The sequence below is a fragment of the Eulemur rufifrons genome, chromosome 1 (assembly GCF_041146395.1).
Source record: "Eulemur rufifrons isolate Redbay chromosome 1, OSU_ERuf_1, whole genome shotgun sequence".
NCBI lineage: Eukaryota > Metazoa > Chordata > Mammalia > Primates > Lemuridae > Eulemur > Eulemur rufifrons.
This window is the reverse complement of record NC_090983.1, coordinates 10,257,087-10,329,175: the sequence shown is the minus strand read 5'-3', so window position 1 is coordinate 10,329,175 and position 72,089 is coordinate 10,257,087. Positions and strand designations below refer to the sequence as shown.

At 39.6% G+C, this 72,089-nt stretch overlaps 1 protein-coding gene across 1 annotated transcript; it reads left to right on the top strand.

The window, feature by feature from the left end:
• Window positions 1-16,151: 16,151 nt before the first annotated feature.
• On the top strand, window positions 16,152-55,798 carry DAW1 (dynein assembly factor with WD repeats 1). Its single transcript, XM_069466406.1, has 13 exons — window positions 16,152-16,249; window positions 26,534-26,606; window positions 28,831-28,975; window positions 30,417-30,475; window positions 32,664-32,786; window positions 36,314-36,413; window positions 40,901-41,008; window positions 42,452-42,558; window positions 43,441-43,543; window positions 44,341-44,455; window positions 51,245-51,321; window positions 53,172-53,334; window positions 55,389-55,798. Exons 1-13 carry the CDS (start codon window positions 16,168-16,170, stop codon window positions 55,421-55,423), a joined length of 1,290 nt encoding a protein of 429 aa, XP_069322507.1. The 5' UTR covers window positions 16,152-16,167; the 3' UTR covers window positions 55,424-55,798.
• The last annotated feature ends 16,291 nt before the right edge of the window (window positions 55,799-72,089 follow it).

Here is a 72,089-nt window from a genome sequence, read left to right as displayed (position 1 = left end):
TGCTCAACTGGAAAGGCAAGTTTCACTCCAGCTAAAGGAGCAGCAAGGAAGTGACTTCACAGAAGTCTCCCTTTGCTCTAGGGTAATTTGTGCCTTTCCTGATTTCACTCAGTCTACCACATCTTGACCTAGTTGAAAATTAGGTCAGATCATTTTTCTTAAACGGATTGGAAAAACCACCCTCCCTTAAGCAAATTCATATTTTGCACTATTTTCTATTTTCAGTTTCTCTTCTACCTTTTTGGAGATGGTAACCCAAAATGCTCAAGCCATTTAAGGACCCTGGACTCTGAATCCATAGAGAAAGAGAAAGGAATCTGGGATTTCACAGGGAAGCAGTGGCTTGCTTTGACTCCCTCCTTGCATAGCCCCGGGTGTTAATTTAAATGACATTCAGCTCACTTCAGTGGAAATATTTCTGCCTCTCTGAGCAATTTCTGAGGGGTAGATGAATTCCATTTTAGCTCAAAGATTCCTATAAGGGACAGAAGGAAGAGAAGGTGGCAGACTTGGGGACATGAGGAAGAAGGAGGAAGGAATGAGGCTGCAGAGTTAGGTTAGGGGTAAAGACACCCCCTGCTCACCACATTAAGGAGTTTGGGAGAATGACAAAAACAAAGAGTGGTAATATGATCAGATTCTCATTTCGAAGCAGATTAGAAGAGACTAGAATGGCTGGTGGAGTTTGGTGGCAGAAACTAGAATGGGATCAAATTGGTCCTTGGTGAGCAAACACATCCTGGCCTGGACCATAAATACTCCTTACAGTATGATTAATCCTGCTCTTTCCCCTATCTGGTTGGGGAATGAGCATGATCCCCAAGGAAAGTTGCTAGATAAAATAAAATGGAAGATGCCTCATTAACTCTGAATTTCAGATAAACATAATTATGTCTCATGCAGTATTCAGAACCCACTTATACTAAAAAAAAAAGAAAAGAAAAGAAAAAAAAAGTGCTGTTTATCTGAAATTCAAAGCTAACAGGGCATCCTGTATTTTATTTGCTAATTCTGTCAATCTTATCCTCAAGACACTCTTGGAAGCCCTGAGTAGAAGAAGGTAGAGTCAAAAGATGCAAGGAGACTGGGTCTCTGAATCAGAGCTACATGGGGACTACACAGGAAGGCTGCCTAGGTTTTAGGATTTCTGACTTCCAGAACTATAAGAGAATAAAACCACTAAGGTTGTAATTTGTTACAGTGACAATAGGAAATGAATATATAACCCAACACTTCTTTTTCTTTCTTTTCCTTTTTCTTTGTCTACCTCATAGACATGCAGAGTGCTACAGCTGGAAAGGACATGGCGATAAGCAGAGGCAGTTTATTCATTTTCAGAGTGGGAAACAGAGGACATGATCACTATTTCCACATGTAGAGTAACTCAGCATTTTTTTCTTGATGCTACCTACACACCATGTTATAGTTCTCTCTCTTCCTCCACCTCATCTAATTCTCTCCCTCTTCCCAATTCTTTCTAGTCTTCCTTTTTCTATCCCCCATCCTTTTCTCCATCAATTACCCAACCATCATCATCCATCCATCCATCTATCCATCCATTCACCCATCCATCCATCCTCCCATCCATCTATCCATTCACTCATCTATCTGTCCAACATTCTCTTCTAGACTTTGTTTTTATTATTTAAAAAGAATATTTTTCAAATTCACTAGTCTACACTTCCCCAAAATACTTGATGCATTTTGTCCTTCCTTTCATTATGGTGTGCCACTAGTTATAGATACATTTGAGTAAAGAAACTTTCCTTTTAAAAATATAATACCTTCAGTTTGATTGTCAAATTTCTGTATGCATCTGGGGTACTTGTTAAGTGCCAATATTTTGGAGATATTCATTCTTTAGGTGTAGGTCCAGGTATTTGTACATTGGTTAAGCACTTTGAAAAGTGGTTTGCAGAGACAACCTGTTTCCAAGACTCTGAGATTTCACAGATCAGTTTAATAAAAGTTGTGGGAGATGCACAGCCGAAGAGATTTGACTAACATAGAGTTGCCAGTTCTTTATTTTTCAAAGTCATTAAAAACAAATGAACAAGCAAATATAACACCATCTCTTTTTTATAAAAGGGTATTTTAACACAGTAAATACAACAGGAACAATTTCAAAATAATGGAAAACTCATCTCAACAAAGCACAGGAGATATACTTATGTTGATATACAAATATGTTTTTTTTAAAGAAAATATATTAAAGCACTTAGAAATTTTACTTGAGTTTATTTTTTTCTTTATACAAGCTTGTCAATTTGCACGTCTATATTTGGTGAGTGTGAAATGAAGTGACAATATCCTACTTCTTCTTGGATTTCATTTTTATCAGTTATTGTTGCAAATCTGTTCTCCCATGCATATGCTGACAGAAATAGAAACAACTTTCTTAAAGCTATTTTACTAAGTCTAGAATATTATGGATAAAGACAAAGAAGGCATCTCATGGCTTCAGCCATTTCTCCTGCTTTTTCTCACTCTGAGTGAAGAAGAAAGCTGTTCTGGTTGGTGATTTGCCTGATTGAGAAGGAAAAAATCCAGGGTTCCTGTCCTCGCTCCCTTCCTGGGAGCTGCTCTCAGCCAGGGCTGGCCCTGGGGGCTTAGGACTGAACATCTGGGCCCAGATGAGAGAAGTCTGGCTTGGGGGAACCTCATCCCAGACACATATCACATCACTGACTTCTGTTTGGGAGCCAACCTTTTTTCATTATGTTTGAACGTGTGATGAAAATGTGTCAACCAGTGGTTCTCCAGAGCTCGACAGAATCACCTCTATAGATTTAGAAACAGTTACTCCATCCTACTTCAGACCTATAGGATCAGAGTTTCTGGGAGGGATGCCTTGACCATTTTTTTCCCCTACACCACACAAGTGACCTGATGCCCACCTTCGTTAAGAACCTTGCTAAGCATCCGTGGTTCTCATCCCTGTCTGCCTGTTTTAGTTATCTGGGGAACAGCGCCTTACTCAGGACTGCATGCATCAGAATATCTGGGGGAGGAGGTGGGAGACCTGGACATCAGTAGTTTTTAAAAGTTCCCTAGATGATGTATTTGCATAATTTAGCATATCACTTCAGGAGCTCAGTATTAAGAAATCCTACCCATGACACTTTGGAGCCAATAGTCTCCCACTCTTTTGTGTGACTGTGTAAATCATGAGGGTGTCCTTAGGAGGTAGACCCAGGGTACGCTCTGTGATACTAATACTTCCTGGGGACTTACTGAGTCCCCAGCCCTGTTGTAGAGGTTGTTACCTACTGCTGTATCTCCTAGGGACTCAAGGAGGTCAGCATCATTATTATTCTCCCTTTACAGGAGATGGAGTGGAGGTTGAATCAATTGGCTGAATTCATGCAGCCAGTTCATTATGTAATCTGGCTCAGCTTGCACCTTCTTAACCAGAATGCTGGCCAGGGAAGGCTTTGGAGGGGGGGGTTAATCCAGCAGTTAACCTAGAGGCTCACAGCATGTTGGCAAATAAAGGTAAGTCGAGGGAGAGCCTTACTAAATGCAGAAGTTGAAGGGAAAGAGCACTTGGGAATGTCCCTATTGGGAAGAAGACTTGGTGCATGAAGTTTGTTGGAGCAAAGACACACTTCCTTGTCCTATTTCAACAATTTCCCAGAGCTTTGTACCCAGAGGAGGGTATGGAAACTGTTTTACAGTGTGAAGCATGTAAACTGTAAAGTGCTCTTCAGTGATGAGCTCTTCTTTTTTTTCTTTTTTTTTTTTGAGACAGAGTCTCACTTTGTTGCCCGGGCTAGAGTGCCGTGGCGTCAGCCTAGCTCACAGCAACCTCAAATTCCTGGGCTTAAGCAATCCTTCTGCCTCAGCCTCCCGAGTAGCTGGGACTACAGGCATGCGCCACCATGCCCAGCTAATTTTTTTTTATATATATTTTTAGTTGGCCAGATAACATCTTTCTATTTTTAGTAGAGACGGGGTCTCGCTCAGGCTGGTCTCGAACTCCTGACCTCGAGAGATCCATCTGCCTCGGCCACCCAGAGGTGGCAAGCTCTTCTTAATACCCTGTGGCTGCCCAGAGAAAAGTCATTTTAGTTGAAAGTACAATATTACACTTGCAATTTCTAGAACGAGGCCCCTTTCCTTTGTGTTGTTCAGACCACACCAAGATAATGAGCCAAGCTTTGAAAAGAAGAAGAGGAAGGAAAAGCTTTCAGAGGATGAAGTCACGATGATGAGGGCACCGGAAACTGGTTTAAGGAACCAGAGGGGTTTTAAGGTGACCTTGAGGGGGTGTACAGCTGCCTTATGCTGGGCTGTCCTGGAGAAGAGGGACAAGACCTGCTGGGTACAGTCCTGAGGGTTAAACTGGTTGTAGAGCTAGGCTGGAGGATGTATCCTATTAGAAGAAAGTTATCTCCAACTGCCTTAAGAACTGTATTCTTTATTACTGGAAGGAACCAAGATAAGCCAAACAATGGCTCTGGGGAGGGTGTACCTTTCAAGATCTTTGTAACTGACATTTAATGGTTCTGTGATGAGTCCTCAACTTCACTCAATTATTGAACAAGAGTCTATTGGTCTTGTGCTAAGCACTAGCGATACAGTGGTGAATTACACAGACTTGGCAAGCAGAAAAGACAGAGAAATAAACAGTTTCCCTCCCACACTCACCCGAGACCTAGCCTCTGAGTTCAGATTATTTAGCACTGTGTTTTCTATTTATATTTTAAAGTTAATATCTTTTTCTCTCTCATTTTCTCTCTCTTTTTCTCTATTTATAATGTCTCATTTTCCTCCTCTTTAACCATCTGTCTGTTAGTTATTTTTTTCTCTTTTATCTCCTATTCTTCCACTTACCCCCTTCCTCTTACCCACTAATATATGAGTGGAACTAATACATTTATTAAATAATATCTAAGTACTATGCTTAGGTAGGTATATTCCTAAACATCTGCTCATTGTTTCTATATTCCTTGGTATGATAGAAAAGTCAAATTAATACAGTCTGAAACTATTTATGTATCACATGTACCTTTCATAAAGCCCATGACATATTTTAATAAAAGAGAAACTAGATCTGTTCTCTCCTCCAAACCAATTCTCCGAAAGGGGAATTTTCTCTCTCCACCTTAGACATGGGAAGTACTGAGTAGTTTATACGAGAAAATATATCCCACGTTGTATATTTTGTTACTGGCTAATGAATGACTCTCTTGTTCTGCTCAGGGTTATCGGGTGCCAAACATTTCAAGAGAACAATAGCCTCAGTAGAATGACCAACCCTGACAGCTAACTTTGCTTTATTGTTTAAAAAGTGGTGGTTTCCACTGTGAAGAAATGGTTTGAATTTTTATTTTTTTCACGTCTGGAGGTTAGAATCATGGGCGAATTTTGAGAGCAAACATTTCAAATAGTTCTGCTGTAACATGAAAGTGGAGAGCATGTAACAACATATTTTAGAAACTTTAACTTGGAGAGTACTAAAAAAATATCCCTGTAGGCAATTCCTGTGTATTAACAGTACTTCCTGCTCCTAGAGAGAAGTAAATCAAGACAGTAGAGTAAGCAGGGGCTGCATAGGAACACAGTTCTCTCACTTGCAAACTGTGGGCAGATATGTTTAAACATATTTGCTGAAACAGTGATATCATCTCGAAGTTTTAATAGGATATTGGTCCTGCAGTCTAAAGGGGGCTTTTGCCCAGATAACTTTCTACCTCCAAAAAGAAATCAGACCTCAGTTAGGCTAAAATTTCCCCTGGCTTCATGCCTTGTTAGATAATGTCATAAAATCTTTTCTTATCTTTCCTGTAATGTTGCACATTTTTTTTTTTTTTTTTTTTTTACTTATCATGGCCCTGGGAAAGATAGGACCAGTTGTCTGACAGCCAGAGAGGCCTGTCAATTGTTATATGACATTTCGTGACTTGTGCCAGGCACTGTACTAGGTGGTTTACACTTATTTTTTGTGATAATTCTTCCAGGTATAGATTAATATTTTACCCATGGGATACTGAGGCTTGGCTCTGGGAAGATCAATAAATTGCCCTCATCCTCATAGGATGTAGCAGCAGAGTACGGGTTCAACCCCCCATCTTTCTGACCTGAACACCCTTGAGAACATAGCCCAAAGCTGGATTTAAACACCTTTCTCCTGCTCTTGCTAGTAGCTCAGGGAGGGCTTGGGTGGCAAGGTCACATGGGAAGCCTGAGCTGGAGGGACACCTGGGAAATGCAATCTTTGGTTTCGCAGCCTCCAGCTTGCAGCAAGGCCAGGGTCAAGGGCTTGGGCGGAGGGGGGACCTCATATACAGTTCTCACCACAGACCACAACTTTGGCTACTGGACACCCAAGCTTTCCCACCTTGCTATTTATACTTTCAAACTATATAACAGCAACAGAAATTCTCTCATAATTGTAATAAAACCATCCCTCATGCAAATGAGAGTATTTTTAACTTTTCTCCAAAAGCAGAGACTCCAAATATTGTCAGCTGCAGCATTCATCTCTGGCTGTGGGTCCTTCTTCCTTTAGTTTAATCATAGTCCTCTACTGTTATATTTTGTGAATAAGATTATGACGTTAACACCCACCAACAAGCCGTGTGTAAAATAGTAGGGCAAAGGGAGAGAGAAAGCAATATGACACAGCATGGAGACAAGAAATACGTTAGCTATAATGACCACCAGTATTCATTTCTGCAACTGATCGTGAGGTTTCCTTGGTATTTATTATTGATATCTTCCTTCTCCAGTGCCAATTCTACCTTGCTTTTGCCCTCAACCAGCCCCTAAGCAGGTTAGGGCCCTTATTCAGAGGGCAACCCAAACCTTCCTTCATGAGCAGTGTGAACCTTAGGGAGGTCCTTGTTGAGCTGGTTCCCATGGTCTTCCCTTGACTTTTACTGCTTGAGATGACACAGTAACCAGCCACTCCACAGGAAGTCTGGGTTTGAGAAATACTCTCCCATCAACTGCGTAATTTAACAGGAACTGCAGTTCCCCTTGATAATCCATCTAATATTTCCAGTCAACATGGTAACCCCCCTGTTTTGCCTGTTTATTCAGGGACACAAGGAACCTGAAATGGCCAAAGGCCAGTTAGCTATGGGAAAGTGGTTGTGTCTAATGGTAGAATAACTTTGTCCTTAGACTCTCAGACTTCTAAACCAGCACAACCATAGTTGAAAGGATGATTAGATGTTTGTAAGTGAATTTTTAGGTGAAATGGTAAGAGATGCCACCCCAATTTCCATCTTTTGGATTCCAGAACATCGTGTTCTGACCATGGGAGAATCAGCACCCAATATGATTGCTGGTTCAGAGCAGATAACCACATCAAGAACAACACACCTTGACCTAACAAAGTGTTGCTTTTCACTGGCCCTGGAATTGAGTGCCCTGTGGGCCAGTTGCAGATGGTGAAGTATGTGGCAAGAGCAGGGAACTCTGACTGCCTTAATTCTTGTGCCTAGACATGAGTTCCTTGTTGAGAAGCGATATTGTTTGGATACCGTGATGATGGATAAGGCAGATTTTGTTGCAGGAAGGAGCATGGTAAGGCAGAGGCGGAAACTTCTTATCCAGCAAAAGTCCTTTCCACTGAGGGCAATTTTCTATCCCCTCAAAGATGGAGCAGTTCCAACATCATCAACCTTCTGATGGGCAGTGGCCCGGTCCTCCAGGTTGTGGTACAAGAACGGGATTCCAGGCTGGTTGCTGCTGCAGGCAACGTGAAAGCTCAGCAGTGCAGTCCACGAGCCAGCCCGGTGATGATAGAAGGGTCAGCCTTGGTGAGAGGAAGTCCTCTCTGGGCCGTGCCACTGCTTTTTCCCTTCTGCTGAAGCCACTTTATTCGTCAGCCCACTGAGCATCAAGCGGGGATGGTGGGAGGAGGCTGACTAACAGCTCCAGTGTGGGGGTCTTTTTCTCTTGACCGCAGCTAACCTCCACTCCAGAGGCCTTTGGGGAGCCCCCCTCAGGCCCCACTTTGAGATACCCCTCTGCCTTCCTCTTCTCCAGACTTCCTTGTCATCAAATTCCAATCTTTTTCCTCCCAAGTCCCTGAACACTTGTCCAAACTATAGCAATTTATCACCCACCAGGTGAGCTCTCCCACTACAAGCAAAATGGACTTGGAGATGGGCTGTTTCAAGTTCAGCCGCAAGCATGATTTCCCATTCTACATTGTCCTTCAGGGCCACCCCTGACTCCGGCCATGACTTTGCACCAGTCCACTTCCAACTTGTGAAGCCATGTTTGATTTTTTTCTGCTTTAATCAACTGATGGGTGCTCTCCACGTGGCCACAGGTGTGTCAGAGTAGGCGCATAAGGGTGCAGGCTTTGCTCCAACAGCTGACTTGCTCCTTCAGGATATGCTCTGGCTGGATTCCCTAAATGTCGTTCCCACTCCGCACGCTGCTGATTAGGCCTGACCTGGCAGCTTGAGGAGCCAGACCACACCCAGTTCAGATGGGCACTTCTCTTTACAAGGACAACAGTTGTCCTTTATCTGGGTGTTTAGTCTCTAGAAGGGCCCTAGAGCAAGCCAAGGAGAGTTATTAAGAGAAGAAGGCATGGTTTGCTTCAAAACCCAGGGGCCTGAGCTGTGATTCTTCCATCCAGGCTTGCCATAGGCTCTACGCAGCAGTCTGAGCTGCCAGAGGCCCTTGGACTCATGAGCCCAAGCGGCAGAGCTGCCTGTATGGTGTCTGGACCAGTTGAAAAGCCTCCTTATGCTCAGCCCCGCTCAATGTTACCTCAGAGGTTACTCAGTAAATGAGTAGGAACTGCCAACTCAGAGTCCTAACACTCTCATCAGGTCTCTTGCCTCTCCCTGGAACGGGGTGCAGAGTGCAGCATCTTATTTTTCTCTTTGTAGGGTATATCTCAACAAGCTTGCGATCAGAACACTAATCCTGGAAACATCTGTAGGGTGGCGGGTCATTGCATTAAATGGAATTTTTTGTTTGAATCACGGACATCCATGGGTCATTCTAGAGTATCCTGCGGCTTCTTGTTCACACCATCTCATCAGCATAGTGTCATCGTCTAGCGAGGCAGCATGATCTCTTGTGGGCTGGTGAGATGACCCAGGTCCCTGCGTGCTATGGACTCTCAGGATCTCATCCTGTAATGGTCACTGACCTAAACCTGTCAGACTCCCGTATTTGAGAGTGTGTTGCCTCTACTCACTCCTTTTACTAAGCAATGACGGGGTAGGGTTCAGTGGTAACTTGAACTAAAGTGATTAAATCAGAGAATAAGCAGTTTCTCAAATGATTGGAGGGCTAGAAGAGCAGATTCTGAGCAGAGCTTTCAGGTGGGTCTACTAGAGACAACACTGCAGAACTCGTCAACCAGGTTTGTGGCCAGCTCTGCCGTGGTCAGGGTGCAGGGAACCAGGACGCCAGCACACAGCTGATGGCTATGGGCCCCCAGACTTGCTGGCATTCTCAGTGGTCCGCACTCTGCTTCTCCATAGCCATGAAGCCACAGACCACACGTGGAGAACCCTGCTAAAGCTGCTGCAGAGAAAAGAGCCTGCTCCGTGACCGAGTGCCAGGACTGAGCTTGCCAGCCGTAACACAGCCTTTGCCTTCAGGCATTCCTTCTGCTTCCAGGTGGCACGGACACCACCCCGGTGTCACCTTTTTGATGGGAGTCAGGCCACACGTGGAACCTGGGCTCTGAGGATGTGTGCAGTCTCCAGCAGGCACTAGGCCACCTGCCAGGGGCAGGGAACAGAACTGAGCGAGCCCACCTGCCAGATCTGCCAAAGTGGCCATGCAAGAGTTTTGGAAATAAAAGGACTTATCAGCTGGTTAACTATGAGGAAAAGGGAAAGGGAGTCACTAAAGAGGAGCTGGTTTGGGAAAAGGAGATGCTGCAAAGGTAGAGTTGGAGAAAGAAATGTGGGACTAAAACACAAGATAGAGATGAGAGACAGACAAAGAGAGGAAAAAATAGACCAGAAAGGCATAAAAAAGCCAAAGAAGCTTCAGGAAGGAAGGGAGTGCCAACAGAAAGAAGAAGAGAGGAGGGAGAAAGGGTTTGGAACTCCACCATGGGAAAGTAGCCAAGATACACTCAGCCGCATCTTCCCATAATTACCCACAAACATTGCTCTTTGGAGAGGTGGGCAGTCTGTGGGATTTCAGTCCTGGGGAAAAAGATAACGGCAGCAGTAACAACAATAACAATAAAAGCACAGGTCCTCAAAGTTTTTATTGTTTAAAATATCTTTGTATATAATCAAGAAAACAAGGACAAGCTGATTTTTCCCTTTCTGTTTTAAAATATCACCTTTTAACAACCACACATTCAGTTCAATTGATACACACAAACTCCTGGCTGCGAGATATGCAAACTGTTATCACCCTGGAATTTGTTAGGCGTTACAGTGAATCCTGCAGGGACTGCGTGGTGTTGAGTTGGGATAGACACACTTCAGAGAAGTGGTATTATAAGCAGTTCTTCACTCATGGGTAAAGGGCTATGTTCTTAAAAAAAAGAAGAAAATAAAAATTTGGTTTCTTTTAAATAAAAAATTTAGACTAAAAGGCAAGCAAAAAGGTTGGCTAGATAAAAGAACTATGAAAAATAGGCCATAAACAGAGGGAGGCTATCACGCTATCTTATCTTCTCAGAGTCCCAGTTTCTCATCTGTAAAATGGGGACAATTGTCCTTACTTCATAGTGTTTTTGTGAAGATTGAATCAGGTAATAATTTGTGTAATACACTTAACCCAGGGTCTGGCACAAAGTAAGCACTCAAAAAATGTTAATTTGTTATTATTGTTAAAAATGCTAGCACATTTGTATCTTTAGGAGGGCTACTCAAACTGTAAGCTTAGATTTTTCAAATAGCTATGTCAACCACAATCCTCACAGTTTAATTATACATCCAAAATCTGGATTTTTTTCTCTCTCAAATATATTAAATTATGGCTAAGAATACATTAGTAACACATAAGGAAAGTTAAATGCAATAGAAAGCAACAAATAAATCTAGTTCACCAATGTTGAATATTCTTTCAAAGCAAAGAGAAGGACACCTTCAAATGATAAAAACTTCAAAAGTAAAAACAAAATTATAAAATCAAAAAACAAGCAAGAGCCTGTCTTATATTAATATACCATTTTAGTATATCCAGGGAGTTCCTTTCAAAGATAAAATTTAGGAAGCTAAAAGGAAGGTGTTTGCTCAATACTTACACTTTTTTTTTTTTTCAGAATATTACACGGTACAAACGTTTTGGTTATATGAATTACTATTGTAGCGTTCAAGTTATAAGTGTGCCCATCACTTAGATAGTATGCATTGTACCTGTTATGTGACTTTATCTTTTTTTCTGACCCAGGTTCTGGTGTTCAAAGGAAAGAAGTGTTATTTCTCATATACAACATGTGTACACTGCTGCCCCCTGCTGCCAAAGAACTGTTCAGCAGATAAATAACCTTGACTGGATTGCAAAAATCCCTGTGATGTTTTATTTTGCATAGAGAGTTAAATATATTATGTATATCAATATGTATTCCAGAGTTAAATGATTCAGTTATAGAGGTGGATAATTTCAGTAAGATAATGTCTATAGAAAAACCATTTTACGTGCCTAGAAATTGGGTACACAGCGCATTATACAAATTTATATCATTTTATTTATACAGTAGCCCCATGAGGTAGATGGTAGTATTATGTCCATTTTAGGTTGAGAAAACTGAGACTCTAAAAGTGGCTCTGCTAGTAAGTGGCAGAACTGGCATGCAAACTTCAAACTACTTCGACCCAAGCATCAGAAATTTGATTCTCGGCAAGTCTGAAGCAATGAGGTATTGCACCATCTTTCCTCCACTTCTTTTTCATTGAGGAGCAATTTGCAAGCAAATACACTATAGTAAAGCATGAGCCAAGAAGGAGGTGTGTAGGGGTAAAGGCTTTCGGGTGGGCAGGGTTAGTCTAGGGAAGGCTTCTGCAGATCAGCAGCCTCCTGGGCACTTGCAGAGGGCTGCTACGGCCCACTGGGAGGTCTGGGCAGCTCCCAAACCCCTACCAGGAAGGATGTGGTGGGCAAAGTCTGGCCCTTGCTCAGCTTGGCTCTCCCAGCTGGGGAAACGCTCCCATTAGGCCTGGCCCTGGAGGCTCTGGAGGAGTGAAGGCACACCCTCCAACCCAAAGGTGACACCTTTTCATAATTTGCCAGGAGACATGGCTTGCACTGGTCTTGGCACTGTAGGAAGCATTGCTGAAGGGGTTTACCTGCCTGAACGAAATTCGCAAGCCTAGCAAGGGCCCTTTTCTCAGGCAAAGCGGGGTGCACCAGGAAATCCCCCACCACCAGCGCCACTGCCACCAGCATATTTAGAGAATGCCTCATTTAGCTGGGTAGAAGGAAGAAGGGAGATGATGAGTCACAGTTGGATGTAGGAGGGCAGGAGACAGCTTCTTTGGAATTTTGGGATCCAAGCAGAAAGAAGAATGATGTCAAGCTTCCCTGAGGTGATACCAGAATCCAACAAACCCTAAAAGGAGCTTTCATGCATTGTAGAAATGAATGGAAATTGAGTAGAAATGGCAGTCCAATGTGGGCAGGAGAGGGTCCCCTAATTTATCTGGTCAAACTGGCAAGTTTAGGTATTTGAAAGTTCACTGGACCCTGGAGGAGGGCATGGAAGTTACCAAGAGCTGGAGGTCCCTGACAGGTTCCATGGCCAAGAGAAGAGGCCCTGTGCCAGTCCAGCTGGGGACTGAAGCAGGGTGAAGTGACTTAGCAAATGGGTGCATCCAGGTGGTAGGACGCACCCTGACAAGCCGAGAGTGGAGCTACAACTGCAGGTAGCAGCACAGGACCAAGGATAACCTAAACCGCGACTGAAGACTTTTTTCATCAATTACACTAAGTGGCTATCGTATATGATCCCTCAGGAGTTTAGAACAAACTCTGTTGGAGAAAGAAAAAAACAAATTAATAAGCAATAATGAATGTAGTGGAATTTTCCATGTGAAATGACTGAGGCATCACTAGGGTCATAGTAGTTTACATGAAAGTGGCCCGATGTGGTTGTCTGCAGGGGAGCTGGGGCCACATTGCCTGGTAGGGACATTCCTGGGTCTGTGATGTCAAATTCACACCTACCACATGCTGCCGTAGGAAACTGAATTGAGTGTGTGGACAAGGTGATCTTTCACTGGTAAGGCCCTAGAACGGCTGAAGTGGGAGGCTTATCAGGTGGCGGGAATGACAGCTTTAACCTCAATTCAAGCCAAGGCTGAAAGAGAAATTTGCTTTCCCTCATGAGCTTTACTTGTTCTGCTTTGTATTATCCCTTCATTTGCATGCAACTTTGTTGTCTCCCTAGAAATGGGGCTGGGAGAGCTCAAATGCAGAACCTAACAAGGATTCTGGAATAGCAAGTGAGGACGCCAGAGCCCTGTTTCCATGCGAGGTTCCAGGTCCTGGGAGGAAACTGTCAGGGCTTTGGAAACTGTGCATGGAGGTCAGAGTGCTCACACACCCCAGGTAAACGGCTAGAAAGCAAAGACAGAAGTTAAGGCTGCTTGCCCCTGGTGGACATGGGCCCTGGGAAGAGTGGACCTCACCGTCCTGTGTTCCAGGGTTGGCAAAGACGGCTCTGGATATGATGGGAAGGCAGCCACCCCCCAGGACGCTCTCTAATTACTTATGTGGGAGAACTTGGCACAAACTCCTGGAGCCAAGGGAGGAGCTGTCAAAAGCAGAGCTGGGATTCTTTCTCAAGCAGCAGCAGAACAACCTCTCTTAAGTTTCGTTCAAGGAACTAGGGAAAATCCTCCACTTGAAATAGGAAGAGCCAATAAGGTAGGACAGGAACCCCTGGATACAGAGGGGGTAGAGGGTAGGCAACAACGGGGACTCTTCATCTCATATGGAGAGGAAGATGGAGATGAGCCCAGGGGTGATGAAGGGAGAGTGAAATTGAGGCTCTCTTAACAAAACTTGAGCCAAATACTTCTGCAATAGTCATCTGTGTCCTGGAACATTCTAAAGCTTAGCAGGCCTGCAGGAAACAAAGAACACTTTTTATTTTGTAATAATTTCAAATTTAATGGAGAAGTTGCAAGAATCATACAAGAAATTCCTCAAAAGGAGGCCTTTACCTAGATCCAACATTTTGCTCATTGGCTTTATCATTCTTTGTTGATCTATCTATCCAAATATATACCATGTCTATACTTATATATAATTTGTTTCCAAAACCATTTGAGAGTTAGTTACAGATATCATGCCCCTTTATCCCAAAATAAATCAGTGTGCTTTTCCCAAGAATAAGGACATTCTCTTACATAACCACAGTACAGTGATCAAAGTCAAGAAACTTAACAGTGATACAATACTATGATCTAAACCATAATCTCTATTCAAATGTCATCTATTGTCCCAGTGATGTCCTTTGTAACTAGCTATTTTCCTGGTCCAGGATTCAAGATCACTCAGCGCATTTAGTTGTTCTATCTCTTTAATCTCCTTTAAACTGGAGTGGTTCTTCAGTCTTTTTGTTTCTTAACCTTGACAGTTATTTTGTACAATTTCCTCAATTTGGTTTGCTATAATGTTTCCTCAGGATTAGAGTCAACTAATGCATTTTGGGCAGGAATTCCTGAAAATTGCTGTGTCCCCTCTCAGTACATTGTAATAGCAGGTACTGGATTTCAGTTTGTCCCAATATTGGTGATGCTGTTAACTTTGATCATGTAGTTAAGATGGTGTCCAACAGATTTCTCCACTGTAAAGTTACTATTTTTCCAAAGACCACGCTTTAAATCTCACGAATGTAAGCAGTAGCATGGGTGAGCAAAATCTACCAAGGGCTCCTCCATTTCTATAAAATGAACTTTGTCCCTCCCTACTTAAACCCTTTCCAGAGTATCTTAATGACTAGAAAAAAGTTTGAGCTGGAAGGGATCTTAGGTTTCATGTGGTTCCCTCTTTCCCAAGTGGGGGGTGCTTATTGCTCGTGGGATAAGATGATTTTTATGTGTTGCACATTTGTATTAGATTTAATTGTATCACTTAGTAGCAATTATCTTTCCAATCTTCTGAGTACATCTGATAGAAAGGCTCATTTGGGTGCTAGTTGCTAATATTTTCCTTTTCTTTTACAAAAGAGACAAGAAAGGGAAGGAAGGGGTCTTTGGCAGGCAATAGTATACAGTACTTCAATACCTTTTAAAAAAATTACATATATTTTTATAGTTACTGGCTCTTTATTGAACGTTATGTAAAATTTTCATTAATGGTAGTAACAAAATTTTTCTTTTAAATTACATTTTAAAAAGTGAAGTAAAATAAATGAGTCCATTTAGAGAAATTTTAAGAACTTAAAGAAAACTCTTAGGTAGGGAGCTATGGAAGTGGTAAGAAGATATGGCCCATAGTTGTGAAGATAGCAGGGGAATCATTAAGTTTGGGAAATTTACGTTTAGGCCAAAGTCCTTAAAGGAAATTGACAGGCTGGCTAGCTGACTCTTCCTCTCTGCAGGTCTCCTGATGGAAATTTGGCAGGAGAAGCACAGATGCTGGCAAAAAACAGAACAGGCCACATGAAGGCCTCCAAAGCCTCAAATTCAGGTTGAGAGGACAGGTGTAGGCTTTTTGCTGTAGGCTTCTGACACACCTGCCTTCCCATCCTGCCCCCATCACTCATTGGGTAGCCCTTCACTTTCTCTAATTCTCATTTATCTCATCCTTTAGATGGGGATAGTAATAAGTGGTGCATAACTCATACCTTGTTAGGATTATATGAGTTTAGGTATATAAACCGTCCAGTGCAATGTATGTCGGTCAGGAAATGTAGGATAATACGTTGAGGTCATTTTTCTTTTGCGGGGACAGGGATAGGGCAGGAGTTGGGGCCCTGAAATAGTAACCAGGAGCGAGATTTTTCTCCCACCCCTCTTTATTGGAAATCCAGCGTGCTCAAGCCCGGGCTGTTTCCTAGGCCTACGGTCCCCTGCCATGCCTAGTTCCTCTGAAGTCGCCCTTAGTCAGGACGCTAGGTGCCCTAGCCCAGGCCACTCCAGGAGCCGTGACAACACTCGCCCGGCTCAGCGCCAGGCAGCCCTTGGCTGTCCCGGCTCCCAGCTCCCGGCTCCGCACTGAGGCTTCTGCGCATGCGCGCCCGCGTCCCGCGCCTGTTTGGCTGTTTCCATGGCTACGAAGCCCATCGGCCGCGGATCCGAGAGCGACAAAATGAAGCTCAAAAGCCTCTTGCTCCGGTATTACCCTCCGGGTAAGTGACGGGCCCTCTTTGCACCGACGCGGAGCCCCGGACCCCAGACTGGGAGGGTCTGGGCGGGGAAGGGTGCCGGGAACCCGGGGGGTCGGCAGGATCCCGGAGTGGGTGACCCGGGTGGGACGCGAGGTCGCGCACTTCCCAACTTGGGCCCCTCACTCCTTCTGATGCTGGACTCTATTCCTCAAAACTTTAAATAACTCTTTTAGGACATCATTAAACTAGTCTGTGCATGTCAATCAATCGTCATTTGATTGCCTACTGCGCACACGCTTGTGCTCCGTGCTGTGGGACTCTAGGTTCTTAGTCCTTGATTCCATTGAGTTAAGTAATTACGAAATAAACCCACAAAATGCTACAGTTTTAGAGTAGGATATCCTTGCCTAGTTTTCTAGTTTTATAGGTGAGGTTGTGATCACCTTTAGAGAATAGGTGAATTTCACTGATCACCCGTCTTGGTAGGACCAGAAAGGGGAGTAGAACTAGGCTTCTAATTCAGAACTCATATTAAAAATAAAAAACAAAAAGCCTGCAAAATTTACCACAAAGCAGCATATGACTAAATACATGTGCCCAAAGAAAACTGCGGTTAAGACGTGTCATAAAGATTTCAAAGGAGGGTAAGAAATTTTGGGCCAGTTTGGTTTAGGATAGGTTTATGAAGGGTGGGACTTAGAGAATTTAGGGTCCACTGTCTCATCCAGGCAACACATCCAACTGCTTAGTCAACGCCTCCACCGAGGTGTCCAACAGAGTCCTCACGATTCCTTTTCTCCAGTCCCATCCTAATCCTGCTGCTTCCTCCCGCTGGGCCCTGTCGGTAGATGGCATCACACGTCCAGGTTTTTGGCAGAAACCTTGGCGGTCATCTTTGGTTCTCTCTTGTCATCACTCACGGCCCCTCTCTGTACTCCCTCACCCATCCCATTGACGAATTGTCAGCTCTTCTTCCAGAATATTCTGTGAATCCATCAGATTATCCTTCATTCCATAGCACAGGTTTCTTGGTCTAACATCCCTGCCAGCTACCAACCTAGTCCAACCCACTCTGGCATCCGTGTCCTCTTGCTGGGCTACTTAAGTGAGTTGCCAACTGGATTCCTGGTTTTCGCCCCTCATCTCCTACAATCCGTCTGCCACCAGCAGGCAGTGGGATCTGCATTTAAGCTCTCAGTCAGTTTCCCATCACTCTTAGAATAAAATTCCCATTCTGCAGAATCTGACTCAGCCTGCACTGATGACTTCTAGAACCTTACTCTTCTACCCTCGCTGTACTTCAGACTTCTTTAGCTGATTTCCAAGACTGAAGAGAGGTGCTTTCACTCAGTGTTCCATTCTGGACACAGCTTTCCCTAGACCTAGGAATAGCTGAATCCTTTTCTTCATTCATTTTCAGTCAGTGTCAACCACCCAGGGAGACCTTCCTTTCCCACCCACTCAAAGTAGCCCACACTGATTTCACTCTATGCCATTTAGTTTTTTATGTTTTTCAGTTGTCATCTGAAACTCTATTTATTATGTTTCAAATGTCTGCCTCTTTCTCATAGAATATAAACTAATACCTTGTCTCTTTTGTTCACTGCAGTATCCTCAGCTTCTGTAGGAGATCCTGGGACACAGGAGGAATGTGTGTTGAGTGAGTGTGTGAATAAATGGATGCGTATGATGAAAGAGGTCAGTCCAGGCATGGAAATTGTTGTGAATACGTATTTAAAATCTCAAGGGGTGCTGCTTCTGCCTCCCTGCAAGAGTGGGCCTGGGCAGCAACTTTCTCCAGTGTGAAGTTAACATTTGTCAAAAAGGCATTTGTTGTCTCCTTTGTAGAATTCCAGTTAAAATAACATGAAAAGGCCATAGATATGAAAGTATCTATGAAATTTAAATTATATATAGTTATCTATTATATGGAACATTTTAAATTGAGACTAATAGCCTATCCCCTTCCAGCATTCCACAGTTTTCTTTTGGCTATACTTGCCCATAGGCCAGGGCTGGGTCCCATAAATAGACAGATAAAATGAAGGTTTTGTCCTCATCTCTTTGCTGTGGAGCGTAGGTTCAGAATGTGGGCTCGAGGATCGTAAGATCCTGCTGCTATCTCATTTGATTCCTTGACTTCAGAGTAAATAAACCTCCTTGAAAGAATGTTTTCTTCAATTTCTCTCCTTCCTTCTGCCTTGAACTCGTTTCTATCTTGTTCTTATCCTCACTGCTCATGGAAACTGCCCTCTTCAAGATCCCCAATGACCTCCGTGTTGCTAAATCAACAGGCCAAGCCACAGTCCTTGCCTTGTGTGCATCTCATATGGGGGTCTCCAGTGGTCTTCCCCATCTCAGTAGATTGCAGTTCTGTTTCTCTAGTTGCTCACGCCAAAATTTTGGACTCATCCTTGTCTCTTCTCTTTCACGCATCATATCTGGTACAATAACAAACCTTGTCATCCCTACCTTCAGAATATATGCTGAATTCAACAACTTCTCCCCAGTTGAACACTACTGTTCTCTTCAGGGCTAAAGCTTCCTTCCATCCGTTTCCTACTTCAGTCTGTACAGCAGTGGGTTGACTCTGCTAGAACGTAAACCTGACCATGTCACTCTCTGCTCGAGCAATGGCTTTTCATCTCACTTAAAGTAAAGGGGCCGTGATCCCCAAGGCCCTGCAGGATCTGCCCCTTGCTTTGCTTCTCTGATCTCACCACTTTGCAATTCCCCTGCCAGCGACATTACTCTTCCTGGTGTTCCTTGGACCTGGCAGTGTGTGTGCCCACTCAGGGTCTCTGTGGTTGCTGTTTTTTCTGTCTGGAATAATCCCCTGGACATTTGCAGAGCTCGTGCCTCTACATTTTAAAAAACTCTTTCCTCAAAAGTGTGTAAAGTGAAACCGTAGGTGACCTTCTTTTCTAGAACTTCCATCTTCTTCCCACGGTATTTCACAGTCCCCTTCCCTGATCTGTCATTTCTCCTCAGCCCTATCTCAATCCAACAGAGTATAATTTTACTCATTTATCTTGCTTAGTCTTCCCCACTGGAAAGAAAAAACTCTGTGAGGGTAGGGACTTTGTCAGTTTTGTTTACTACTGTATCTCTAGCATCTAGACAGAGTCTGGTGTATAAAATAGGTACTCATACATTTGTTTATATGTTTATTGAATAAATGAGCTTAATGACATGGCATGTGCTGAGAAGAATATCTTGAACTCTTCCTGAAATGTGAAAGGGTCAGATAAGGGACCTTTGATGTTCACTCCAGCTTTAAAAGTCTAGGGTTCTAATAACACTCTTGATTCAAGTAAGGTATTAGACTCTAATGAGGTTACATTACTTAGCATGCTTAGACATTTAATTTCTGAATTCCAATCTTTGGTGGACCATATTATATGCAAGCTTCCAAAATACTATGAATAGTTGGTGGGTGTTTCAATAACATTATCAAATAGGAAAAAATTGCTCACCACTGAATCATTGCCATGCTACCTTTATCCCTTCTGCATGTAGAGCAGTTTTGTTTTGCTTCCTAATCCTCCAGTTTCAGCCCTCCTGTTTTCTTTGGAACAATGTATAGGTCAGGAGCATTATCTTGTTGGCACCCACTGAATTATCCCTCTCCCTACCTAAATTCCTGAGGTCTAAATGTACATAGCAGTAACATGGCTAACTAAACATGGGACATTCTCTCTTTATCTTGGTCACGTTCACTAATTCAGAAGCTCTATGCTTTGTGAAGAGTAAATGTTGACTATGTGCTTTTCAGCTGACTCAGGGCAACCTTTGTCTTTTATTTATTGTCTGCTGCCCCTAGTTCTTTGACCAGAAGAAACTAAATAAACATCAATCAAACTGGTTAATATTCTGAGCAATTTAAAGATTTCTATTGATTATGACCTAAGAAAGAACACTAATATCATTTGAAGCATACCCTTCTTATATATTGAAGAATTTTGGGAGTCAGGCTTCTTATGTAAGAATTATAGTTTTTGTGTAATAGAAGATCAAGACTGTTAAGATACTACGGGAGGCTGGACATGGTGGCTCAGCCTGTAATCCCACTGCTTTGGGAGACTGAGGTGCAGGATTGCTTGAGGTCAGGAATTAGAGACCAGCCTGGGCAACATAGCCAGACTTTGTCTCTACAAAAAATAATAAAAAATTATTTGGGTGTGTTGGCACACGCCTGTAGCCCCAGCTGTTTGGGAGGCTGAGGCAGGAGGATCCCTTGAGCCCAAGAGTTCGAGGCTGCCCTAATGTACTCCAGCCTGGATAACAGTGAGACCTTGTCTCTAAGAAAAAGAATACTATGGGAAACAATCACTGAAGAAAAACATATATTTCTGGCAGCATCTTTATCTATTTTCTGTTTTTATTCTTCACAGCTTTGTCACAGCCTTTTGCTCTTATTGGAGCTCAGTAATCATTTTGCCTTGATGTTTGGTCATAGTAAAGCAGTCAAATGTGCATATTTCAGATTGTGCACTTTATTTTCTAGATCCATTTGTACAGCGTCCCAACTAGTTTTTAGTAGTTGGCTCAAAAACTGTGAATATTTTAAAGATTTTATTAGAAATAAGATAGTAGTGAATAGAGAAAGCAGACTTTTGTTAATTTGTTTGCTAAAATTTAAAACATGCATTTTCTTAGGATATTAGATTATGCTGTGTAGGCTGTCAAGTGCTAATTCTTTTCAACCTTTCTCTAAGTTATAGATTACTATTATATTGCTTATTAATTGTTTCCATAATTTATTTACTCAAATATTTATTTCCTCAATAATAAATAGTGCATATCGAGTACTCCTATATATAATGCAAAAAAACTAAAATTACAGATCAGGAAAGAAACAATTCTTGATGATAATGATGATAACGATAGTTCACATTGATATAAACTTTGTGTATTTTAAAGTAGGCATCTCATTTGAGTTTTCAAATAACCTCATAAGGAATTTTCATCTTCAAGTGTTTATATTCTAATAATGTTGATCGTTATCATTCTTCTCCATTTTCTTATTTTTCTCTTACATTTTTGGCTATAAAATATTTACCCAGAGCCAAATCATGAAAAATACAAGAATATCTAAGATCATCCTTATTCCCCTGAAGATGTGATGGCCCCTTGAAAGGGGGGTGGCCCATATTAAAAGGGTTTACGTCAAATGATGTTAGTATTCTTTACTTAGATCATAATCAATCAGTAGAAACCTTTACAGTGGCCAGAATATTAGCCAGTTTAATTGATGTTTATTTAGTTCCTTCTCTCAGTCAAAGAACTAGACTGCACACAATAAAAGACAAAGGTTGTCGTAACTGAGACAATCTCTTGAACAGAACCAAGTAGCATGAAAATGCCTGATTCTTCAAGGTTGCTAATGTTGAGTATTACCAGTCTTTGTAATCTTTGCTAATCTGATGGATAAAAAATTATGTCTATTTTAATTTGTATTTTTTATTATTAATAAAGTTGGGAACCTTTTGTTTTGATGTGTTTATTGATTCTCAATCAGTGGTTTTCAATCAATGGTTCTCAAAGTGTAGGGGATCCCTGGGAACCCTCAAACACTTTCAGCAGGGTCTCAAGGTCAAACCTAGTTTCATAATAATATGATGTTATTCGCTTTTTTCACTGTATTGACATTGTCACTAATGGTGCAAAAGCAATGGAAGGTGAAACTGCGGGTGCCTTACTACAGATCAAGGCAGTGATACAAACTCTAATAGTGGTCATTATATTCTTCACTAATACACACTCATAGTAGGAAAAAAAACCCCAATAACCCAGTTTCACTGAAGAATGTCCTTGATGAAGCAGTAAAAATTATTAATGTAGTGAAATATTGACATATGAGTACATATATTTTAAATATTCTGGATGATGAAGTAGGAAGTACTAATAAAGCATTTTTGTTGCCTAATTAAGTCTGGTAGCTATCTTAGGACAGTGGTCCCCAACCTTTTTGGCACTAGGGACTGGTTTCATGGAAGACAATAATTCCATGGACTGGGGGTGGGGTGGGGGAATGCAGTGTTGTGGGGGGCGAGGTGGCAGTGGGCGGTGGTCATGGTGTGGAGCTCAGGTGGTGATGAGTGTCCCGTTTCCTAACAGGCTATGGACTGGTACTGGGCCACAGAACCAGGCCCCTGGGGTTGGGGACCGCAATCTTAGGGAAAGCACATATGTTTGCTTGAGTTGTGAAATGATCTAACCTTTTTTTTTTTTTTTTTATGGAAGAACATTTTTACTTGAAAGACTGAGAAACAAACATGGTTTTCAAACTTGTACATTTGGCAGACACTTTCTTGAAAATGAACAAAGTGGGTCTGAAACTTTCATTCAGAACTGTCAGCATTTCTTGGCAGTGACAAATTTGAGCTTTTAAGCAAAAATTATAATTTCAGAAAACTTTTATCTACCACTGTGACTTGACAGCTTATCAACAGTAAGAGTTTTCTTATGACAGATATTGGTAGTGATAGTAACAAATGTGATTTTTGATATTGCATGATGAAATATGTCAACATTTAGAAGATATGCGTAACTCAATAAACCTACATTTTTCAAATGTCTAGTGCATGATCACGTATGGATCATGCATGGATAAAAGATTCATTGAAAGTGCAAGATAGAGCAATGGATTTTAATGTATCAGTGTTTGGAGAAGTTCACTGATATGGTTTCAGATTCTACATTGCAAGAAATTATCATTTGTTGAGTTTTAATATAATATAAAAAATATTTGTAATAATCTAAATAGGCTATTAAAGTGCTCCTTTGTTTTCCAGCTATGTATCAGTGTATCAACATATTTTTTCTTTTACTTTATCCAAAACAATATACAAGAACAGCTTGAATGCAGAAACAGAGATGAGAATCCAGCTGTCTTTAATTAAAGCCAGATATTAAAGAGTCTTGCAAAAGTGCAAAACAGTGCTATTCTTACTTTTGTGAAGGGGTAAATATAGTTATTAAAAAAAAACATGCTATTTATGTTAACATGTATGAATTATTTTTAAACAACTTAATATTTTAAAAATTTCCCAATTTTAGTTTTAATATGGAAAATATTATAAAAATGAAAACTTTTCATTGTCCTCAGTAATTTTTAAGAGTGTAAGTTGGTCCTGCGTCCAAAATTTTTGAGATTTACTGTCTTATATCCATAGAGTTAGTACAATAAAATGACTAAGAGGCTCTGCTCGGGTTTTTGTTTTTCAGTGTATTATCTCTGTGTTGTTCAGATAGAGTATATTCTATTGATCTGTCAATTCTGTCTTCTGTCATCTTTACTATTGAACCCGTTTAGCAAATTTTTTAATTTTGATTATTATATTTTTCAGTTCTATCGTTTCCATTGGTTAATTTTAATGACTTTATTTTCCATTTTTTTATTTGTTTCAAGTAAATTTGTAAACAATTATCGAAACATTCTAATGACATCTCTTTTAAAATCCTTGTCAGATGATTCCAACCTCTGATTCATCTTGGTATTGGTGTTTGTTGATTATCCTTGGCATGATGGTTTTTTTTTTTTTTTTAATTATATCCTGGACATTTTGGTTATTATTAGGATTCGATTGGATCTAAAGCTTCTAATTTGGCTAAATCTGTTTAGATTTAGCATATAGGCTCTGGTCTACTTTTGTGGGCTTTAGTTCTTATGGCAGTTTAGTGTTCTAAGCCCTTGCAAGATTATTTTGGTTGACTTTGCTTTTCTGGTGCTGTTAAGGCTCTTGCTCATTCCCTGCTGGTGCAGGGGCAGAAGGAACTTCCCTGGTGTGCCTGCTGTCACTGGGTGTCCTTCTGGGTCACTCTTGGGCCTGGTTAGGAGGCAGGGAGACACAGCCTTTTTGATGCTGCTTTGGTGCCTGTTTGTGGGGTGGTGTTTGAGACATCACAGGACTTCACTGCTGCTCCTTGTGGGTAGATGAACCGTTCACCAATGGCCTGCTTGTGGAGTGGGGTCTGAGAGGTCCTAGGAAAGGGTTGGGGAACCTGTGGCCTTCTAGGTCCTTAAGTGTGGCCTTTTGACTGAATCCAAATTTTACAAAACAAATACTTTTATTTTTATTAATACCTTTTTGTTCATCTTTTATAATTTTATTTTTAAAATGAACATATTTAAAATACAAAAGAATAGAATAAGTTTTAATGAAATAATCCTCCCAGATTGACCAGCACAATTAGAACATTAGTAAGTCATCAGGACTAGATTGACGGCTGCTATGCTCATGATTTAGTTCTAACTTCCCCTGTCTGACTAGCGCCACTACTCCACGGCTGGTTGGCAAGAGTTTATGAGGGTTAAGCACGCCAGTCTATTATCAGCTTTTGACAACAGTGAACTGTGTTTCTGTTTGAAGTGGACTTTGTGAATAGTTGCACAGCTCCAGTGGAATTTTTACATTCTGTCTGCTTAACAGCCCATCATATCAAAGACCACCAAGAGAACGCTGAAGGAAGAAAACAGATTTTTTTAGTGAGGATTAGAAATTACAATATTTTCTTGTTCCTGCTAAAGATAAACTGATTTGCTTCCTTTTTGATACTGCAATATCAATACTAAAGAAATTCAATGCTCATCAGTGTTATAACACTCATAAGGAGCACAAATATTTTAAATTAGAGGGAGAGGCATGAAAGGTTGTATTGCAGAAATTGAAAGGTGAAAAGCAAAAGCAAAGACAATTCTTTCAAGCAGCAATAAGACTTGGAAATAATGCCACTTAAGTAACTCATAAAGTAGCTATGTACTCGGAAAAAAAGGAAAGCCATTCAGTGATATGGAAAATCTGAAAAAATGCATTGTTGAAGTTGTAGGATGCTTACTTAGACCCCAATGACATTTCAAAGTACAAACAACTGCCTCTTTCGAGGAGAACCATAACTGATTGGCTGCATGAATTAGCCTTAAACTTAACAGAACAATTTCATGCAATACTTCAAAAGGAAAATATATATTAAATATTATTCAATCGCTTTGGCTGAATCAACTGATACTACTGACTTGGTGCAGGTTTTATACTTCATTTAGGTTGGAACAGAAGATTTTATTTGCTATGAAAAGTCATTCACTTTGGGCACTCTTGGGAACAGAACACAGGGAATAGATATCTTCAACAACTTTCAAGATAAATGTGGTGAAGTTGGACTGAATTTGGTAAATTTAGTGAGTGTATATACAGATGGTGCACCTTCTGTGACAGGAAGCCGTGAAGGGTTTATTGCACAGGTAAAAAAAGTATTAACAGATCCAGATGCTCTCATTTCTTTTCATTGTATCTTGTGTCAGCAAAATCTCTGTTCTAAACCTACTATTTTAAGTAGCACTTTGCAACAAGTTATAAGTATTGTTAACTATATTTGTGCAAATGCAACAGGGCATTGTCAGTTTGATAACATGCTAAAGTTGAATGATGAGGTATTCAACATATATTTGCCATATCATTCTAAAGTACATTGGCTATTGAAGGGACAGGTGTTAGCCAAAATTTTATCTCTGTGAGAACAGATAGTTAAATTTATGAAGAACAGAATCAGCAATGTGAATTATTGAAAGAAGACTTCTGTAAGAATGTAGCATTTCTGTGTGATATCATGTCAAATCAAAACAACTTGAATATTTCTTTGCAATGTAAAACTAAATTTATATATGATATGTGGCAAAAAATCCAGCAAGTGCAGTGGGGACTGGGGCAGCCCAGGGTGTCCACAGGGGGATTGGACAACCTGCAGGGGCCCCAGTTGTGGGGCAGAGTTTAGGGCTCCCTAGTAGTCCTTTGTTGGGCTTTTCTTTTACTGATCTTTTGGTCACAGGGAGCAAGCTTTTTTTGTTTCTTGTATTTTGTTTTTTTGTCTATACCCTTTGTGCTTCTAGGCTGCAGGTCCCCTTGGTTCCAGTTTGGGGGTATGTGGGGGATGAAAAGAAAGTCCAGGGATCTCACCATTTGTCATTCCTCAAGCCCTAGGCCTCCAGCTGGTTCACCTTCTTCTATCAAATCTCCATTATCATTGTCTGTTGAATAATTTCAAGGGTATTTAGTTATCTTTAGAGGAAAGGACCAGAGAAAAGTGATTCTACACAACCTTGTTGTGGAAGCAGACATCACTGCGTGTTTTTTTGTTAAAAGTTTAAAAATTTTTAAAATCAAAATTAAAAAAAATTAAAATAAAAATTTATCTTAAACAAATAAAAATAAAAATCTTAAAAATAAAAATGATGGGAAAGCAGATTAACTTTTGGCACAGGTGGTCATAATAAGTGTTTTATAACATTGTCATTCATTTTTATAGGAATTATGTTGGAATATGAAAAAAGAGGAGAATTAAAGACCAAATCCATAGATTTGCTTGATCTCGAGCCCAGGTAAGTAGCTATATCATACAAGTATTAAATATCCAAAATTTTTATTGGAAAACCTTAACATAGAGTGATGGTGGATGAACTGCATAGACTCCAGACAATACATTATTTTTGAAAAATTGTTCTTCTGTGGTGTGTTACCTCCTGTTTGTTTCAGTGAGTTGTACTGGAGGGTTTTGCTGCAGGAGGAGGAGGTGGGAAAAGGGCCATCACTCTGCTGTTTAATTTCTTTCAAAACAGGTCTTTTTTTGTTTTTGAAAAAAAAAAGAAAATAAACCTTTTAGTTTAGAATAATTTTAGAAAAGTTTTGAAACTGCCCCACACCCAGTTTCCCCTGTTATTAACATCTCAGATTAGTATGGTACGTTTGTCATGATTGATGAGCGAGTATTGATACATAGTTATTAGCTAAAGTTCACACTTTAGTCCGTTTTCCTTAGTTTTTCTGTAATTCCCTTTGAGTCCAGAATCCCACATGACATTTACTTGTCATACTTCTTTAGGCTCCTCTTGGCTGTCCCCATTTCTCAGACTTTCCTTATTTTTGGACCTTAACATTTTTGAGAAACACTTGTTATTGAGTTTTAAGAATATTTACTAAGCCTGTTATTTTCTAAGTAAATACATATTTTATAGGGCTGACTGCCTATGTTCCTCCTCAATTGTCATGGTGCAGAGATGGGAGAACTAGTCTCTACCTGGGAAGTTTAGTGTGGTCCAAGAGGAAATCTCTTGTGAGGTCACAATGCCTCGAGTTCACTCCCTTTAGGAAATCTCATGCAAAACTCCACTTCAAGAGACTGAGTCAGAGTAGGGCTTATACCTGCGGGAGCCCAAATTCAAATAAAGTGCAGATATTCTCAATGGATGAAAATAATAATAACAAAAATACTGTGTTTTAGACTTGTTGCCCGAGACTGTTGGCAAAGGGACCTCTCTTATAGGTTATAGGTGACAGAGCTGCTCTCTAGTTTTAAAATAAGCCCAAATGGCAGCACGGCTGGTGAGAAGGACTCTCTTAATCCTGGAGCTGCTGCCACTCGTGAGAGTTGGCATTTCAGGGGGACACTTGTCTTAGAGGGAGACCAGGGCGTGGCTCAGAGGATGATGGTCTAGGTAGGGCCCAAGTTTTATCCCAGGTGCCTGACACAGAGAAATTACTCAATAGGTTTGTTTTTTTTTTTTTTTTTTTTTTTGAGACAGAGTCTCACTCTGTTGCCCGGGCTAGAGTGAGTGCCGTGGCTTCAGCCTAGCTCACAGCAACCTCAAACTCCTGGGCTTAAGCGATCCTACTGCCTCAGCCTCTCGAGTAGCTGGGACTACAGGCATGTGCCACCATGCCCGGCTAATTTTTTCTATATATATTTTTAGTTGGCCAGATAATTTCTTTCTATTTTTAGTAGAGACGGGGTCTCACTCTTGCTCAGGCTGGTTTCGAACTCCTGAGCCCCAGCGATCCGCCTGCCTCGGCCTCCCAGAGTGCTAGGATTACAGGAGTGAGCCACAGCGCCCGGCCAATAGGTATTTTTTTTTTTTTAAATCAAAGAAGAAACAGTGGCACAGATAGTGTCATTGAATTTCATCTACCACAATCCTTGTTTAATCTATTTTCAAGGAAAATGAGGCTTAGGATCAAACCAAACTTGTTATTTTTGTAAATGGAACATGTTACTGATTTGTGCGACTATGCTAACAGGCAGAAAGTGTCTTTGATAGATATTCACTTAGTCAGTCAGCAACCATGTCTGCGCACCTCCAACATGCAAAGCTCTAGGTTATGTTCTGTAAGAGGCTATGAAGATGCTAGTCATAACCTGTCTGCTTAATGGGCTCATTGTCTAGCTTGAGAGACAACTTGTACAACATAAAATATCACGACAGTTTGGTGATGTGGAAAGTAAATAAATGTCTCAAAAAAAAGCATGTGGTTTTTATCTAGTTCTGCGTAAGAATCTGAAAGTATTGTATCTATAAAAATACTTGAATCACAGATGACACACTGGAGCCACACTACGAGAAAAGAGCAATGAGAGTAGTTTTCATGCCACCGTGCTGTTTGCCAATTAATGTGAATTTTTCCCCCAGACACCTCTTAGAAAACATGATGGTGTTTTTGACATTTTATAAATGTTATGCTTCATAAAGGAATGCAATTCTTCATGTAATAAACATATGGGTAATTTTTGACATGAAATAAAAGTAACATTATTTTTGGGGATAATTTCAGTACTGATGTCAATGCTTTAGTAGAAGAAATCCACAAAGCAGAACCTCTAATCACAGCTTCACGGACAGAGCAAGTCAAACTTATAATACAGAGATTGCAAGAGAAACTTGGCCAGCACGGCAACCACAAATTCTATCTTTTTAAGGTAATACATGTTTTAAAAATACTAGGTAGAAGAATTTCAGTGAACGAATTGATTTTTATTAATCTCTTTCCCCCCAAAATATTTTTCTTTCCCTAAAAATATTTTTCCACAAAAAAAGTTTATGAGCAATTTATTTCAGTGCCTCACACGTATTTGCTAAGACTACATCTCAATAATTGTTAAGTGAATGAGTGAAATTCAAAACATTTATTTCTTGAGAGGTTACATAAAGATTTGTGGTAAGTTTAGCTCTGTTTTGTAATGATAAATTTAAACGATTATCATTATCTGTTAAGGTTAAGTTATTGAATAATTAAAATTTTTTTAGTTAGAGTAATATTAGGAAATTGTGTTTCAAAGTATATGAACATTTCATATTTTCTGCTTTCATGTGATCTAAAATACACCACAGTAAATTATTTATCTATATGAATTATGTAATTTTAATGTGATGTAAATATGTTTATTTTTATCTACCACTTTTGCCGATTAAATACAAAATATAACAAACGTCATTTAGTACTTCAGGATAAGCTTTTATATTTTCTTTATTATTTAAACATATTTAATAGTGTATTCTAGAATTGATTCATATTACACTGCTTTTATTAATATCTTTTATGATTTAGATATAATTATTTTCGTAAAATATAATTATTACTTACACACTTACCTATTCGATCTGATACAAAATATCTGGGCACTCTTTGGTGGTCACCCATCCATTCAAGTTTCTAGAAGAGGATGAGGTTACGTGCTTGTAATATCTCTGCTTCCAGAAGGTGGCACTGTTTAACTTCTAATGTGATCTGGTAATTTATTTTCCAAAAAGAACATTTTTGATAAAGTGGACACTTTTAATAGTTACACTCTGCCAGCAGACATAAAGGGGGTGTCCCAGCCTCACCAGCCACTCTAGTAATAGATTATCCCAATTTATGTATATACAGTCAATAAATATTCAATAAGCAGCCACTATGTGTGCTAAACGTTGTTTTGTAAGATAAATAAGACATACTTGGAAGGAGCTTTAGGATTCAAAAAGTAATAATGCATTGTAAAATCCATATTTGAAACGTGTTTAGTATATTTTCTATGTATACTGTTCATGCAAATATACAAACCTATAAACAAGAAAATGTTACAAATTAGTGCTATTAGGTATCTTATTTAATAGCCATAATTTACCTTAAAGGTAAATTGATGGAAAACAAAGAGCAAATTATGTTTTTCTAATTATCTGTAATTACAAAATGTATTATCTGTCTTAATAATAGAGGGTACAATGTATTTTTTTCTCATTTGCTTAGATATTAAATATTATCCATTTATGACATATAATTAAGACAAGAATGAGTATCTTCATTGGTTTGAAATTAAAATGAATGAATTAAACTTAATTTGCTTTGAGTCTAAGAAATGGTGTTTTCTTTTATTGAAGGTTCTCAGAGCACATATATTGCCACTGACTAATGTTGCACTTAACAAATCAGGCTCATGGTAAGGTGCTCTTTTTATTTCTAATTTTTAGCAATCAAGGGCTAAAATTTTTTTAAATGTTTATTTGCCCAAGATTCCAGTCAGTTAAGTATATAATGTGTTCATTTCTCTGATATCAGTACCCTGCTGAATATTGAGGAGAAATATAAACCCTTTCTCCCACTATTCTAATCTGAGTTTTCCATAATATTTGTGCCATTGTGAATGGGAGGTATATTGGCATCTCAGCAAATATTATAGCCAGTGAATAACTTGACTCAGGAATGGGTCAGGTGGGGTGGTCTCTTAACTGCCTTGAGGGGTCAGGAGCAGTGGACTCAGAGCAGGTGTTTTCCATTTAGCTCAGTGATTTGCAGGATGGCGAAGAGAAGCTTCAAACCTGTGTTCAGAGCCCGGCTCTGGTCAGCTTGGGATCTGAGGTGCTAGGTAGGAAAGATGAGGTAGAAGCCTGCTCTTGACCTACAGACATAAATATAAACATGTCAGTCTCAGTTTGCTAGGGCTGCCATGATAAAGTACCACAAAATGAGGGACTTAAACAACAGAAGTTTATTGTCTCACAGCTGTGGGCGTTAGAAGTCTGAGGTCAAGGTGTCAGCAGGGTGGGTCCTTCTGAGGGCTGAAAGGAAGAATCTGGTCCTCTCTCCTGGGTTCTGGTGGGTTGCTGGCACTCTTCCATGTGCAGAAGCATCACCCTGCCCTCTGCCTTCATTTTCACATGATTTTCTCTGTGTGTGTTTGTGTCCACATTTCCTGTTCTTATAAGGACATTTTGGATTAAGGGCCCACCCTATTCTGGTATGACCTCGTCTTAACTAATCACATCTGCAATGACTCTGTTTCCAAATAAAATCACATGCTAGGGTACTGGGGTTAGGACTTCAGCATATACATTTGAGGAGGGCACAATTCAACCCGTAACGATGTCTATAGCAGATATGTGTAGAGTTGCAAACTTTAGTCTAAATTTACCCATAGGTAGAGGAAGGCCATGGGAGGGAGAAGCAGTTAGATGGAAATTCCTAGAAGAGTATCAAAGATACCACTGGCTTGTCATCCTTCTTGCTTCGTTGAGTTTTAGCAACCATTTGTTTTTACCTTTTATCATTACCACTTGACATTCAGATTGACTTTTCAAAGTTGTGTACTTTTTTCCTGTGTTTGGGAAATATGTGTTTGTTATACTTTTGAAGCAATGTTTCTATTTATGTTTTAAAAATAAAGTCTCTTTTCTAATTGAATACTTAAAGAATGACTAAGATGCTACTATTTTACATTAAAATATTAGATGTCAATATACCAACTGTTCTTGTTGCAGAATAGTCATGTTAAAGGAGCTGTTTATTTATTAAACAGAGTATGTTTGTTGAACCCTTGCTAGTGTGCCAGTCACTGCCCTCGGTCCCGGGGATGGTGATGGGCAGGAGCACCAGTGTGCATACAAGAAACCGTCTGGTACTTCAGAGACGAGCAAGAATGTGACCGTGGCTGATGAGGGTACTTGTGGGAGAAGCTGAGAGTCCTGGAGGAGATAGCCAGGGACCCCTGGCCTTATAGGCCATGAGCAGACGTCTGAATTTCCCTCTAGATTGCTGCGAAGCCATTTAAGGAAGGTTAAAAAAATAGCTCCAATTTCTGAGAAGAAAATAGATTTTTGAAGACCATACATAAGCCAAGACCCACTAGAAGACAGTGTCATTTGTTTAGGCAAGAGATGGAGTCAGTGGAGCTGGTGAGAAGTGGCCATATTAGGGATGTATTTTGAGATTTCACTAACAGTTTGCTGATAGATTTTGTGTGGGGTGTGAGAGGAAGAGAGGAGTTGGGGGTTGATGCCAAAATTTTGTGGTCTGAAAAACTGGGAGAATGATGCAATAATAGACAGATATATTAGAGTTTCAGAAAACATTACTGATTCTTATACATATTATTTAATTATATAATTAACCACTATTAGAAAGATTACTCTTTATTTAATGACTCCTTTTTGGGTTTGAGATAAAATGGGTTTATTCATTAGTTTCTAAGTTAAAGGACTTATCTATTGTTCTCAATTGAACTGTTCTGTGTACATGATTTCTACTGTAAGAGGCAAAATAAGCGGAGTTATTATCCTGCAGGTAAGAAGTGAAGTCTCTATTAACACTGCCATTCTCCTCCTGCCACACGCTTATGTTGCTTGTGTCAGCTTTATCACAGGGAGCTATGACCGCACGTGCAAGCTCTGGGACACCGCGTCTGGAGAGGAGCTGCACACCCTGGAGGGCCACAGGAATGTGGTGTACGCCATAGCGTTCAACAATCCTTATGGGTTTGTCCATCCATTCACTTCTTTCTTCATTCATTCGTTTATTCATCCCTCCATCTATTGGAGGAGTCAGGGGAGAGACAGAGGATTAAAAATATTTGAGTACTGGGTATGTGCTTTGGAAGCCTTTTAAATACCTCCTTCAATGCTTAGGAGAGCCTTCGGGATGGGTATTACCATCCTCACGTAGAACACAAAGGTCAGGGACCCTTCCCAGGACCGCACAGCGGTGAAGCGTTCATGCCCAAGCAAGACCGACTCTGGCCCTTGGGAGGTCCCTGGCAGGCAGTTCCTGCTGATGTGCAGCCCTGGGCTGGTGCCTTTGGGGAATGCGACATGCATAACAGGGTTCACTTCGTGGAGAAGTTACTTTACAGTCTTTCCAGGTAGCAAAAAGGGGGGGGGGGATGGTAACATGCTAAATAACAGTAGCAAGTACAATAGAAGCGTTTAAAAACCAACCTCTAGTAACTGATTCAGTAGATTAACTGTTGTTCTCTGTCTTTTCACATGATACACTGCTGATAGCCCTGGTGCTCTCAAAGTGTGTAGCAACTAGGCTACCCGCTGCTGTGGGTATTCTCTTCCCATTGGTTAGTTTCTAAGCTTAGAAGTTAGTTGTGTTAGTTCTAAGCTTAGGAGTTAGTTGTGTTTGTCCACAAACCTGCTTATGTTGGTTGTGCTTTCAGTTGTAATTATGTAATTTAACTAAATATTACACAAGCTAATGAAATGTGAATGTGAAAAAAAAAAAGCTGTGGTTTTCTATGAACACGTAGACAAGGTAAATCTTTGGGAAAATTGTTACTAAATGAGGTTGTAGATGAGATCAATGTTACATTAAAAAACACATTGTAAAAATATAGAAAAAATTCTCACTCAGATTGTTCTGCAAATATGTTTAAGTTCGTTAAGTTCTCATTCCATTTTTAAAAAAGGAAACTAGAAATTTAGAGGTTTGTTATGATTTCTGTTAGACTGATGGTGAACTCCAGTTAGCTGACCTCACAGTCAAAGAAAAAACCTGGCCTCTTGGAAAAAGATTGGCAAATGAATGTATATTTACATATATTTGAGTAAACATTTTTAGACAAGCAGAGTTGTTTTTTTTCATGATTCTCCACTTTAAATGACTTTTTCCACTAATGAAGCTGGTTCAATCAATATGGTTTATTTACTATAGTGTAACGATGACTAGCACAAAACAGTCAATGGTTCAAAAATTAAGAGGAGAGAGAGATCACTGTGATTTCTCCTGGTTAGAGAGCATTTAAAGTTGACGTGAGATTAAAGCATGGGCCTGGAGGGTGGAAAGTGGGGCGGAGTGGGGGTGACGCCGGGGCAGGGACTCCGGCAGCTCAGTATTTCAAGGCATGAAGGCGTCAAGCATGCGCAGGGGCCAATCTCTCCAGTGAGCATTTCCTGTTGAGAAACAGAAGTGGGTGGGGTCAGGACATTCTGTGGCGTTTAAGTTCCCCCCGTAGGACTCAGTTGCCACTAAGGGTTTGTGAACGGACAAGTGGAACAGGGAAAGTGCTACTTTACATATAGGATTGCTCTGGCAGAGAGAAGGGGTCAGAGGGTTTGGAGGTGAGAAGAAACAGGAGGCAAGGAGATTAGGTAGGAGGCAGATACCATAGTACACTCGTGAGACAATGGAAACTTCATCTGGGATAGTGATAGAAGGAACAGAGGAATTTTATAAAAATTTGATGCACTTAGAGTAGAAATTTTATACTACAGTTTTTAAAAACTTTTTATCTAAGTTGCTAAGGCCATTATATCTTTTTAAAATGTAATACTCTTTCAAAACACATTAATTGTGATGGCACAATTAAACTTAATTGGTACATTAAAATGATTAAATATTCCAACTAAATTATAGAAAATTTAACTGTGATCTATGCATTTTTACATTATAATTATAATACCTTATACCAGCTTGTGGAAGATATTTTACTGAAATTATAAATGACACTGTTTTACTTCTAGTATAATTTCTACTTTCATTGCAATGCTATTTAAAGGGTATTCTGTATAATATAATACCATATCCTTTCACAGTCTATTCAACGGACATGATATTTTTGGGTGTCTATCTGAGAACAAGGTTTTCTGTGGGTGGAAAGGTGAAGAATACTTTTTGGCCCTTCAGTTGGATTCTACCAAGAGCCCCTGATGAAAATCTCCCTTGTCCAATTAGATAGTTGTCTCAGTCTGATGATTTATGCATGTGCTAAAGCAGCGTTTTCATTGCACTTAGGGGGCATTGGGGTTTCAGCAGAGTGAGTTCAAGACAGACACCGAAAATAAGAGGGGGTGTGTGTGTGTGTGTGTGTGTGTATGACAGCGAGAGAGAACTTCAACCAGTTTAGTGTTTATCTATTCTATACATTAGAGCAGGAATAAGCTTTGATTCAACAAAGTAATTCTAAAAAAACTTTGACATTAGTAATATCTTTTATAACGTTGTGTCATATGGATATGGAGAACAGTTTGGGACAGAACAGAAATTGGTGAACAGCAGCAACTCAAGACTAGTGTGTTTGAGGGTCAGGGAGGATGGGAAAATGGAGTGAGCGAAGTGATAAAGGGCTCACAGGGCTTTGAGCTTGTCTGGAGCAGAAGTGGAAAGACATCAGCAGCTGGTAGGGAATGCCCTAGACTGGACGCCCAGGGAGGAAGCCAGCTCAGAGACTCTGGGTGGCAAACTAGCGTTGAGTGTGAGGAAGCATTGGGAGGGGGGTGGGTGTCTGCCTGGACAAGCTGCCCTGGAGCAGGGACAGAAAGGCCTTGCCTTCCTGTAGTCTGAGAGACCACAGAAACACCACGGAAGTGTGGGTGTCCCGGGAACAAAGGAGGGGAGCAAGGTGTCCGTGTTAGTCTGCACAAATTCTGTACCTGTGCTGGGCTCTTATGTAACTTGCTTTAGCATCTGTGTTTTGGGTCTTAAGCCCCCTTACACTTTTGAACAATGACGTTTTACTGTAAGTGATGACCCCACAGAGGGAACATCTTATGGAGTTGCTGTAAAGGGCCAGGGGTAAAAGAGAAGGTTTTAGTTCCAAGATCAAAGGCCACGCAGGCTGATCCACTCTTCCTTGTTGGGTGTTGTGGGTTGATGTGAGAAGACTCTTCTTTGACAGTGACCGAAGTCTTTACCATACCTCCTCTCTAAACCCTCGTGCCACTGGAATAGCGCAGGCATGATTTTCTCAAGAAGACACTCGCCGTCTAACTTCTCAAAACCTGATTAGCCATAGGGTTAACTGGATTTATTTTTCATTTTCCATTTACATTCAGTGTTATCCTTAATACTGAAAATTATATGTACAAATTGATACCATTCAGAAATTAGACCTTTATTTTATTATCCACTGAACAAATACAGGATTGTTTATAGCTTTAAAAGTAAAGTAAATGTCTAAGTAGATAGAGATCCATATATTGATATCTTTTGTCTTAGTTCAGTGTCTTATATAATATGGTTGATTTTTTTTTTATAATCCACATTTTTTTTTAAATATTAGGGACAAAATTGCCACTGGGTCCTTTGATAAGACTTGTAAACTATGGAGTGTGGAAACAGGAAAATGTTACCATACCTTTAGGGGCCATACAGCAGAAATAGTGAGTATATTTAATAATTTATTATATATTTTATGTTGTTTCTTTTTAGGATTCTATTTAGTTCTACCTTTATAATTAATTTTCAAATTCTACTCCAGCAATTTCAGTCTGCGTATATTTTCAATGGTGGTGTTGATAAAATTTAAAAACTACTCTAGTTTTTATATCTTGCAAATACTGACAAACCATCGTATCCTGCATGATTAAATAGATATGTAATATGATGAATATTAATATAAGAATATAGTACCCATTTTTTTTCTTTTCCATTGAATTGTTTTTAATGTGCTGACTTAATGAGGGTCATTGAAGTTATTGAAATAGCTTTTAAAATAACTTTTTAAATATTATGTGAAATAGTTAGGCTAATTGTTTTCCGGATATCATTAGAACTCAAATTTGCGTGAATAGTCTGATGCTCTAAACAGCTTTCACTGCTGGAAAGCCCTTGCCTGGGCCAATCCTGTGTTACGTCTTAGAACAATTGGTGAGATAATTGGCACCCTGGAGAACAAGTGATAGCTCTTAAAAATAAACAGGCTGTGCTCCTAATAATTGACAGTGCTTTATGTTGCTTTAATCAAAGATGGAAATAAGGAAAAATTTATCTGCATTTAAAGAATTCCAAGGTTATGTTCCGACCTGTCGATGGGGACACCCCTCCCCTCCCTTTATGGTCTTCATCAGGTAGAACATGCTTAACTCACTTCACTTGTCATGCATTTAAGTCACCCTTAAGTAGATAATACCAACGAGGGATCCATAAATAGAAGCTCTCCACTTTACTAATGTGCTAGTGGGGTAAAAATAATGAGACTTCTAAGGGTCAAAGAAAGAAAAAGCTAAAGCAGAGAAAAAAATGTAACCACCTCTCCCCATAATTGGCAGTAGGGAAATACAGCTCAGTACCTTTTGAATTGAAAAGAGACATAAAAGGAACGTGCTAATAACTATTATTAGATGAAGATGGGAAATTGATAACAGAGTCACAGGCCTTTTAACCTCAATGTTCACTAGAAAAAAAAGAAACCTGCTGTGAACCAGAAAAAAGCAAACAGGAAGCTATTGGGGTGGAGGGAGGCGAAACAAGCCACAGTGGTGACAGCCGTTGTGAAAAGGTGGTGACAGCCACAGTGCCAGCAGTGTCCTAGTTCCCAGGCCCATGTCTGCCCCTGGAACTTAGGAACAAGACACTTGGGAACAGACTGCAGGATGCCTGGAAATGTTTCTGGAGGATAAGGAAGGTGCCCGAAGGTGGGAAAGGGTCCTTTTTTCTGCTAATTTATATACACCTCAGAGAGAACAAGAACAAAAACAGGCTGCTTATTTTAGGAGTAAAATTTATTTATAGTCATCCTAAAAACTAATGGTACGTTCATCCATCAGGAACTCATGCTATGTGCAAGGTACTTTGCTAGATACTGGGGATACTGCAGTGAACAATTATAAGACCCCTTGATGGCACTTACTGGTCGAGAGGCAGTGTCCTAAGCCCTGTACACACACAGGTGTTAGCTTAGTTGTGCCCATAATGACCCTAAGAAGTAGGTAGTTCTCCATTTTACAGATTAAGGTACTGAGGCATAGAGAGCTTAAAAAACTTGGCCAAGGTTAGAGAAAAACACAATTTCTGTCTTAGAGTGTGGCCATTTTTCCACGCTCCCTTAGAATTTTGGAAATCCTTTCCTTATGTATAATTCCCAGGAAGACATTCATATTTCTCACAGTCAACAACATTCACTCAATACATGTTTACTAAACATTGACAATTTCTGAAGCCCTGGCCTACGTGCTTGGGGTACCCCCTAGAATCAGACGCAGTTCTAGCTCTCCAGGAATTTTGCAGTTTAGTAGAAGTAAAAGCATCAGTGAGTAAGTTCAGAGGTGTGTTGTAAGTGTGCCAGAAGTGGGCAGGGAGTTCAATGAGGGCACAGAGAGGAGCAGTGAAGTCCCCTTGGCCAGGGAGAGGTGTTCGGGAAGGACTTCCCAGAGAGGTGGCGTGTGCATTCCAGGCAGAGGGAGCAGCACTGGCAAATGCTCAGAGGAGGCGTGCAACGGTGGTGCGCTCTTGAGAACTCAGGAGGCTCTGTGCGATCAGCGCAGAACTCCCCGACCTTCCCTGTGATGCACAGAATATGCTAGTGTGGACATGGGGCATTGAGAGAGCTGCCTGCTGCACATGGCCAGAGGCCATGGGCAAGGACCCCTGGTGCTGCCCAGCTGCCTGGCTTAAGAGCATCAGTGCCTTGGCACACCCATAACCCATTCAAAGTCAGGTCCCAGGCTGTGAGTAATTAAAGAGGGAGAGGCAGGCAAAGGCCATACTGTAGATTTATAGAGGGTGCTATATGCCATGCTAAGGAATTGGACTTTATTTTGTAGGCAACGCCACACTGTTGAGAATTTTTAGCCAGGGGGTGGTATGATCAATTTTGCTCTTTGGGAAGATTATTTTTGTTGCACTGTGAAGGAGAAATGGGAAGTAGGTAAGATCAGAAATACGGGCCAGTTGGGACTCTTGCTGCAGTCTAAGTGATAAGGGACGAAGGCTTATTATAATGCAGATGAGGAGAATGTGAGAGATGTTAAGGGAGTAGAGGAAGTAGGACTTGGTTACCAGGTAGATATGAGGCACGAGGGAAAAGAGAACCCAAGACCATTCCCTGATTTTGTGCTTGGGTGACTGGCAGTGCCATTCGCCAATTCTGTGCATGAAAGAGAAGGAGCGGGTTTGCGTTCATATGACCCTCGTGTCTTAGACAGATTGATATAAGCTGTCTGTGTGCTATGCAGACAGAGGCACCCACTTGGCAGTGGGCTCTTTGGAGCTGGAACTGAGCAGCGAGGTCTGGGAAGGAGACATGCGTGTGTAAGTTGCCGACATTTGGATAGCAGCAGAAACCAATGATTGAAATTGCCCAAAGGAAAAGGCAGAGTATGGAGGGGAGACTGACAGACTTTTGGGAAAATAAAGAAGAGAAACCTTCAGTTGATACAAAAAGAAAAATAAAAACATGAAAAAGAGAATAAAAGCAGAGAACTGTCAAAGCTGCCAAGAAGAAACAAACTATGGAGAACAAAGGAGTCAACACCATAGTTGTTGCCAAGTTACATGGGGTGGCTGACCAGGCCTCTTGGATTGGACATTTAGCCACGGTGGTTTCAGTAGAGTTGAGGAGTGAGTGGAAGATGGGCAAAAAGCAATAGTAGACTGTTTTCCCAAGGAATTTGGTTGTAAAGGTAAAAAATGGTAGTTAAAAGGGGCATATAGAGTCAGGGAGGATTTGTGTCTATGTGGGAGAAACTCAGGGATATTTATAGGCAGCCAGGAAAGATCTAGGCTACAGGGAAGGCAGAGTTAGCGAGCACATCTCCCCAGGAGTGCAGGGAAGGGGGTTTTAGTGTGTGGGAAGGGACCCCTCTGCATCTGAGACTGAAGGGGAGGAAAGGAAGGTCCAGGTGAGGAAGTTCCTACTGACAGGTGAGTTTATCCGGGAAGTAGTAGGAAGCCAGGTTATCTGCTGAGAGGGGGTGAGGATGGAAGTAGGGGCAAGAGCAGGGAATGGGAGAATGTATTGAGCCTGAGGCATCTTAAAGTAGGGAATGGTGCTCAGGACTCCACTGAGCACAGAGGCATGAACGAGCAACACCAGTCATCTTCTGTGTAGTTTTCTTAAGCTACCTTGGCTAAGTGATGAGACAGGGAAGGCAGATGATTGGATCAAATCCTGGCTTGATACAAGTTAATATCAGGAATTTGTATGGGTGGCATATCTGAGATCAGGAACTAAGCATGTCGAGGATGCTGGCAGAGTGATGCTTCTGTGGTGTCAGTCGAAGGAGGGGTGCTGGGCCAGGAGAAAAGACGGGGGTCTCCATGAGATGGAAGATATTCTGGGGGAGGGGAGTGGGAAGGAAAGTCTCAGGAGATTATAACCGGAGATTGATGAATTGGTGGTGAATCTTTCAGAGAAGGTGATGTCAAGGTCTAGGGTGTGACCGTGGGAGTGATTACTGAAAGGAGCCCAGGGGCATGGGTCTGGGGACACTGGACAGACTGTCCATGTGAAGGCCACCCAGGGCTTGGCATTGAGACTGTGAGCCAGTAGCCAAAGTCTTTGATGAGTGTGTGTGGGGGGTGTGATTGGGAGGACTGACGACAGCAGTAGTCAGGGAGGACGAGAGCCAGATGGCGTGAAGCTCATAGGAGATGGGTTTTACTTTTGTTCTTGTTCTTCTGTGTCTGGGGGTGGTGGCGGGGGCCAGTGCTCCCCCAGCCTGAGCTGGGTGACGTGGGAGGACAGCAGCCTCTTTTCAAGAGGATTCAACCTGAGCATCGCAGGTTACTCACATTTGTAGTTTTGTTGTGTACTTGTACAAAGAATTAAACTGAATCTGCTAAGGTGATCACATCTTGAAGCTTTTCCATATACAATTAACAATTTGAAACTCTCATCCTAAAATTTCTTCCACTTCATTTAATGTAGGTGTGTTTATCATTTAACCCTCAAAGCACGTTGGTGGCTACTGGAAGTATGGACACAACAGCCAAACTGTGGAACATTCAGAATGGAGAGGAGGTGTTCACTTTAACAGTATGTTAATAATGTTAACAAGCCTATCATTTATGTTCATTTTTGTTTGCATTTTTGCTACAAAATGAGCTCTAAATTAGATGTTTTGGAGCTATAATTCATAAATGAATTTTTCTAATTATTTGTATTATTAAAAATATAATTATGTTAGTTTACTAAAATAATTGGGGAAATGGGGATATATGTAGTCCAAGCAGGATTCCTTTATCATATTCCTGAATCTATTGCAGAGCCGTGTTTCTTCCCATTGTCCCACATAGTTTGATTCTTCCGCACTAGACTGTAACCAGGTGAAAGTTTATTACTCTATTTCATCTCAAATTATCTTAAGAATTTTCTTTTTAAATGTAATTAATTTTACTTTATACATTGTTTTCTTTTGCACATCATCTCTTTTTAGCACATGAAGTACACAGCTCTTTTTGGTGTTTCCAATATAAGGTGAAAGCAGCCCCCTAATGTCCCCCAAACATCCCCTCTTCCTTTTTCTTTTCTTTTCTTTGTAGTGTGAATTAATTTGATCTATTCTGTATTCTTTTTGTAAATTTCAGAATGTTATGGGGGTTCAAATGTTTAGGTTACTTATATTGCCTTTGCCCCTCCCAAGTCAGAGCTTCAAGCGTGTCCATCCCCCAGACGGTGCGCACCACACCCATTAGGTGTGAATATACCCGTCCCCTCCATCCCTCTCCCACCTGCCTGACACCTGATGAATGTTATACCATATGTGCACATAAGTGTTGATCAATCAATACCAATTTGATGGTGAGTACATGTGGTACTTGTTTTTCCATTCTTGTGATACTTCACTTAGTAGAATGGGCTCCAGCTCCATCCAGGATAATACAAGAGGTGCTAGATCACTATTGTTTTTTGTGGCTGAGTTGAACTCCATGGTATACATATACCACATTTCATTAATCCACTCATGTATTGATGGTCACTTGGGTTGTTTCCACATCTTTGCGATTGTGAATTGTGCTGGTATAAACATTCTAGTGCAGATGTCTTTTTTATAGAATGTCTTTTTTTCCTTTGGGTAGATGCCCAGTAATGGGATTGCTAGATCAAATAAATGGTAGTTTTACTTGTAGCTCTTTGAGGTATCTCCGTATTACTTTCCATAGAGATTGTACTAGTTTGCAGTCCTAAAACAGCATTAATGAATTAAAGTGAATTGGCTTTAAGTGTGTAAGTCAATGATTTTTAGGAAACTTACAGAATTATGCAGCCATCTCCAAAATCTAGTTTCAGAACATTTCCAACACCCCAGAAGAAACCTGGTGCCTATTTGCGGACACTCCCCAGCCCCACCCCACAGCCACTGAGCTCCTGTCCTAGAGCATGGCCTTCTCCAGCACCTCCTGTTAGACTTTGGTACGGTATACTCGCAGAAGTTGTTTCATCTACAGGTATACAGGTCAATATCTGCTCTTTTTCTAGGGACATTCTGCTGAAATCATCTCCTTGTCATTTGACACCTCAGGAGACAGAATCATCACGGGGTCTTTTGATCATACGGTTGTAGTGTGGAATGCTGATACCGGAAGGTAATTCTTAATTCTGAAGAATTTTCTTAACATGGATTGGGGGTTAAGAAGACATTCTATTATTTTTTAGTTTAATCTTATATCTATTAATTGTGCTTTGGATTCCATAGGAATGGGATACATTAAAAACATAAATTAATTCATTCTTTAATGATATTTCTGATCTACAAAATGTGTACTTTCTCAGCATTCTGAGCAAATAATGCCAATCAGCAAGACAAAGGAGAATGTTAGCAGCCACCTGGTTATATAGCTATTATTTATTCCATGTACTATATAATCAAATTTCAGCGGCTTCTCATTACGGTAGGCATGAATACCATGAATAAATAAAACTCATAGTTAATTTCCCAAATTTAATTTAGTCCAAGAACTTCAATTTCCTTCCTAATGATTTTTGGTCCTAGTTGCTAAGAAGTTAACTAAATTAGCATATTTGTGTTGGAAAACTCCACTTGTGGATTTGCCTGCATTTTGATGGAAGGGCTAATTATCAGGGGCACTGACCGAGATATGTGGGAGAAGGAAGGGCCTTCCCATCGTTTCACTTGTAGTTTCTGAACGACCAAAGGTCCACTCACGTGATATGACAATATTTCTAGAATTTTAGACTGGCTTTACTATTTGTTACCCATTCCTTTTTGAAGTGTTGCCTTAAGTAATGTTATATTGACTGTTTAAAATTTAAGTACCTTTTTGTTGAAATGAAATTATTAGTAGCTTTGAGCTGTAGCAGATCCCTTTTTGTTTTGTCATCAGATATATTATTTTGTGAGGAGCAAAATTTAGATTAATTTACACAGATGGGCTCGGCCTCATTAGTTGTGTGCATATACTAAAGTAAGAATTCTTTCACTAGTTTCTATTATTTCCATTTTGTAGGAAGGTGTATACTTTAATTGGTCATTGTGCTGAGATTAGCAGTGCCTTATTCAATTGGGATTGCTCTCTAATATTAACTGGCTCTATGGACAAAACCTGCATGGTGAGCTCGAGAAACATCTTTGCTTTATGTTGTGTCTATGGTCTTTACTGTGTCATATATTCGTTGTAACATTAACACATTTCAAAGTGATTAAGGTATTAAATTTATAAATAATAATTGGTAATATTTTTATTTCGAGTTTTAGATTTTCCAAGTTTGAAGAAATTATGAGATAGCAAAGCACTTTTAAGTGCTTCAAATGTATTAACGATTTTAATTAAAAAGACAGATTATTTTTGTTTAACGTTCTACTATTCATTTATTAAACTTTGGTTAGAGAAACCCTTGAGGAGCCTCAAATACAGTGTCTACCCTGCCCCTAGTTTTTGCACTTTAAAAACTATTTACTAAGAGTGTATACTCTGGAATTATCATTTGCTTATATACCAAATGTATTATAACCTTACCATGTACTTTTCATTTTCTGGCATTGTAGTTTTAGATCAAGCTCCTTATCATTTGATGTCCTTCCTATAAAAAGAGGACACATCCACTCCAACCAGTAAAACATACACTTTGAGAGAATTTTTTTCTTTTCTTAATGTAGTGGCAGATTCTAAATGTGCGATGTTGGTCTTCTCTGTGACCAAAGTGTGCCTTGCTAGAGGAGTTGACTGTGGTCTCTGGTAATGAATCAAGATAAGACGGAACCTTCGAGAATTATACAAGCAATGGATACAGCATGTTTTTTTAGCCAGCCATAAGTATGTCATGAAGATTACTGGCCTTCATCATACTTTACATAGAAAATCATAGGGTTTTTTTTTGTTTTTTGTTTGTTTGTTTTAAAATTGCAGCTATGGGATGCTACAAATGGAAAATGTATGGCAACTTTAACAGGACATGATGATGAAATACTAGACAGCTGCTTTGATTATGCTGGAAAGCTTATTGCCACTGCTTCAGCAGATGGTAGGTAATCTGTTCAACATTTAATTTATAGAGGGATTTGTGCTTTGCTTGGTACACATGCATGATTCTTCACTATGCTTCATCTCCCTGATGACCAGATATGATGGAAACTGTGCCTCATCTCTACGGTGACCATATATGTCACTATAGTGTGTCCATATCAGATTCTTGATAACCATGTGTGATGTTATACAAAGTCTGTGTCACCTTCTTGGTAACCATTTATAAATATATATATGGGTTTTTTTGTCATCTCCTTAATAACTACCATTGACCTTCAAATAATGTAGGGGGCTTAGGGAAATGAACCCCCCATGCAGTCAAAAGTCTGCATATACATTTTGACTCCCCCAAAACTTAACTACTAATAGCCTACTGTTGACTAGGATGCCTCACTGATAACATAAGTAATCAATTAACATATATTTTGTATTTTATTAAATACATGTATCATATACTATATTCTTACAATAAAGTAAGCCAGAGCAAGAAGATATTATTAAGAAAATCATAAGGAAGAAAGAATATGTTAGCTGTTCATTAAGTGGAAGTGAATCATCATAAAGGCCTTCATCCTTGTCATCTTGATGTTAAGTAGTCTAAGGAGGAGGAGGAGGGTAGGAGGAGTTGGTCTTGCTCTCTGCAGGGTGGGAGAATCAGAAGAAAATCCACGTATTAGTGAACCTCCACAGCTCACACCCATGTTGTTCAAAAGTCAACTGTCATGTATGGTACTATCCTATCTTGGCCTTATCAACTTGACTGCCATTAATGATGCCATAATCTCCTTTATAACTCCATGTCCTGCTCCACTGTGTCTCCCAAATCTTTGTGATAAACATACATGATGCTATGCTATGCATCATCTTTTCAATTACCACTTATGATTCTATACCATGTCTGTGTCATCTTATTGATAACTGTATATGGTGCTAAACTAGGTGTGCCTCAATTCTATGAAGGTCACATGTGATGCTACACCACCTCTATCATCTCCCTGTTGACCATGTGTGACATTATATTGTGTCTGTCTCATCCCCTCAAGGACCATGTATTATTCTGTTATACATTGTATCATCATCTCCTTGAAAGTCATGTATTATGCTACACTGTTTTCATTTACTCCTTTAAAACCATGTTTGATGCTAAGCAATACCTACATCATATCCTTGATAACTACTTATGACACTATAGTGTCTGTGTTATCTCTTTGATGACAATGCATGGTACTATTCTATGTCTATGCCATATTCTGATCACCAAATAAGAGACTGCGTTATGTATTTGCCATTTCCCTGATGACCAGGTAGGTGCAACACTGTCTGCATTGTCTTGTTGATTACTATGGGTTGTAATACACTATACTTGCATCATCTTAAAGACCATATATGATGTTATGCTATATCTGATTGCCACTTATGACGTATACTATGTCAGCATCGTATTCTTTATAGTCATGTATGAGTCATCTTGTTGACAAATACATATTATGCTACATTGTGTCTGTGTCATCTCATTGAAAGCCACATGCAATGCTATATGATGTCTGTATCGTCTCATTGACAACTGTCTGTATTGATGTATTATGTGTACATCATGTCCTGGATAACATTAATGAAATTAAACAACAATTCATCTCCATGACAACCATGTATGATGTTACACTATGTATCATCTCTTGACAACCACATATGATGATTCATTATGTCTGTGCTTTTTCCCTGACAAGTATTTATGATGCTATCCTTTATGTGCAGCATATTCCTGACAAACATGTGTTAACACTACCCAATTTCTATGTTACCTCCCTGACCACTCCCTGTTCGACACAATACTATCTCTACGCCATGTCCTTGATAACCATGTGATACTGTACTATGTTTGCATCATGTATCTCCTTGGCAAGCATATATGATACTACACTAAGCCTACATCATCTCATGACATCACACACCATGTGTGATGCTGATTTGTGAGTCATCACTTTGATAACACAGTATGATTCAGTGCTATATGTCATCTTCCTGAAGACCACAGATAATGTTACATGACATTTGTATTATGTACCTGGTGACCATGTATGAAACTACACCAAGTCTATGTTATTCCTCGATGACCATGTATGATACTCTATTGTGTCTATGTTATATATCTGATACTGTATTTTAATTTACATTTTGTCATCCCCTTTATAATCATGTAGGATGCTATACTATATCTTTATTCAATTATTTATAACCACGTATGATACTATCCCATGTCTGAGTAATTTCTTAGAAATCTATGTATGATGCTATAATATTTCTACTTCATCTCCCTAATGGACATGTCTGCAGGGCTCAGTATGTCAGCATCCTCTCCTTTAGAAAAGTGTATGATTCTACATTATATCTGGATCATTTCTTTGAAATCTGCTTATGACACTGTACTGTGTTATATTATATCCTTGAAAACTATATATGATGCTATATTATGCATCATCTTCACTCTGAGCATGTCTGATACTACACCGTCTATGTGACAGCTTGATAACCTTGTGTGATGATACAGTATATTATCTCATTGACTTCCATTTATGATGCTGCAGTATGCTCACATCATCTCCCTGACAACCATCTATGATGCTCATATTTGTCAGGATTCTCCAGAAAAACAGAACCAATAGGATATATAAAGATATACAAGGAGGGATTTATTATGGGATTTGGGTCATGTGATTATGGAAGCTGAGAAATCTCACCATATGTCATCTGTAAGCTAGAGAACCAGGAAAGCCAGTGTTGGAATTCAGTCCACGTCTACATCTGGATCATCTCATTGATGATTGTGTTTGGTGCTGCACTATGTATCCTCATCCCCTTGATTCTTAACTATGTCTGTATCATCTCTTGTCAACAGCATATGACACTGTATCTAGGTCATCTCCTTGATGATCACACTATAACTGCATCATCTCCCTGATGGTTACGTTTGACTCTCAACTGTGTTTGTGTCATCTCTCTGAAGACTAAGTATGACACTAAGCTGTGTCTGTGTCATATCCCTCATGACTATGCACGACACTACCCTAGTTCCACATCATTTCTGTGATGACCATATATGCTAACATTTGATATTTCTCTGATGATCAGTGATGTTGAGTACCTTTTCACATATCTGTTGGCCATTTATAGATCTTCTTTTGAAAAATGTCTATTCAGGTCCTTTGCCCATTTTTAATTGATTTATTTGGTTTTCTATTTGTTTGTTTGGTTGGTTTTTGGGTTGTTTTTTTGCTATTGAGTCATGTGATATATATTTTGAATATTGACCCTTTATCACATATATGATTTTCAAATATATTCTCCCATTTCATAGGTCACCTTTTCACTTTGTTGATTATTTCCTTTGCTATGCAGAAGCTTTTTAGTTTTATGTAGTCTCATTTGTTTACTTTTGCTTTTTCTGCTTGTGCTTTTGGTGTCATATCCAAAAAAATCATTGCCAGACCAATGTCGAGGAACTTTTCCCCTGTATTTTCTCTAGGAATTCTGAGGTTTCAGATCTTATATTTCAATCTTTATTTCATTTTGAGTTAAGTTTTATATACAGTATAAGACAGGGGTACAATTTCTTTCCTTTGTATGTAGATAATCAGTTTTACCAGCACCATTTATTGAATAGACTTTTCTTTCCTCATTGCATGTTTTCAGTGCTCTTGTCAAAGATTAGTTGATGATATATGCATGAGTGTATTTCTGGGCTTTCTATTCTGTTCCATTGGTCTACATGTCTGTTTTTATGCCAATACTGTTTTGATTAATACAGCTTTGTAATATATCCAAGATAAGGAAACAACCTAAGTGTCCCTTGGCAGATAAATGAATAAAGAAAATCGTGTATGTGCATATATATATATAAAATACACATATATTTATATATAATAGAATAGTTTTCATCCATATAAAAGGAGGAAATGCTGCCATTTGCAGCAACATGGATGAACCTGGAGGACATTATGCTGAGTGAAATAAGCCAGATACAGAAAGACAAATATTGTATGTTGTACTTATATGTGGAATCTCATAAAGTTGAACTCATAGAAACAGGAGAGTAGGAAGATGGTGATCAGGGGTCAACAGGTAGGGAAATGGGGAGATGCTGGTCAAAGGGTATAAACATTAAGTTTTAAGAGGAAAAAGTCCTGGGGAATCTAAGGTATATGAGTGGTGATGGGTGTGCTAATTAATTTGATTGTGACAATCATTAAACAATGTATACATACATAAAATCATCATGTTGTATACCTTGAATATATGCACCCTTTATTTGTCAATTACAGATTAAAAAATAAAATGTACTCACAAAGAATCTTTGGATTAAAAAATTGTGATAGGATGGAATACTTGTGATGAACATACTTTTGAGTAGTCACATATCCTTTACGTTGTAATCAGTGATAGAATTTTGCTGGTTATTTATTTTAATTATGCCATTTCATTGTTGTCTCCCTTTTCAGAATTACATCTGCATGCTGGTTCTTTTACTCACTAGGACTTTTCAAAGGTGATCCTTTGATCATACACACAAATCTATTTTATATCCTGGAATGTAAACATCCTGAGTTCAGAGAATTTTATTTTTTTAATAACTATTTACTTTTTCCTTTTTCATATTCTCACAGATACTGGCTTTTTGGCTCTTTTTTTTTTGGATATGGGGTCTTGCTCTTGCTCTGTTGTCCAGGTTAGAGGACAGTGGCATCATCATAACTCACTGCAGCCTCAAACTCCTGGGCTCAAATTGTCCTCCTGCCCCAGCCTCCCCAGTAGCTGGGACTACAGGTGTGCACCACCATGCCTGGCTAATTTTTCTTATTTTTGTAGAGTTGAGGTGTCACTAAGTTGTCCAGGCTGGTCTTGAACTCCGAGCCTCAATCTATCCTCCCGCCTCAGCCTCCCAAAGTGCTAGGATTACATGTATGAGACACCATACCTGGCCAGATCTTGGCTTTAAAGAATCATCCCCCAACCGTAATTTGTCCACCCCTTTCATTTTAAATATCATTCACATTGATAGAATTCACTCAACAATATGTATTGAAGTACCTACTTTGCACCAGGAATTTTTTTAGGAATATGGCATATACAAGTGAGCAAAAGAGATGGGGCTATACTGTGGAGGGGAAAACAGACAATAAGAAATGCCATATATGAATATTATTTGGAATGTTAGATTACACAGAGTGTTTGATGGTATCGAATGTGAGACGTTGGTCAGCACCATGGGACAAGAAAGCAGCATGGTCAGAGGGTCAGAATGCTCAGGAATGGATGAGACTAAAACACAAGTTCAATTCTTCTAGTTTTGTTTCTCTATCATATGATATTTCCCCTAGTGTTTCTATTTTTCTTTGTTCAATAAAACTTTACTTCAAAAACATTATGTTTTTCTTTTGGCATGTCTTGTAAACCTTTTCTTATTCTGTGCTTCCTAAGAAGTCTTGATGTTTAGACCCATCTTTTTTTTTATTTATCTCTGGTCTTTGCCCCCAATTCCCTTTTTAAAATTTGGATGTCATTTAACAGTTTGTTACCTATGCAGCCTCATGTTTCTTTATATAGATCCCCTTTTTCTTCCTCATTGGATCTATTATCAAGGCTGTTTTTTTTTCTGTCTTTATGCCTATTCCTATCTTCTTTTTTTAAATTACAAAGTTACAGGCTCTGTATTTATTTCCGTGTTTTCTGAAGTTTAAAAATAGGGTTTTGTAAAATTTACAGTACTGATCTATGCAGGACGTGTCCTTTCGTGTTATTAACAAACTCTCAAGACAAGTTGGCCACTTTTCTTTAAGGGTTTTGAAATGTCCAACTAAGTAGCAAGTTATATTTTTAAAATCACATTAATTCTAAAATGTCACGTTTTATTATTTTGTCTACTTCCTCCTGAAGTTGACCTTGTCAGAAAGGTAAGTAAAAAATTATTAAAATATTTTGCTTTTCTCTAAATGCAAATCAAGTACCTAAAATTTCCTATCCTTGCTATATTTTACTTCTATATCATGCTATAATTTGAGATAAGAAAGCATCCATCATCTGGCCAGGTAAACTGTAACTTTTCTTCTGACAAAAATTTTACTACTGATAATTTTGTTTCTGTGCTTATTCAACTCCTCCATTCCTTAGTTCTAAGGAAATGCACATAAAACTACTTCCATCCATCCACCTATCCATCCATCCATCCATCCATCCATCCATCTATCCTACATCTATTTATTGTCTACTATGTGCCTGGCACTTCTGGGCACTAGTGGCACAGAGGGTATTCTATTAGCTCGTTATGCGGAAAACCACTCCAGAGCCTCTTTTTGCACATTGAGTAGTGGCTGATGCTCCTTCGTAGGAATGCCTGTGCACCTCCCACAAACTCAGACTCATACCTGGTGCAGCATTCTGGTCTTGCTGCTGATTCATCACCTCCCTCTTGAAACTTTCTTTGATTCCCCCTTTTCTCTTTAAATATTTTTTTCTTTCTAGATTCCTTTTTCCTCACTCCCTTTTCTACCTTGGAATGTATTATCTCTTCTAATAAGCCCAGGGCTAAAGAGGAGCTCCTGTTCACCCTCTTCTGCAGTGGGACCAGCTTGCATTTAAAGTATTAAGTATCTGGCTCTCACCACAGGCAAGCAGATAAACTTTGCACAGAGCTCATGTGTCAGAGGAATAGATATTTAGATAATGCAAGGTCTTTGGTCCAAAGTTCTGTATTTGAGATGAATTTTTATATATCCCCACCCCTTTCAAAAAGGAACAGCAAGAGTTTTCAGTGCAGCCACAAGAAAATGCATTGCCAAATTGGAAGGCCATGAAGGTGAAATTTCAAAGGTGAGTTGCTTTCATATTTGGAGGAGTTTATTTACTTTCCAAAAATAAACAGCATGCTTAGTATAAATAGGTCTCTATTGGAACCGAGGTACTAAGGTTTGTTCAATTATCTTATCCTTTCTAGAAATCATTTACATAAACACTTTATTTTTAAGTGTGTCCTCAAGCTCAGTATAATAAATGAGTTCTAAAACCTTTTTAAAAAGCATAAAGCAGCATTCTCCTCTACCATCATCAAAAGGTTTAGTTAGCTGAAAATACTTAACACAGCAACTTAAGGAGCTTATGAAGTGCTTTTCCTGGTTCTGGTAAACACACAAGTTGATATTTTGCAAAAATCATGCTGTGCAGCAAGTAACAAGTGTTCTGTAAATTAGATGCAATTGAGGAAGTATTTCCTGGAAATATTCAACACTTAAAGTATAAAATCATCCATTTTAAAACTGCAAAGCTGTAGCTTAGGATTTTGTATAAACTCCTCCTAAAGGATTGTTCATGGAATGGGGCCACCCAGTCAATGATTTTGGATGTATCATTAGAAAATTGTAGTGTAGCTGGGACTTGCTGGCTCTCACCTTCCAGCTCAGCCCAATTTCTTGGTCTCATATCTGAGATCAGATTTGCTCCTTCTTTGTAAAATATCAGCTTGATGGTTTCAGGTCTCTGAAAGCTCCATCTAGACCCTGGAACTGCCCATGCTATCCTCTTGCCCCTCCTGCCTTGTACCTGCCGCTGGTGGCTGTTTCCCTCTGGCTGGTCCATGCTGCTCTCCATGGCCGTGCAGCCCACACCCTCTTCATTGGCCAGGAGGGATAGGGATGGCAGGAGCGGGTGGGAAAGTGGGGTGTGGGAGGCAGGTTGAGGACAGAGCCCTGACCACGTGTCTGAGCATCTGGCTCGGCAGCTGTTGACAGGTCTGTCACATCCCCTCAAAAAGTACACATCTGCTTTCATGAACATGTGAATACAAAGAGGTCTCAAACCCTGTGTCCTTAAATTTTATGCTTGTTAAGTGGGTATATTATTTATTGAATTGCCATCTAGTGATGGCATTTCTGTGGGGTGCAAAGCTAAAATATTCATTCATTCATTTTTGCATTCAGCAAACACTTCCAGAGAGCGTCCACTGTGCTCGCATTGCACAGGCACTGACATAGTGGTATAAAACAGACATGGCCCTGCCCTCAGATCTTCAGTCATAGAGGAGGATGTGGCCCAAATTGTTGTCTTCTGATGACTAGAGAGGGATATAAGCGTGACACCCAAAGGAATGGAGGAAATGGTTCCTTTGACTGTCACTCGGACACCAATTGGCAATGCCTGGCACATGGGCGGCACCCAAGCCCATTTTCCATGGATGGAAAATGCTACACTTCGGGTAGCAACAGATGAGAATATCCTTTCTTGTTGGTCCTGATGTTCACTGATCCTATGGCACAGCTTGAAAGCCGATCTGCGTGTTTTTGATGACAAAGATGACGTTGGGATTTCGATACGAAGAAACTTGACTTGTATTTTCATCCACACCAGGGCCTTGCCTCTTTGCCCAGAAAAGGGTATTACGAGTCTTTGGAAAGAAGCTGGGTGGAAAATACTCAACTTACAAGGGGTGATTTGGTCTTTATTCTTAGAGTTGTGAGGAGCAGACACTAAACTTTCTCTCTGGATTTTAACTTTCTTGTATTAGTCCCTGTGATGTTTTTCCCATCACGAAGAAATTGTTCTATGTAAGAACAAACACCAGGCTGGGAAGGTGGCAGGTGCTCAGTAATGCCCCCTTTTTGCTGATGAGAAATATATTGGGAACCATTACATAAACCTGTGATCATTTTTTTCTTTCCCCTTTGTAGATTTCTTTCAACCCCCAGGGGAACCGTCTTCTAACTGGCAGCTCTGACAAAACAGCTAGGATCTGGGATGCTCAGACCGGCCAGTGCCTCCAGGTCCTTGAGGGGCACACCGATGAAATCTTTTCATGTGCTTTCAACTATAAAGGCGACATAGTCATTACAGGTATGGGAGAGATGAGTGCCACAGACTCAGTTTTTGTTTTTTATTGGCTATTAGGGTTCCCCAAGCTGAATTCTAAAAGGAGTTCACTCCAACCCTCCCCCCGCTTGGCCCCTGGCTCATCCTGGTCCGCTGTTCTGTTTCCGTTATTCAGTTTAGGTGCATCAGGACCCACAGAAGTGAGCTCTGCCATTGACTGTAAGGCTTTGTGAAGTTTGAATTTTAGTTGCTCTAGACAAGGTAATGATTAGTGGCCTGCCTTACTGGGTGTTGTTTCCCCAGATGTCGTTCATTAATTGAATGGTTAATATTCAATAGATATCAGTAAGCGTTAGTAACCAAGTCAGGACCAGAGTTCTCCACAATTGGCTTTTTAGCCCATTAGAAGATTTATTCTTTGAGCTAAGTTGTTTTCTCTTTAGACATCCCCTGCTAAAGCACTAATATTTTTGGGAAAGAACATATATTGGACATTTTTCAACCATTAACAATTTATAATGAATAAATTGCAATGTTTTATAAAAACTGGATTGAGAGCAGGTTAATTGAGATTATGGAAAGAGGAGAAAAGTGACAAGATTATGGCATAATATTAGCATGGTGCCTCTCGAGGAGGCCTTGGCAGAGAGCAGGTGCTACAGTAGTATGGACTATAGATAGCCTAAGCCAGGACAGAGGACCAGATCTGCCTAGTTACCAGTGATTCTCATTGTGTTGAGCTAATTTGAAAATTGTCAAACTGATCTAAGAAGTTAAATGTCACACACCCAAGGTTGGCTTTACATATTGGCTGAGTAGGAGTTTTCCTAGCCATGTAACCTCAGGGGTACTGAGAATTGTTTCCCCTTACTGCCTAAAATACCTCCCCTTTCTACTTAAATACAGGTGAGTTCTAAAATCACATGTTACTTTCTTTGGGCTTATGATTTTCAAATGTTCACTAAGCTTTAGGTACTTCTAAGCAGGGCCATAATAAGCCACATTATTTTATTGTGAACACCCTATCAGTGCCTTCCCCATGATGAGGAAGGAAGTGGGGCTGTGCTGGAGGGCACAGGACACCCCCGCAGGGAGCTGCTGCCATGTGAGGAGAAAGGAAGTCTGGGCTGGCTTCGTGCGGGACCAGCCTTCCCTGGTGCATGAGGCTGGCTCTGCAATGCCTCTTCCCGCAACCCGTTTTCACAGAAGACCCTGGAGAGTCTAGGGGGAAGGAATAGTGTTTATCTGTGCCTTGCCTTAGTGCTGGCACTTACATTCCTGAGTTCTTTTAAGATATTATTGATTTAATGTGTATCCCAAAGCACCAAAGTGTTAAATAATAGCTCACTGGACGACAGACCTTATTAGAACAGGGTGACACTTCTATCTCACCATCAGTAGAGCAATCGCTTTATTTAAAACTATCTGCCCTATTTTCTGGGTGGAACTCAGTGTGATTAACCGCAGGCAGTTTTTAGTGCGCTGCCCAAAGTTGGGTTTAAAATTATAAACTGGCATAAAAGTGGCTGGCATGGTCTTTACATTCTTAAAAATACGAGGTGTCTTTTTGTGGGAGGTGCACTTTGTACAGGTTTTCCAATTCCTATAACCCTCACTCTTCTTATATTTGTGTTATGTGCCTGGTCCCCAGGGGCGAAAGGACCAGTGGTACCTATTGCCCATGAGCAAAACCTGTGGAAGTGGAATGTCCTCCGCTTACCTTGTCACCCACACCCGGGGATGTTCAGAGTCACGGTATTTCCCCTGGGCGGGGAGGTTGGAGAGAGGGCAGAGGGATGGCTGAAGTGGCTGCACTCTCAGATCCCCTTCAGTCCTGAGATGCCTTGACCCTTGCCGGTGTGAGCAGAATGTGAACCCCGCTCGATTTACGACCGACTGATACCATGGAAAAACCCAAAACCCTTACTTCAAAAATACGTGAACTGCTTCGGGGCTCGCTAGCCAGGCACTGAGAATCTGGTGCGTTTAGCACACCCAGGAAACGTCAATTTGTAAAAAGAGAGAGTGAAGTGAATAAATTGAACAGAAAAATGACTCTTTGATGTTTGTTTTATTAGGCAGCAAGGATAATACCTGTAGAATATGGCGTTGACTGAAGGAAGCTGGTCTGAGCAAACCTGCGGCAACAGTGATCAAGAACTTGCGCTTCGCAGAGAGCAAGCTATTTTACTATTTCACATATTTTCTCTTTTTCTACGAGTCAAGTGTTTATAAACTCTGTCCTAACTTCACAGATATAATCATTAAAACTGATGAAGTTTTACGATTTCTTGATGTTATTTGATGGGGATGACAGGAAAACAGCATTATGTTTGGCTAATGCCACTATTTACTTTAGTTGTGTTTTATTTTTTAATAGCATCGAGATGCTGATAAATGAAAGCAGAGTTATTTAATAATGTGTTTCTTACATTCTACCTTGAAGGCTATTGTTCTAGTTTCTATTGAATAAAGTTTTTGGAGGAAATGACTTGTGAATTGTACATCTGTATTTATAATGTATGTTTTTAGGGTGATATAAGGAAAACAAATTGGTTCTTATTTAATAGTACATATATGTTGGATTGATAGTTGACTGAAAAAATGTTGAACTTTCTAAGGAAAAGTTAAGCAGAATAGACATTCCACTACTGAATTTGAAAATTTGGGTGGAAAACAATTGAAGTAAGAGAGAAAAATGATCAAACACCAGACTGAGTACTGCTGAAATATTTTTAAAAAAGGTTTTAAAAAGACTGTTCTTTGTAAAAGTGCACAAATACATATAAAAATTAATTTAAAAAGATAAAGCACAAACACTAATGATGCTGGAATCCAGAGCAAGAGAATGCATTAGAATCTTATGAAATCATTTTCTTTTAGAAAAACTTTATTGAGATGCAATTAATATACAAAAATTGCACATATTTAATGATACATTTTCATGAATTTGGACATATGTATATACCTGTGATACCATCATCAGAATAAGGTCCTAAATATATCTATCACCCTCAACAATTTGCTTATGTTATTTTGTGTTTTTTGTTGTTTGTGGTAAGAACACTTTATGTGAGCTCTATTCTCTTGACATATTTTAAAGTGGTCTATACCGTATTGTGATCTATAGGCACTATGCTGTACAGCAGATCTCTAGAACTAGTCTAGAACTCATTTTCTAAAATAATGCAAGTAGTAGACAACATGGTTGAGTGCTTACTATGTGCCAACAACGCACAACCACTTTACATAGATCATCTCATTTAATCCTCTTAGCAACTGTTACAAAGTAGATAAAAGCCCGGATTTAAAAATGAGCAGGGTGAATCACAGAGAAGTTAAATAATTTTCCAAGGCATCCAGCTGTTAGGTGGTGAAGTTGGTTTTAGAACACAAAGATTCTGTCTCCATTACACTATGTTCTTAAGTAATAAAGATTTAATTATGGGAGGAGAGTATCAGATGTACCAGTAGGATGAATTGAGGTGAGAATTACATATTCGATCATCTATGGATGTTTACCTTCAAGAAGAGAAAATAAACTCAAAACAAAATAAGTAAAAACTTTGATGTGGCTGTTGGAAGGAGGAAGTTGTAAGACGGCGAAGCCAACGAGAGCTTGGATTAGAGAAAACTTTGCCACAATTGGCTACTTTTTTTTTTAAGCAAATCATTTAAATTTTGTTAGTTTTTCACCCTTACTAAGTAAGCTGACAAGTAGAAGTTGCATAAATTCCAGGTACACAACCTGATATTGTGATATAAGTGTTCATTGTGAGATGATAACCACAATCAAACTACTAATTAACAAATTCATCACCTCACACAGTCACCTTTTTCGTTACTGTGGAGAGAATACTTAAGATCTACTCTCTTAGCAAATCACTATTAACTATTGCCACCATGCTGTACATTAGGTCTCTAAAACCAATTCATCTTATAACTGCAAGTTTGTACCCTTTGACCAACATCTTCTCATTTCTCCACCCCCTCACCCCTGGTAACGACCCTTCACTGTGTTTCTGTTGAGTTCTACTTTTTTGGATTCCACATGTAAGTGAGATCATGCAATATTTGTCTTTCTGTGTCTGGCTTATTTCATTTAGCATAATGTCCTCCAGGTTCATCCACTTTGTTGCAAATGACAGAATTTTCTTCTTCTTTGAGGCTAAATAATACTGCATTATATATATATTTATACAGTATACAGGCATATCTTGTTTTATTGTGCTTCACCTTATTGTGTTTTGCAGATACTGTGGTTTTTATTTTGTCTTTTTTTACAAATTGAAGGTTTGTGGCAACCTTGAGTCAAGGAAGTATCTTGTCATCTCTTATTCCCATCAAGTTCAAAAGAGAACTGCTTACTACCCTCCCAATTCTTTCCATTTTCTTTATCATCTTAGCAGTGCTATTCCTGCTAACAATGGCATCATCATTCACTTTTTTCCTCTATTTTCTCTAATCCACCAAATCACAAACAGTTTCCTCAATTGAAAAATAAATGCTATTAAGTCTTATTGCCGTTTTAATCTGTAATCTATAATCTCATTATCACCCTTGCACTAGAAATGGAAGCTGAAACCATCTTCTAATTAATTGCCCTAGTTTCCTTCTGCCCTGTCAGATTACTTCTTTCTAATATAAACAGAAAAAAAGTCAAATATTTGTGTATTATACAATTTACAAGATTTTTGCATAAATTAGTTCATTCTGTAAGAGGAACGAAGTAGGAATTTAGAGCTGACAGCACATGTTTAGGAGTTGGTGTAACTTTGAGTTTTTTACCCGTTTTTTTTGCTACCTTCCCCCACTTTCCTCTCCTTCCCTTTCTTCTGGAACACCTTGGTTTTTATAAGAAATTCCCAGGATGGATATTGACTTAGAATATGGAGGGGAAATGATAAAGTTGTGCGGTGGAGCCCCCTGAACTATACACATCAGGGTAAAACCATCAGTTTCTCTCTACTCCTAAATTTCCTGTTGTGTTTAGAATTTCAGGTTGTATTATCTGGAAGCTTAAAAATGAGTTTATGCCTATTTGTGAGTATGCAAGAGATGGGAATTCCAGAACAGTTGTATGGAAGCTATAAATACAGTGAAGTCACGGACTGCTATTTGTTTTATTTTTTGGAAAATGTTGGATGCAACACGTGGCGTCAGCCTAGCTCACAGCAACCTCAAACTCCTGGGCTTAAGCAATCCTACTGCCTCAGCTTCCCGGGTAGCTGGGACTACAGGCATGCGCCACCATGCCCGGCTAATTTTTTCTATACATATATTTTAGTTGGCCAGATAATTCCTTTCTATTTTTAGTAGAGACAGGGTCTCGCTCTTGCTCAGGCTGGTCTCGAACTCCTGACCTCGAGCTATCCACCCACCTCGGCCTCCCAGAGTGCTAGGATTACAGGCGAGCCACCGCGCCCGGCCTGGATGCAACACTTTGAACAAAGTTGCCTTTGCTACTATTTTCTTGGGACCATGGGATCTTAATCAAAGTAATTTCCGTAAGTCAGTTGTTCATGTGTTTTACTAAACAATGAAGAGCGTGCTTTCTACTGCTCTCACTAATGAGAACTAGAAAAATGTTTTAAAAGTGCATAACCTTGCACACTTGTATTTGTTCTCTTTGCTCAGCAGGTGGCAATGTTTATCTTTAGACAGATAAGTTCCTGCTTTTCTTACAGCTACAAATGTAGAGTATAAAAATTTTATATTCAATGCCCCTTACAGGTCAGGTTCATGTGGGGATATAACAATGCTCGGATTGTGCTACAGTTTAAAGCTTAGGACCATCTTGGCAGATCTGGGGCATGTGACGTGCCTCATTAATCCTGGTGCACTGTAGGGACATTTTCCCACCTATCCGTGAGGACACAGACCAGTAGGTGAAAAGGAGACAGTTCCATTTTTCTTTATAGGCCCCTCTTTTGGAAACCATATTATGATCATTTATTTTAGAAGGACACAATCTATCAAGGAGTCCAACACTCAATTATGTCTTTTAATATTAGTATCTGATCAGAGTGTAACATACATTATTTTTGTTTTATTAAAGTTTATTGTGTTTTCAATGGATTGAGAGTCTAAGGAATTATGAATACTTTGGATTGTATTATTTTTACCTACCTGTACACTTAAAGCGTCCAACTGATTTGCGTTTGGTTGTCAAAGATAAAAGTTAAGTCTGAGACCAGATTAAGAAAGGCTGCTTGTTCATAAACTTGCAGCAAGTGAAGGTATGTGATGTCCCTTTCCTTTCCGCAGGAGATCAGAGGTTCAGTCAGTTTTATTGAGTTGAAAGAGGAAATGCTGGACCGTCTCTTATTGACAAAGGTCCTATTGAGATAGGAACTTAGGAAGCAGGGAGACTTTCCGATTGGTCTTCAGGTACATTTGGCAGTTCTTGATTGTCTGCAAGGGGGCGAGCATGCAGTTTGGGGACATTTCAAAAGAGGAAGGATTGCTCAGTGTTATGGGTGGACATTTTTCCATGGTGGCCATTTCCTGGAACAAGTGAAGGTCAATAAGTGCTTTGTTGACATCAAACTGTCATAATGGTCCTTATTTGGGGGGAGGGGTGGCTGCCACGATAGCCAGTTTCTCTTGAGTGACAGTATTTTTGTATTGAAAATATGGACTCTAGACTCAGAATGTCTGTCTTAGTATCCTGTGCCACCACTTGGCTCTGGGACCTTGAGAATTAAACACTCCATGACTCAGTTTTCTCATTTATAAAATGGTACTACTAATAATATGGGGGGAAATTTGTGAGGATTAAATAAATTAATAGATACATGAAGAGCCTGATACATAGTATGCCTCCTACTAATGGCAGCTAATATTGTTTGTGTGCCATGTTTCAATGACTTAGATTTAATGGGTTTAAGAGCTATGAAAGAGTTTGTACATTCAAGGCAAATTTTTTCATTAATATTAATAGGTACAGTTTGGAGCATCCTTGCAATAGATACAAACCTTCCAATTTACAGTTTTTCTGGGAAACCAAAGGGGGCTTAAAGAAATGCAGTGAATAGTTTGAGTACTTATCTCTCTTGAATTCTTATGTATCCAGGGATGTGAATAAAATTTTAGTTTAGCTTAATGAACATGTGGTGGTCCTGACTCTGAATCAGCCCAGCTTTTCGGTACCTTTTCCCCTTTGCAAAGTTCTGAATTTCTAAGCAGTTAAGATGCCTCTTCCAGCCCGCACAGCCATGGAAATCATTGTGGGTGAGGAAGAAGACAATGTAAATATCATTAATTGAGTAGACTTTTAAAATTCTTCTTGAAACCCTCCTCCCAGTACTTGATATGAGTACTTTTCCAATTTCATTAGAAAAATTAGAAAGAATTTATTAACACATTAAAAACATCTTGAAGGTGGAAATATTCCCCGGTATTCAAATTTCAGTGACTCACAGGTATTGGAGGAGTAGACAGATGCCCCCAAATTTGAATTGTAATTGCTTATAGTGCCAATGAAAGAAGCCAGTGCCCCTTTAGAATAAACCGGTCACAGGGGCACCTCCAGCCTGCTGACCTTCAGCGTTCCAGGTGTTGACTTATGCAAATGTGAGGACCCCTGGGAACTTTTTGGTTCCTGGCTTTCTTTACCTACATACTTTGTTACCTGCAGGTATTTCTAGGACACACTCCCTTGTCTTTAACTATGGCAATAGCAATTCCAGGGGGAATGCCTGAATTTATGCCTAATTCAGGTATGATTTTTCCCTGCTTGCCCCGAGGAGTGTATATTCCTGGAGTGGAGGATGACACTGGGCATTTTTCCCCAGGCAAGAGGAGACTTGTTTTCTAGGTGTGCCTGAGGCAAAAGGACATGCAAACTCTTTTTTAGGCCAGCAAATCGCCCACAGATGGTAGATTAACTGTTACAATGCTCTTGGGTTATTACCACGATAGACAATTATTTTGAATCTTATGAAGTTGCCAATTTTGACAAATTTTGATCTACAAAAAGTAATTTCAAATGGTTCAACCTAATATATTGCTGTTTCTGTGTAGGGTGAGAGATTTTCCACCAAGGCTTGTCCTTAAGAAGATCCTTGGTCGTGGCCATTCGGCATTGCTGCAGGCTGGTGTCCTACAGAGGGCAGAGGGCAGAGGGCAGAGGGCAGAGTTCAAACAAAAGCTGATGACATTTTGACATTCCCGATAGTGGGAGAAAAAGCTCACCTAACGTGGTGTGTGGCAAAGAGTATGGACTTTGGAATAAGACATCACTCTATTATTTATGAATAAGCCATTTCACCTTTTTGAATTTGTGTTTCCTTGTCTATAAGATGGAAATGTATTAATAATAACAGAAAAACATGATATAATACACTTGAAGAAATAGTCACTAGTCCAATGCCTGTGGTACAGTTGACAGTAGGTGAGTGTCCTTGCTCTTCCCTTTGCCACTAAGAATGTGCCATTGCAAGGTTGGAATCGGCACTGCCTTGTGTGATACGAAAGGCGATCTTGCAGGAGCTGCCCTTCCTGAAGAGCGCAAGGCAGCTCCTTGCTGTTCTGAGGGCCTTTCTCTGAGTCACTCACTCAGGTTTTACTGACTCCCCTGGGAAAAGCAGGTGGCCTGTGTTTAGAATAGCATCAGCTGCTTTCTCAAGCATTGGAGCTCATGCTCACAATTTTTAATCAAAACTTTTTTGTAGCATTGGCTGCCTGTAAAAATTTTGTTTCAGACAATGTTTTAAAATATCTATATGGTCTTCCTTTTAGATTTGGTTTGAAAGAAGAGGATAGAAGAATGCAAATATATACATATATTTAAAACAAGTTTCTTTACAGGGAAGTTTTGTTGCTGAAAATGTTTAATACATTATACCATGCATAGATAATTTATTTGTAAAGGAATCATATTAGCAGATTTAACCTTCAAGTTTGAATAATCCAATGAGGTGAAGTACGTCATGACAGGGGTTCATATAGTCTATCACATAAAGAAGTTCAAACTTCACATTCTTGTGTTCTAAGGCCTTTGTGAGCAGATCCTAATCTGCATTTCTGGCCCAATCTTTCCTTCTCCCCTATATTCCAGATGTTATGGGTTGAATTGTGTCCCTACTGAAATTCCAACTGGCTGAAAAAAAAATTTCTGTATTTAATTGTGCAAAATCTGGTCATGATCTATTCTGCTATTTTCTATAGACTGTTAAAAAGTCAGTTATCAAATCAGGAATGGGGTTCCTGGATCCATTCTCTGGTCAGATAAACACCGCTGGCCACTGCTGTCCCCAGCATGGCCCAGATCTGCACAGCTTTGAAGAACGGTGGCTTGACTGGGAAAAGGAAGACAGGCTGTCCCGAGGTCAGGGCCTCCCCAGAGCCTTGCCAGTGACCCTCCATGCTTCTGCCTTTGCCAGCCCCCGCCTAGTAAGCTGTCAACACCTTGTGAGGAAGGTTTGCCTGACAGAGACTTCCACAGCACCAACTCGCCACCACCCTCTCTCCTGAGACAAATTAGAAAAAGAACATTTTTATAGTAGAGTGGCAATGAAGGCAGATTCATCTTTATTCAGACATGAAATTTTCATTGGAAATACTGAATTTGTATTTATATTTCATAAAATTTCCAATTGAAACATTAAAGTCACATGTCCAAGTTGTTCCAACCATCTTTGAAAGTTGTCCAACAACTAAATTGAGTACGAAATAATCATTTCCCTTTAGTAGCCACATCCACATTAACAGGCCTGGTACATCATTTTTAGAGGAATCGATTTGACTTTGAAACAAAAGCATCTGCTTCCAAACATTATTTTCAAGTTAAGTAAATTCATCAACTCTTGTGTCCACACTGTATTAGTAACATCAAATTAATAAATGAAATTAAAACTTCAGTTGTTCAGTTACACTAGCCACACTTCAGTTACTCAATAACCATAGGTAACTGGTGGCCACTGTATTGGACAGCACGGATATAGAAGATGCCATCTCTGCATAATGCCATCAGATGTATTTGCAGCAGGTCTAGCCAAATCAAGGCAATGCCCGAGGTCGGGGCGGTTAGCAGCATTTGTTTTTCCTCTGCCTGGCTGGTAAGTCTTACACTTTATGGGTGTATTAACTCTTCAGCTTTGCTGAAGTTTGCTTCAGCTGTGGAGCTGCTGGACTCCTTGCTAGTCCTGGGCCTTGAACACATCATCCAATACCTTTCCGTGGGAGACACTCAAATATTTGTTCAACGGTTGCTGATTTAATCCTCTACTTATTTGTAGCTTTAAAATAACATCTGAAGCTTAACTTCTTTCAAACTGAATAATTCTTTAGACCTATTTAGAGGAAAGGAAGATTGAAGCATTTACCAACTCCTCTAATTTGCTACATGAACTTTATAGTATATATTCTCTTTTGCATAAATTCAGCTTTGCCATTTCTGAAACGGTACCAGCTGAAAGCAACTTGAGGCAAGACCAATGAAGTGTTCTAGGCAATATTTCAACCTGGGCCTGAGTTCATTTTTATTTTATTTTTTATTTCAGGATATTATGGGGGTACAAACATTTTGGTTACGTGTTATGACTTGACTTAGCCCAGCTCATCTCTTCTACCTCTAATATTTTCTAATTTTGGAAATATGTCAAAGAAAGGCTTGGTATAATTCAAAGAAATTTCAAATTTGATGTGTCTTGTTTTCTTTTTAGATATCTAGCTTGACAAAGTAAAGTTCTGAATATTAGACATGATTTTAATATTTAACTGTATCAAAAACACAATGGCAAAATATCATGTGGAATACATCTCTTGCAGGAAATTGCCCTAAATTACTTTAGCAATCGCCCTTGATAACTCCTCAGCCACTTGTGGACATCATTAAAAGATCAACCAGCAAGAAAGGTATAATTTCATCGGGGTTGAAGTCTGTAGTTTTACAATAAGAAAGACATATGAGTAACACAACTTTCAGATACAACCTATTCTGACCAATGAACTTTGACAGAGCCCTGCTAGAAAATTGCTTTTGTGCTTGGTGGGTCGTCTGATGAAAGTTTCCAGTTTGAAGCAACGGATTCATGTACTTTACTATGTATGCTTCTGCTATAATTCTACACGGACACTTTTTTATTGAGAGCTAGCATTTCCCCATAAGAAAAGTCAAATTTGCACACACCTACACACACACATCTTATAAAATTGAACATGAACAAAGAGAAGGAAAGAAGGTAAAAAGAACTTCTGTAGTACTTACTGTGTGAACCATCTGACTAGTCTCTGCATGTTGTAGTTGTTTACAAGAATGCTTTTCTGGAAAGCAGGGACTTTGTTTTCAGTTTTGGTGTTTCCAGGATGCTTAGGTACAATGATGCTTAATAATCGTTTCACAATTAAAGTGGCATTCAAGTTAAACCTCAAACAGCCAAATTCATCTTCCAAGCTTTCTATGTGAGATTGTAAAAGTTAACACTTCTACTCTTGTCTGGGTCTAATTATCTTTAGATTTTCTTCCTCTTCATTTCTATTGAGATCTGAAAAAGAGGCACGTGTAGATCACAATTTCTCTTTTATTGTCAGAAAAGGATCTTCAAATGTCAGACTTCAACTGTAACACGTTTTCCTCCTTTACTGGAGTAACTGATGACAGTTGAAACTACTACTGGACCAGTATCCCGATGAGGGCCCGTTGTTTCCCAGGAAAGAAAATATAAGGGACTTTGAGGTGGGTGAAGCCCCCGCCCCGCCCACCCCCCCCCAACTGATCACCTAAAGCCTCTTCAAATAAACATAGAAGATTTATAAAGTCAGTATGTTTCACTTCCAGATAAGCCCTTTTTCCTTCTAAACTGCTCTGTTATATGGAAATTCTCAAGCTAGCAATGTTGTATGCCCAACCAAGTATATGTTATAAAATTTATTTTTCCCAAGCTCACATGAACAATTTCCAATATATAAAAAAAAATCATTCTTCTTGAAGTTCAGAGTTAATTGAGGGCATTTATAGAGGCTAATTTGAAAGTGGACCTTTCATTATTTAAAGCAGATTCTTATTTTAAACTTACTGTGTTGGTGCTGAATAATTATTTCCAAGGTTGCTAGATAAGCACCAGCATGTGGTGGTGCTGAGATAAATGAGTGCTCTATTGTTCTAGGAAGATCTGTTCTGTGCAGGTATTTCCACAGGTGATTATTAATAAATATGTCTCAACTGGTCAGAGTGAAAAGATGGGAAAATTGCATTTGTACTTTGGCATTTATGTCTTCTCTGAATAATAAGACTTCTCTACCATTTATGCTTGCCACATTTTTATTAAAAAGAATCTGCAAATGATCTATTTTGAGGATATGGAAGAATTATCTTTTTTCTTTGTTATTAAATAAGAACAAAATTTATTAGTTAATTATCCCAGGTCTGTTTGCCTCGACTTTGGAATGGTGTGATCAGATGAATCATTGCCTGCAGCATCAGTTTTCAAAACACGGGGTAAGGCGACGAGAGGACTTACATTTCTACTGCTTTGGGTTTTTGTGCAATAGTGATGCCGACTTTCACAGCATCTCTTTTCCAAGTATTCCATGTTCTCTGTCATCACAATACTAATTGGAAAAAGCTTTGGCTTAGAATTTAAGCATATTTTAAAATTGTTGGTACCGAGGAAAGGGAGAGGTCAAGACATTTACATGTATCATCATTAAATGTCTCCTATGTGGCAAGTGATTTGTAAAAGTTATCACTTTTAAACTTCACAAATTCTCTGGAATTTAAGAAGCTGACGCAAAATGACCCAAATAGTGATGACAGAACACAGATTTTTTTTTTTCTTTTTTTTTTTTTTGAGACAGAGTCTCACTCTGTTGCCCAGGTTAGAGTGCCGTGGCGTCAGCCTAGCTCACAGCAACCTCAAACTCCTGAGCTCAAGTAATCCTACTGCCTCAGCCTCCTGAGTAGCTGGGACTACAGGCATGCGCCACCATGCCCGGCTAATTTTATATACATATATTTAGTTGTCCAGCTAATTTCTTTGTATTTTTTTTTAGGAGAGACTGGGTCTTGCTCTTGCTCAGGCTGGTCTCGAACTCCTGAGCTCAAACGATCCTCCCGCCTCGGCCTCCCAGAGTGCTAGGATTACAGGCGTGAGCCACTGCGCCTGGCCCCGAGCACAGATTTGAACCCTAAAATGTCTGCTTAAAAATCTGTATACTTTCCAATCCACCATGCTATGTCCACTAGTCAAGAATTACCCCTCACTTTGGAATTTGATATATATGGCCTCAAGGTGCCAAAAAATGAGAATAGACCTTTACTTATATCTATATCTATAATTTAAAACTATGTCTATACCTATAGTTTTTTAATGTTTAGTATCTTTTTTCTTATTAATCTTACAACTTATTGAGGGCAGGAGCAGTGTTTTATGTTCTTTACATCCACCACAACCATGGTTATAGTCATCTAAGCACAGTGCCTTGACAGTATCTGATAGACTAATTACTTAAAATTCACTGTCAATCCCCAGGCTTCTTTATTTCCTGGGTCCAAATCAGGTCAATAGTAATAGTAATTGCTCAAATTCCATTGCATTCTTATTGTCATTTGTATACTGAAGGCCTCAATTTAAACTCTCCTCTATCTAGCAGTCCCCGGAAGTGTTTCCTGTCCGTGCAGAATTTACGTGAGGTATTTTGTTCTGGACTCCCTTGAGTACATCCTTGGATTGAACTTGAGGGATATCACCCACTTTGCAAATCATTCATTTAGCGAGTACTTTTAAATGCCCACTCAGTACTCATTACAGGTACAAGTTACAGGGATGGGGTAAGGGTTGGTTTCCCAGAGCTCCCAAAGCTGCAAGGCCTGATGATGGTGATGAGTGACCTTCTACTTATGCTCCTGTGCCTCATGAAACATGAACACAGTTCCTTCAACTTTTATCTGCAGACCTGCCCTCCGCAGGGCTTAAAAGCTAATTTGTGGAGGGTAGAGTAGGGAGCAGGTATGATACTATCTCCTCAGTGGTCCCAAATCTTTTTGGCACCAGGGACAGGTTTCATGGACAATTTTTCAATGGAAGGAGTGGGGAGATGGTTTCGGGATGATTCAAGCTCATTACATTTATTGTGCAGTCAAACCTCTCTGCTAGTGATAATCTGTATTTGTAGCTGCTCCCCAGCGCTAGCATCACTGCCTGAGCTCCACCTCAGACCCTCAGGCATTAGAGTCTCATAAGGAGCAGCAACCTAGCTCCATCCATGCACAGTTTATAGTAGTGTTCATGCTCCTATGAGAATCTAATGCCGCTGCTGATCTGACAGGAAGTGGAGCTCGTGCGGCTATGTGAGCGATGGGGAGTGGCTGTAAATACAGATGATGCTTCAATCGCTCTCCCACCCCTCATCACCTGCTGTGCGGGCCAGTTCCTAACAGGGCAAGGACAGATACTGGTCTGTGGCCAGGGGTTTGGGGACCACAGCTCCATATTATCTTTCTTACTCTAACTTATAAACTCCCCACTCCTTGTAAATCATCTCTACTAACACCTCATCATTTCATCAGGTACTCTCGGATGTGCCTCAGTCTCTAGGTACTTGGGTGTCTAGATATCTAGGTACATAAATATTTAATATATTATACTTAGGTGTCTAAATATCTAATAGAAAGGAAAAAGTCAAACATATTTGATTTGGGGCAGCATATTGTTTTAAAGATTAACTTGGCATGTGTTTTGTCAGAACAATCTTCCCAATATTTAGAAAGAAATAAATTTTAGCTTCAGGAAAACTCAATTCAATAGAACCATATGTAATACCACAAATACTTAGTGTACCAGTTAGAATAATGGAAAATGAAAATAAACAAACAAAAAGCCCATTCATCCTGACCAGTCTGTTTGCTTAGAGACCACAATAGTCAACCACACCTTACCTACCTCTCTAGACTCAGTCATATGCCCACTCCTAAATCAATCACTGTGGCCAAGGAATAGAATGCAGTGATTGGTTTCACCTAGGTCTCCTACCAACCCTTGGAGGCTAGAAAGACATTAGTTTTCCTCTAAGAAAGCACATACAAAGATGGCCATCAGGAGTCATTGGGATGGGACAAATAGATGCTAGAAGAACTGCTTTGAAGTGCCCATGATAAGAGAAGGTATATTCCAGGCAGAGCAAACAGCTGTGTAAGGCTCTGCAAGATCATGGAGCATTTAGGGGTGGGGGAATGGCAAGGAACTGTTATGACTGGAGAAAATAATATCCAAAATCCTTGGCCACCGAAATGGCAGGAACCACACTATAATATGTCACACTAAAAGGTGATTACCTAATTGTTTCATTATCAACATTGTTTCAAAATAAAGCAGAGACCTGTATTCTTATGAAGCTGAGGCATGGGACTGAAAAACTACAGAGAATGAGAGAGTACACATGCAAAAATATTACATAAAAGTTTAATTCTTAAAAATCTCATTTATGTTCTCAAAGTTCTTAGCAGCTCTCCTTTGAGCTGAAGTTGACTACCCTCAATTATAGGCTCTATTCATGGGGCCATGAACTTGACACTTCACAGCTTCCCTTGAGAATTACCTGTCAAAAATATGCTTTACCCAGATGAAAACTAGGTTTATAAATACTCCGGCCTGTTTGAACTCTGTCTCTGTAGACTAATATATTGTTTTTTTTTTTTTAAGCAGGTGTCACTTAGGGTGACCTTTCCAAAATAGAGTTAAGGATTCAGGAATCACATTGGCATTGTACCTTGGACAGCACCTTGCTGCTTACAAAGCATGTTTGTGAATGTTGCCAAGTTGATCACTACAACAGCCATATAATGACGGTATATTGATGCTCCTTTTACAGAAGGATAAGCGGAGGCTTAAGAAGGTTAATAATTTTTTCAAAGATACACAGATATGGTTGGTGACTAACGAGACTCAAAGCCACACTTCCTTACCCCAGGTTCAGCCCTTCATTGGCAGGTGCCCACTCCTGTCATTAAGAAAACAGGTATCACCAGAAGCTTCTCACTTATCAAAGTACAACTTGAATTACAGAATGCACATCGTATTTTAAGCTACTCCATATCACTTGAACTCTGGCAACAGTTTGCCTATACTCAGAATACTAGAAAAACAGAAAATGCATATAAACTACTCTCATTGTATAGTTGAACCATGTACAACACAGGGGTTCCTGGTGCTGGCCCCCTGTTCTATCAAAAATCCATGTATAATTTTTGACTCTCTTGGCCGGGCGCGGTGTCTCATGTCTGTAATCCTGGCACTCTGGGAGGCCCAGACAGGCGGATCCTTTGAGGTCAGGAGTTCGAGACCAGCCTGAGCAAGAGCAAGACTCTGTCTCTACTAAAATAGAAAGAAATTATATGGACAGCTAAAAATATATATAGAAAAAATTAGCCGGGCATGGTGGTGCATGCCAGTAGTGCCAGCTACTTGGGAGGCTGAGGCAGGAAGATTGCTTGAGCCCAGGAGTTTGAGGTTTCTGTGAGCTAGGCTGACGCCACAGCACTCTAGCCCAGGCAACAGAGTGAGACTCTGTCTCAAAAAAAAAAAAAAAAGGAAAAAGAAAAAAAATTTTTTGATTCTCCAAACTTTTTAATACTAATAGCTGCTATTGACTGGAAGCCTTATCAATGACATAAACAGTTGATTAACACATATTTTGTATGTTATATGTATTATATACTATATTAGTTCAATAAAGTAAGCTAGAGAAAAGGAAACATTATTAAGAAAATCATAAGGCAAATACATTAAGAGTACTATACTGTTAGTTATTAATACCATAAATTTACACCATCTGTTTACAAGATGAATTGTCTGTCTAAAGTGGTGGGCAACCACAGCTGAAGACTCAATCTATGGTACATATCTAGCATTTCACTTTATCTGGCAACATCCTGACTTTTCTCCGCTTCTTGGGAGCACTTCCTGCACTACTAATGGCACTTTGTGTGGGTTTCATTATGTTATTCAAGGTTTACAGTATTGCACTAAACATGATGAAACACATGCAAGAACCACTGAGAGATCACTTTTTATTGCGACATACAATTTATTGGAGAGGTGAACTACTACTCACACAGAGATGATTAGCATCACATGGGGTTTTAAGCAGATACTCACAACACTTGAGCTTACATCAATAGCAACAGGAGATGGCTATAAAATTGTTACAGTAGTACAGTATGTATTACAGTTAATTTTATGCAGTTACGATTCAATACTGCATCTTTACATTTGCTTACATTTCTCTTGACTGTGAATGGTGCTGTGTATGGTCTGTGTTTGTCTATGGTTTCAATAAAAAATTATCGGCATACACACACAAAACAAAAATAAAACAATACAAACGTGTGTAAAACACCACATTGCTTGGATGGACTCTACATCTTAGTGTATGTTCAAGGCCTTCCACATTTGGACTCCAATCATTTCCCAGTCACAAGTCCTTCCATTCTTCCTTGGTCCATGTCCTAGATAGTTTCAGCTTTGTGTCCCCCTACCGTTGCCTACACCTTTCTCGTGCTTAGAATGATCTTCTCTCCATCCCTTTCATTTCTGATTTCCCACATCTGATTTGGGTTTTTAGGCATAGGTCACATGAAATTTCAAAGTCATTTTTCTCTACTCACTTCTCAAGCTATCTCGTAACTCCATTCACGTGCAATCTCTATCTCAGAATTTGTGTGCGATGGGAGAAAGGCAGATGCCAGCATCATGGTTCTCTGCAGTGTTTATTAAATTGCCATTGCTTTGTCTTTGAACCCAGCTTCCTGGTTTAGGTTCTAGAAATAAGCCCAGCATTGCCAACCAGGCCAGATGAGTCTTAATTGGTTAAATGTAACTTTCTTGTTATAAAATTACTGGTGTACATATCTTAATAATAGTGCCAAAATTTTTCCCCCTGAGATTTACCATTTGACATTTCCAGCAACATTGCATGAGAGTGCCTATTTCCCTGCACCTTTGCCAGCACTGAATGTTAGCAATTATTTAAATTTTTCTAATCTTACTTTATTTTTGTTTTAATTTGCATTTTTCTGATTATTAAAGAAACTGAGACATTTTTCCATATGCATTTTTCAATTTCTTTCTCCTTTTTCTTTAACTTTCATCATTATCTTTTGTCCATTTTCTCTGTGATTTTTTTCTTTATTGATTATAGGAGCTTTAAATGGTGTACTTTATTTTTGTTTAATATTGTGCATATTGTAGATATTTTTTATGCACTGTTTTTCTTTTGAATTTATTTATAGTGTTTTGCTATACTGTTTATAAAATTTTTACTTAGTTAAATATGTACCTATTCTTCTGTCTTGCTTAACAAGAGTAATTCTGACATTATTGCACAAATATTTTTCTAAAATTTCCAATATTTTAAAGATATTTAAATGTTATTAAATGTTTTATATTTTTATAGAAAATTGTGATTTGGTTATCTATTGCTAGGTAAAATACAGTATTATCCTAAAACTTAGTGGCTTTAAATGATGCCATTAATTTTTTTTCTCATGATTTAGTGGGTTGGGAATTTGGGCAAGGCTCAGCTGATTGGTTCTTCTGCTCCAGATGGCACTAGTTGGTTCACTGAGTAGGCTGCATTCAGCTCACAGCTGTAAGTCAGTCAAACTGACACATAAAATTAACCATTGCACTGTGCTTAAGATGCTTTGTGGATATGCTACCCAAGAGGGTGGCCTAGTGGGTACTGGGACCCAGGAAGAAGGGGTGTAGGGGGTGGGAGGGAGGAGAGAGAGAAGGGAAGGATTGGGTGGGTCACCAACTGCAGGAAAAAGAGGTAAA

Coding starts and splice junctions, on each gene's coding strand:
- DAW1 (XM_069466406.1), top strand. CDS start 16,168: ATGGCTACGAAGCCCATCGGCCGCGGATCCGAGAGCGACAAAATGAAG. Junction 16,250..26,533: donor GCTCCGGTATTACCCTCCGG/GTAAGTGACGGG, acceptor TCATTTTTATAG/GAATTATGTTGGAATATGAA. Junction 42,559..43,440: donor TGGAATGCTGATACCGGAAG/GTAATTCTTAAT, acceptor TCCATTTTGTAG/GAAGGTGTATACTTTAATTG.